General features: G+C 36.3%; 1 protein-coding gene across 1 annotated transcript; it reads right to left on the reverse strand.

The window, feature by feature from the left end:
• Window positions 1-9295: 9295 nt before the first annotated feature.
• LOC138696160 (antichymotrypsin-2-like) lies at window positions 9296-23609 on the reverse strand. Its single transcript, XM_069820740.1, has 8 exons — window positions 23005-23609; window positions 20939-21051; window positions 19081-19263; window positions 16845-17058; window positions 14462-14679; window positions 12629-12814; window positions 11088-11223; window positions 9296-9803 (listed from the first exon to the last, which is right to left on the reverse strand). Exons 1-8 carry the CDS (start codon window positions 23012-23014, stop codon window positions 9661-9663), a joined length of 1203 nt encoding a protein of 400 aa, XP_069676841.1. The 5' UTR covers window positions 23015-23609; the 3' UTR covers window positions 9296-9660.
• Window positions 23610-54557: the final 30948 nt, after the last annotated feature.

The following is a 54557-nucleotide window of genomic DNA, read 5'->3' on the forward strand; positions in this document are numbered from 1 at the left end:
TACAGAGTGACACCGATCCTAACTCTACTTTTTTTTAATACAGAGTGACACTGAATCATGGATCGGTGGCTTAAAACAGGATCATTAAAACAATCAACATCCAAGTGTGCCACTATAACTTCAGCTATACCTAAACAAGTATGTGGGTCTGAAGAAGGCGAAATGGAAACACAAGGTTTACAAAATAGCTTCTCGTCACCTGAAAATGTGAAGGAGCCAATGTCAAAAACATAACATGAACCTGTAATTAAAAAACGTAAACATAATGAGAGTTACTTAGCCTTGGACTTCATGGATGATAAAAATTGCCCTCAGTGTGTAATATGTGGCAGAATTTTACCTGATAATTCGATGACACCTTCAAAATTATGTCGCCATTTTGAAACAAATCTTACTCAGTTTCATGACAAGAATATTGATTTCTTTGATAGAAAACGTCGTGAGTTACTAAATTCACAAAATTCTTAGCGCAGTCGTCTTATAGTACAAATGAAAAAGCAACAAAGGCATCTTTCCTTGTAAGCTACAGAGTGGCTCAGGCAGATAAGTCCCACAAAATAGCCGAAAAATTAATAAAACCCTGCGAGATTGACATGGTTAAGTGCATGCTCAATGAGAAGGAGGCTAAACAATTATCTTCCGTGCCGCTTTCAAATGACACAGTGGCTCATTGCATTCAAGATATGGCAGCTTACGTCAAGGAAGAATTAAACCGTCGGCTGAGATCATGTCAATTTGCACTAGAGAGACGAGTCAAGTGATGTAGCAGATCTGGCAGTTGTACTAGTGTTTGTCTGTTAACATTATGAAGGTGCTATTGAAGAAGATATGCTATAGTCCCGACGCTGTTATTTCCGGCGTGACTCCGCCCCTTTGCTTACGTCTTAGAAAGTGAAGGCTCTATAAAGTCTAGGTAGTTAGTATCGTTCACCATTTTTGTTCTTACGTTGCCGAGCTACCATACGAGGAATCTATTTGCCACACCGTTAAACATTATCATGTCGTAGCTCCTATGATAATAAATCAAACGCAATGTAATTCAGCAAATAATTGAGCGGCAAATAACGTCTTCGTGTGCTTTCTGCGAACGCCAACGAAAGAGCTAAAATGGCAGGCGATTATATTAAGTATTTATCGAGCCTTAAGAAATGAATCAGCGAATCACAAGACGCACACGTTTAAATGTAGCCGACCTGCAACGCGATTGGCTACCGGAAATTAGAGCGACGGGACTATAATACGTAAACCGCTGCCAGCTAATGCAACAGGATCTGAAATTTTCAGACTTGTTAGTGAATACTTTAAAGAAAATCATATACCCTGGGACAATTGTGTTCATGTCTGCACGGATGGTGCAATGGCAATGGTTGGGAAAACAGTTGAAGTATCGTGCAAAAAGTCAGTTGCAAAAAATTGCAAAATCAGTCCTTGTATTTTGCACAGTCAAGCAATTCCAGTGTCCCTCAAAAATGTTCTTAATGAAGCAGTAAAAATCGTTAATTGTATCAAGTCCAGAAAACTAAATTCAAGACTCTTCAAAATAATTTGTACGACATGGGAAGCCTTCATAAATCTCTGCTTCTCTATACAGAAGTGAGATAAGTTTCTCGTGGAAAAACTTTAAGTAGACTCTTCGAACTTAAGGCTGAGGTGATGGTTTTCTTCATTGATCACCATTTCGAGTTGGACGATCGTTTGAGTGACAATCACTGGCTCTTGAGATTTGCCTATTTAGCAGAATTTTTGTGCTAATATATTCAATGCAGAAAATAAAATCAGAGCTTTCAAGAAAAATTGCAGCTTTGGATGAGAAGTCTAGCCGGCCGTAAATTTGAGAGCTACCCTGCTTTGTAAGATTTCCATGAGGAGAACGGAGAAAGTCTCCGAGAGCTTGATGAAATCAATGAAGAATCTGTAAAGCATTTGGAGAATATGCGCCACACTGTAGAGTAGTATTTCCCAGAACAGGAAAGTGAAAACAATTCTCGAAACTTGTGAGTCAAAAATCCATTTGATATCTAAGAAAAAACCTTCTTCCCTCGCTTCTGAAGGATATGAAGCATTACTGAAAGTGACGTCTGATTCATCCCTGTAACCTCGGTTTAAGAATCTCCCTGTGGTGGATTTTTGGCACAGCCTGAGAAAAGAGTGCCCAGTTTTATCAAAGAAAGCTATCACAATTATTCTACTTCCTATTGTAAGTACTTACCTACAGTATGTGAAACTGGGTTTTCAGCGTATGCGTCTATCAAAACTAAATACCGAAACAGACTGGATGCAGAACCGGACATGATACTTTAGCTTTCCAACATTAAACCCGGTATTAAAGAAATATGCAGGCGTAAACAACAAAAACACTCGTCCCTCTGATCTATTTCAAATAGGTGGTTTTTTCTGAAAAAAAAATTAAGTACCTGAATTTTAGTGTGAATTTCAAAACAGTGTTAACAATGCAAGTGGACTTAAATTCATTTATACTTGTTATATATTTACTGACAAAAAATATGTTTAATGTTAGTAGTAAAACTAAGCCAGGATTACTAATCTTTGTAATAACAGCAAATATTATTTATAATTTTTAAATATGTATAATATGTGACATCAGTAAAAATGTGTAACGTTAGTGGTAAAAATACATTTGGTAATTTAATATATATATATATATATATATATATATATATATATAATTAAAATTCCGCTGGGTTCCACAGTTCTATTTTAGCTTTAAAAGGGTTCCGTAGAAAGAAAAGTTTGAGAAACGCTGATCTAGAGCATTGTTCCGCAACCGGTGTGCCTCTACAAGGTGAAAGGTGTGACGCGAACTTTTACTTATTATTGTAAGAAATTAATAAAATTGATTAAAATTAAATTCCCCTCTCTTCTGACACAATTAGCCGCCGAGTTAGTGACATGGCCAGTGACACCGAAGACATTATGAAGGAGAAAATGAAGAGCAGTCAAAAGTTCCCACTTCAGATCGACGACTCCACCGATATTAGCGGTCACGCACAACTTCTTTCCTACATTCGATAGGATACATTCATGGGGATGTAATTTCATTTTTTCTTTTTGAGAAAAGAGGTGCCCGAGCGAGCAACCGGTGAATTAATGTGGTCCGTAATGAATTAACATGGGAGGATTGCTTCAGTGTTTTACAGATGGAGCCGCTTCTATGAAAGGATTCGTGGCTAAGTATTATCGCCGCGCTCTCATAGTTAACATTCGGCAGGTCTTTGAGCGGCCTCGTGCATAAAGTAGCCACGTTCAATTAGTAGGCTAGCGGTGTCAAAGAGGACGGAAGCTTTGTAGTTTCAATAATTTTAATTATGTCGCGCTGTCCATTGTCGTCAAGTCTTTTGAAGGCCGCTCCAATACTTCACGCGGAGTGTATATATAAACCAGAGTTGCAAATTTTAGCAGAGTGTCTTGTTTCATGTTATATTAATATATAGCAGCAACAAACAAGACGTGACAACGTCGCATTTTCATTTTATTATCGGTGCATGCAATAAAGACCTACAAATCTTAAAAGGAATGCCGCTGCCTAATAATTAAACGAGGCTACTTTACCATTCGACAGGTCTTTGAAATTTAATTGCATTAAGGTTGACGCTCACTGGCACGAACCGACCGGAACGGAAATCTACAGCAGTCCGTCTTCCGCGGAAGCTCTGACGCTCACTGCTCGGAATATTCCGGTACAGTCGACAGGTAGTCTGTTTTAAACATGGAGTGGGATAGTAGTTCCGAAGATTATTTTATTTTACTAAGTCTTTAGCTGATGAGGAAGGAAAAAAGAAAAGAAAAAAGAAAATATGGGTCCATAACTAGAGCCCGAATTTTATGTAATGTGAAAATGAGAACTATGTAGACTACATAAATATGAAGCTAAAAAAGTATGTAGATAAATATGTAATAAATAAAAAAAAGTTGGTAATTTAAAATCTAAGCTTTATTAGATGTATTTGTTCACACTAATAAAAAATTACAGGTGCACATGTGATTGAACCTCATTGTTTGGAGGCGCAATTAATAATTGAATATTTTTACATATTTTCTACGGTTATTGATCGTCTCGTCAACGGCAACCCATACGTAGGAATCATCAAGTCCATCTCTAATCGTTTCCATTGTATCAGTGTAGCAGGAGTTCAAATATTTTTTCCGGAGTGTTGATTCATGAGAAATATTGAAGTTGCAGTATTTGCGTAGGAATGCTTGGAACTTTGGAACTCCAAGTTTATACCACTGTATATGTTTGCAGCAACCATTGCCATGCACAAATTTTTATTAAATTCACTTGTAGAAGACGAATGTTTCAGCACCACTTGTGTAAGAAGAACTTTTTCTTTTCGACGGAGCACGTTTTTTATTTCTCACATGAAGTTCAATTTTTAAATGCTATTCTAATTGTGACTTCATGGAGCACCCAATGCGTTTGTCACACACTTTGGACTGCACGATTTTACCATTTTAGTAAAGGAATCGTCAATTGAAATCCAGTCTTTTAACTTGGATGCGAATGGCAGTAGGCTTGCTATTATATTACCTGATGTCAAAATAAGTTTCTTAAAAAAAAAACATAAAAAACTATTGTTTTCTTTTAGAGCAACTGATTCATTCTTTCCTTCACTACTACCATTCGCATTGGTATTTGTACCTACTTTACCGTTACTTCTCAAGGGATACAAACTATTAGCATTGCAAAGAGATGTCCATTTTTTGACAGAATACGTTATTATTTTCAATTATCAAATTATATTTATGCACTAGAGACGAAGGGATAAGCTTTATAAACAATTTTAAAAATAACTTAATCATTACGTAGAGAGAAAATTAGTGAAAAAATGTATATATTCTTTCAAAATATGCAATATCCTTCAAAATATTTTAAAATATATAATATATGCCGAAATATTTATTATGCACCAAAATATGTAAAAACATTTAAAACTTCGAAATAATGATCCCTTTCGTTAATCTTCGATGCTACTTACCCATTAGAATTCTACGAAATGTTTATTTGGCCATTATTCAGTCTACCATTCAATATGGTATAATTGTTTGGGGTGGAAGTACAAACATTAATCTTAGTTCGTTAAATTTACTACAAAAACGAATAATTAAAATTTGTTTGAAGAAACGTTTCGATTATCCAACTAAATTAATTTATTCTGAATTTAATGTATTTAATATTGAACAAATTTATAAGCATACGCTGTTAAAATTTTATCATAAAAATCGTAATAAGTTTGTATTACAGACACATAATTATGACACAAGACGAAATATTAATTCAACATTAATAGAACCTAAATGTCTCACATCTGCTGGTCTAAAGCATAGCATTAATTTTGGCCCTCGGTTGTACAATGCTTTAACTAAATTACACCCAGAACTTCTAACATGTAACCCACTAACATATAACAAGAAAATTAGAAACGTGTTAATATCTTGAATTTGATTAAATAAATTTATAGCCTATGTGTATGAATTAATCAACCTATATTATATTTGTATTCTATAATTTTGAAATATATATATATATATATATATATATATACATAAATATTGTCCTACTTTTCACGTGCGATATTATTCTTCTCTAGTGTTAATATTATATTATATAATTCCATTGCCGCTATAATTTAAATTTTAGTTCCTATTTTATTTTACTTATCTATTTTTATTATTTTTTCTGTATTTCTCTTATATTAATATTGTATTATATAATTTCTGTAACTGTAATTTTAATTTTATTTCCTATTTTATTTTATATTCTCTTACAGGCCTATTAATATTATATCTTAACTGCGATCGAACACGAGCGCTGCTCATTCGGTCTCAAATTTTGTTAATACTACTGTATCTCCTTTTTATATTGATGGTATTATTTTATTTCTATTTGTCTTGTTTGTTTGTAATTATATTCTTTATTCTGTATATTTAAATTTAAATTTAAATTTAATACGATTCGCGGACTTTTAGCTTTCCTTAGAGCTACATATGTAGGAACGGAATATGTAATTACATACAATCCGGGCTCTAGTCATAACAATATAAAAAAGTGTTTTGATTAATTTAACCATCTTTGCCCACATTTGTGTAAAGATCGAGTAATGGTTTTTTTAGTACTTTCGTATGAGCGAAGAAAAATGTTTAAAATTTCATCTGTTATTAGCATCTCAAATAATGAAGGGAAACATCACATTTCGAAGGCCAATCAGCACAGAAGCGCGATTAGCACTGTTAAAATTAACTTTTCATCACCCATTTTAAGAATAATCTGTCTGGACAACGCACCAGCACATGTTGAGTGGGAAAGTACTGAGAACAGCCAACACACTTTTCTCCGAAGACCAGCGAAGACATACGAAAGCAGCCGATCGTCATCGGAAATTCCGCTAGGGTCGTGTCGCGAGAACCCTGTCCGTCAGGACCGGCAGCCGGTTGCTTCCGTTCGGACAAGTGAGCGTTTGCCGTTTAAAATACAAGCATACGTCTCTCGCAGAATATTTCCGGTTCGTTCCGTTCCGGTCGGTTCGTGCCAGTGAGCGTCAACCTTTATTGTTTTCAATTTATTATGTAGCCGTTCCAATCACTCGCCTCAATTTCAATATTGCAACCAATAAGCTGCTTCCATTATTAAATGACACCTACTTGTCTAATCCACGTGGACTAAAACCGAGGTTGCAATGTCTTGTGCTGAGGACGAACATTAAGGTATGTGATTAAAATTATTATTAAAGAATTATTATTAAGAGTTAATAATGTCAACGTGCTCGTATATGAAATAATAATAATAATAATAATAATAATAATAATAATAATAATAATAATAATTTTAACAATATAACAAACTAGTGCTTATTCTTATCGAGGAAGTAGACGTGACAACGTGACGCTTAGAGTGAAACCTACAGAGCAACAATCGGTCGGCAAAATTATGTTTTAAAAGCACACCGCACGTTATGTATGATGCCGGCACGTTAACCATGAGACCGCGGCGATAATACGTGAAGTAAATCCTAACATACGGAGCGACCATTGTTTCATTCACCGCGTAGCCATTGTTGCTAAGTCTTTTCCATCTCCTCTGAAAATTGTGATGCACGAAGTAGTAAAAGTTAATATGTTATTGCCATTTTCAACCGCATATATGTGTAAACTGGGCTTCTCGACTTTAACGGAAATTAAAACATCAAAGAGGGAGAGACTCAAATCCATCGATGAAGAAATTAGACTTGCACTGTCAACAATTCCGCCGCGGAGCAACCACATCTGTGCAGCTAAGCAGGTTCAAGTATCACGTTGAAAGTATGAATAGAGTTATTTACTTTAATATTGGTAATAGAAATGTGTACTTTCCTCACTGAATTAAAGTTCATGAATTGTTAATAAAATTTGCAAGAGTCGATTTCTGTTTTATAATAATAATAATAATAATAATAATAATAATAATAATAATAATAATAATAATAAATTTAATTACATTACGTAATTATGTTAAGAGTCACATCATATATTTTTGAGGGAATTAACATTTTGGTGTGCCGTGTTGACTCTAGGCCTGTCTAAGGTGTGCCGTGAGTAAAAAAAAAGGTTGCGGAACACTAGAGGCCTCACAGAGGATCCAGGCTTAAGCCGTATCAGACAGCTATACCTCGAAAAACACGAAACGAAACGTAGTAGCATCCTGAATCTGGTCACCCACTGTTGTCTCCTACGTTGATTTCTAGTTTATGAGGCGTACAATGAGCCATTTGAATATAAGTGTATTAGTAGATGTCTACGCCCCTTCTGATGAAGAAGAAATTCCACATTTGTTTGCCTCTGATCATAGTGACTGTTTTTTTACATTCTTTATAAGGTTACCGCGGGGACAGAGATATTGGGAAGGATTAGCAGATTCAGCTACACGATATAAATATAACGACATGTGAGTCACTGACAAAGTTGCCGTAGCAGCAGCTGAATCATTGATCCTCATAGTATACATACCTCGTTTGCGTTTCTTATCCTCGCATGTCACGAAATAGATTTGGTTACAGTAGGAAGTTATTTGTCTGCCAAACGCATTCTAATAATGATAGAAATTAATTACCGTATTTTTTAGAATACCCCGCGTACTTTTTTTCCGAATTATACCAGTAAAAAATACGGGTGCGCGGTTTATTCGAAATTAAGTTGGTAACATTGCCCGATTTTCTCTCGCGTAACTCCAAAGATTGTAGCGCAAGCCGTTATCTTCCCGCGCTAATATTTCAATTGTCAACGTTGTTAAATGGTATTTGGATTAGCAGTACATGTATCAAAATCAAGTTAAAGTGTACAGTTTGTGCGTCTTATATTTTCAGTTCTGAAAATGAGTACCACTAAAGGTCTGAGATTGCGATCCTTTACTTGCAGCGAAAAAACCTGATATTATCAAAGATGCGGAGGAACATGAAAGTCGTGGCGTGTTATTAATGTTGCAGGATATTATCTAAACTGCCGATGATTGAGGGGTTAGCGAGTCTAACTCCGAACCCAGCGGGCCCTGGTTCAATCCCCGGTCGGGACGAGTTGCCTGGGTGAGGTTTTTTCGGGGTTTTTCCCTCACTCCTATGGATGAATATCAGGTAACTTTATCAGGCGATTGGAACCCCACTCATCTGCGTCATTTCCTTTCCTCCCCTACAATCCTTTCATTCATTATCCCGTTACTTCTTCTGATTTTCAAATCGCTCTACAGGAGGCCCTCCGAAGCTGCTGGCTCTCTCGACCGGCCTACGTGGATTGTGTTCAAGTGTTGATGAATAGCTTCTGCAACGGAACCCGGGGCAGACCTTCTCGGGGGAGGACTTCCGTCTCGGACCGTTAAGGGAGCCTTGGGGGGATTGCCGAAGCATGAGTGGTACATGGACTCTGTTGGCTGTAGGGACCGGTCGTTAAGGGGGTTAAGCGGTTAGGTCGGTGCGCGTAGAGGATCGGTGGGCACGCAACTCATCCCATATCGGGGGTGTACAATAGGCCTCAGGTCGTATTGCGTGGGATTTTCCCTCCCTCCTAACAAGGAAAAAAACTGCCGATGAGGCAAGATAACTGACAGGCTTGCTATGCGCTTGCCACTGGTCCAGGATAACATTTATTTATTTATTGTTAACTGAACTGTATTTGTGTTTAATTTTTCTCACTTTGTCGTGAGGAGACTACTTTTGTTCATTTTATTTTATCTTTCAAAAGTGGGGTGCGCGGTTTATTCGAGGGCGCGGGATATTCGAGAAAATGCGGTATTGAATAATAACACTGTAAATTACTGACGTTACTGATCACAAATTTTATTTTAAAACAAATTACATTATAATAATATAATTATTGTAACAATTGCACTGAACTGTTTAATAATAAAATATGCACTGTAATTGAAAAAAGAGGAGTAAAAATTGTAATTGAAATCAAAATATTACTGTACGTGTATATGAAATTGAAAGCGACAATTAGTTGTAATGAATTTATTTCTTTAAGTTTACTTAATTACATAGTAGTTTGCAGCAACCAGTATTGTTTTACAAAATGAGAGAATACAGTATGTTGAAGGTTACAAATTCGTCTTAGAACACTGGCTAGAATCATCATGAAATTGCAACGTGAAGAATTGGATTGTATATTATGTTGAAATTACGGTTGTCCAACCCAGCCACTGAAGAGAGGAACCTTGTTAGTATTATCCACGATGAAGAAGAGGAACGGGTGATCTGCCTTGATTTCTAGAAGCTCTTCGCTCGGAATAATGAGAGCTGAAGCAAACGATATTCCTATAGCTGTAAAGGAAGTAAAAGAAAAGTAATTATTATTTATTAGTGGATGCAAAACTCTATTTATAATGTATGTTTTATTCGCAATTCTTGCGTACAAGTATGTAGGAAGACAGTGGATATCCAAGAGAGATGAAAATACATTAGGCCTATATATATATATATATATATATATATATATATATATATATATATATAAGAGTACATTTTTCGTCCCTACTCACAGATTTATGGCACTTAAATCAACCTAGACCCTGAATGAAAGGTTTTTAGGTAACTTTCACTGACTTTTAACGCCCAGGACAAAATTAAATACAGAGTGTCCGAGAAAGACCTGACGAAAAATAAATAACTATATCTCTGAAATTATTGCATTTATTGTCGTGATGTTTTCACACTTACAAAGGCAAACACAATACGTTTTAATGTACCTCTATATGAGCACCATTTGTGACCAGGACTATGTCCAGGCGATATTCAACCTCCTACCACACATACGAAAGCATCTCTGGTGTGACTAGGCCTATTGCTTCGTAGATTCGGCCACGTAACTCACGTCCTTCACAAACCCCACAGAAAGAAATCCAGTGGGGTCATGTCCGGCGACCGTGATGGCCATGGTGTAGGTCCGCCTCTTCCAATTCAACGGTCAGGAAACGTGTCATCGAGGAAAGCGCGCACACGGTTGGCATAGTGTGGGGGCCTGTATCTTGTTGGAACACGGTTTCTGGTGGAAGTCGTGGGACAGCGTAATTTCGCAGCATATCCAGGTATATGTTACCTGTTACTGTGAGCTCTTGTCCGTTTGGAAACGACCTTGTACACGCTTGACTGACCGAAATTCAGCCAGTTATAAAACGCATTCAGCTTTTTCTACTATGGTAAACATTGTTCGGCTGTTCACTTGGTACACGCACAACTTTCATTTCCAGCTCTGACAGCAAGGCTGTCTATATGCGCTGCGCAGAACGAGCTTTTTCTCGTTTTATCCTAGCGCAATGGTATGCGCACGCGTATGACATGCTGCTAGGTAACAAAACTTATTGAGTTTCTCTTTCTAACTGTGAAAACATTGAGGTAATAACTGTAACAGTTTCAGATATACAATTACTTCTTTTTCGTCATGTCTTTCCCGGACACCCTGTGTATTGTGTTGGTTTGCCAAGAAGAGGAACTTATCTTCATGTGAATAAATGTTCTCAATGTAAAAGTAATGCATATGGGGTCTACTAAATAGGAAATCTTTGAATGCAGTAAATGATTATTTCTTTACCCTTGAAGATCACTTACCAGTGGCAGCAGAAGCCTTAGCTCCGTGTTCATCCACTTCAATCTCTGCCTTTTGACGAGCGTCTGTTACTTTGAGCGAGCCTCCGGAAATACCATTCAAGTTCGCAGAATCCGTAAAAATATCATGCAGTCCCATCTGGAAAATTGAAATATTATGGTTTTAATAACGTCACTAAGTATCAATCAAATAATGAGCTGTTCATTAAATCATTTTGCTTTCTCATAGCATTTGTGCAAATGGTCTTTGGTTTTATTGACATATAACTTTATATTTACTCCAAAGCACACTAATTTTTATTCTCTTCAATGGCAAGCCGATAATTCTGTCTTTACAGCTTACAACTAGGTGATTTAATGATTAATAAATTTTCTAGACATCACAATAACAAAAGTAGACAACAAGCACACATTCAAAGTATACAGAAAACCAATAACAACAACAACAACACACATACACAACACATCCAACCACCCCACACAACACAAACAAGCTGCATTCCGAACAATGGTACACAGACTACTCAACATACCAATGAACCAACAAGATTACAACGAAGAACTAAACACAATCAAATACATAGCACAAGAAAACGGATACAACCCTAACATAATAGACAACATAATACGTAAGACAAAACAAAACGACAAAAAACAGAAGAATACAACATAAACACAAGAACACAAAAAATACATCACACTAACATACGAAAACAAAAACACACATAAAATTGCAACCTCATTCAAGAAATTAAACTACAACATCGCATACAGAACAAATAACGTTCTACAAAAACATCTCAACACACAAACAACACAAACAAACAAATACAACCACATAGGCGTATACAAACTCAAATGTAACACCTGCAACAACTTCTACATAGGACAGACAGGCAGATCATTTCAAACACGTTACAAAGAACACATCACAGCCATAACAAAATTACAAAACACCTCCACATATGCAGAACACATCACAAATGCCAACCACACCTACAGAGACATCAACACAGACATGGAAATACTGCACATCCAACCAAAAAGCCAGAAACTCAACACACTAGAACAATATGAAATATACAGACACACGAAAACACACCCAACGATATTCTCAACAAACAACTCAATTTCAAAACACATACACTCTTTGACTCTACACTATGAACGCATCCACATAGGAAACAAGAGGCGTCAAGACCAACAACGACCAGTTCCGAAGATGACCGAAAATAGGTCGAAACATGTTAACAAGGTACGTTAAAATTTAACACAAGAAAGTTCTTATCATACATATTCCAAAGTGATACAGTGTTAAAAGTTGTGTAATCAAGATGTATAATTAATAAATTTTATTATCGAGTTTAATGGGAAAATTAATAATTGTAGTTTCTCATTCAGTATTTTTATATTACATATTTGTTACTCTTCATTATCCTCATTCTTAACTATATCATCCTCATCGTCTTCGTCATATTTCATTACACTGAATAAACTCTGTGCTTTGATAGATCTGTTACAAAGTAGTAACTGAGCGAACTCACCACTTGCAGTGTGTCCTTAAGTTCGGACGTAGTTTCAAACTTGAATTTTGGTAGTTCAAGCTTCACATATCTGCGATCACTGAGTTTTATGAATGAAGAAAGCTTTTCGCCTGGCAGGTTATTCACAACATTGTTCAATCCATCTCGTTCATCAGGAACTACCAGCAGCATGGAGAATTCAGAGCCCTACAAACATTAAAATACAGTAACTCTGTGAAGAATATACACGTAAAATTACCATGCAGATTTTTGTAGTGTTTACCCAGATACAATGTTCCAGAATGTGCTTAAATTCTGACCAATAATTGTAGACGTGTACGTAGGTATAATTAAAGAAGATAATCAAGCTGTAACAGTTCTTAGCTGGAAATTTGAAGTGTACAATAGATTGAAATATTGGGCTAATAAAAATAAGTAGGTATTTAGAAATAAAGAATAAATCATTATTCCGATTAATAAAAGAGCAAGCTAACGAATGAATAAGTGAACAAATAAATGGACGGATAGATGGATGGGCGAATGGACGGATGAGTGGATGGATGGATGGATGGATGGATGCATGCATGGATGGATGGATGGGTTGATGGAGGGATGAATGAATGAATGAATGAATGAATGAATGAATGGACGGACGGACGGACGGATGAACGTATGGATGGCTGGGTGGATGGATGGATGGATGGATGGATGGATGTATGGATGGATGGATGGATGGATGGATGGATGGATGGATGGATGGGTGAATGGATCCATGGGTGGATGGATGGATAGTTGAATAAATGTATGGATGGATGCAGGGATGGATGGATGGACGGATGAGTGGATGGATGGATGCGTGCATGGATGGATGGATGGGTTGATGGAGGGATGAATGAATGAATGAATGAATGAATGAATGAATGAATGAATGAATGAATGAATGAATGAATGAATGAACGGACGGATGAATGGATGGATGGATGGATGGGTGAATGGATGCATGGGTGGATGGATGGATGGTTGAATAAATGTATGGATGGATGGATGCAGGGATGGATGGATGCAGGGATGGATGGATGGATGGATGGACGGATGGATGGATGGATGGATGGAGTTGACCTGGTTGGCGAGTGTTGCGGGTTCGATCCCGGGCCAGGTCGATGGCATTTAAATGTGCTTAAATACGAAAGGCTCATGTCAGTAGATTTACTGGCATGTAAAATAACTCCTGCGGGACAAAATTCCGGCACATCCGGCGACGCTGATATAACCTCTGCAGTTGCGAGCGTCGTTAAATAAAACATAACATTTTAACATGGATGGATGGATGGATGGACGGATGGACGGATGGGTGGATGGATGGATGAATGCATGGCTGGATGCATGGATGGATGCAGGGATGGATGGATGGATGGGTAGATGAATGGATGGGTGGATGGATGAATGGATGAATTAATATTAAAATTTATAAATGGCCTGACAAATTAATAAACTAAAGAAGACTGGAATAATGAATGAGTTAGTGATTGAACCAATTAATGAAAATGAATTAGTGATAAACCAAACAAATTATGGAGTGAGTGGGTGAGTGAGTGAGTGAGTGAGTGAGTGAGTGAGTGAGTGAGTGAGTGAGTGAGTGAGTGAGTGAGTGAGTGAGTGAGTGAGTGAGTGAGTTAACTAATTAATGAAAGAATTAATTAATTAATTAATGATAAACAAAACAAATTACTAAATACATTTCTTTCATGAACATTTTCGTCACCATTTTCATCCAGGAATCACACTATGTGGGCCCGTGTAAGCGAGATTCGGGACGCCCTGTTCAAGTTGTATGTTACTTTGCACAGGACTTACCTCAAAGGGAAGATGTACGAACTTAGCGTTGACACATGAACAGTGGCCCGCCCTCAGGATCTTCCGAGAATAGTGCATTGTAGGTGCGTTCTTGGTTTCACCTCCAAGCGTAACAAATTCTTGTTGAACTGTAGCCCCTTCGCTGAACGGAGTGTCCCATTTCCCAGAAAAGAATACAGCGTTCAGGAGCAGCAGTGCGGTGCTCGGAGTTATCTTATCTGCACAACGCGGAGAAGGTTAAACAATTAGCAACAGAAGCAGTAATAAAATAAATACCAACACCCCACCGCCAAGATGTCGTCACCTGTGGCAAAATTGTTACAATACCTGTCAAAACTATAGACGATGAAAGGTTCCAACTCGACCAAGAACGACGAATTTTATCTATCTGTCTGTCTGTCTATCTATCTATCTATCTATCTATCTATCTATCTATCTATCTATCTATCTATCTATCTATCTATCTATCTATCTATCTATCTATCTATCTATCTATCTGCTTGCTTTTACTTACTTAACTGACATCTATTTATTTATTTAGTTCAGTTTGTTTATATAATTATTTGTATATTTATTTATTTATCTATGTATTTAATTATGTATTTATCTATCTATTTATCTATTTGCTTGTTTGTTTGTTTATTTATTCATTTATTTTGTCTATTTGTTTGGTTGGTTATTTATCTAATTATTTGTCTATTTATTTATTTGTCTATTTATTTATTTATTTATTTATTTATTTATTTATTTATGTATTTATTTATTTTCTTGGCTTGGCTTGGCTTGCTTGTTTTGTCGTGCCAGAGTGATGGCCTACAGACATTTTCTTCCACACCACCAGGAATAGAAATATGAATATAATATAGACAAAAATACTAAAATAAAATTAACAGTTAATTTACAATTAAGGAGATTATTCATATTCATATGTATGTATTTATTCACACTGCAGTGGGTATATACCCGGTGGCAGTGGTAACTAATTACACTCAATAATGACAATAATAAACTTATTAATTAAAAATACAATTAATAATAATACTAATAATTAATACTAACAATAATTAATAATAATAATAATAATAATAACAACAACAACAGGGAATATACTAAATTAAATGAAACGATCACTCAAAATAACATTTGAAATAAATCTAGTTTGTATCTTAAAACTAAGATCGAACTAAAACCCACGAGTATGATATGTTCATATCTGCACAAGTACCTTTCAAATTACACTCATTTCGCTGTCAACTCACTCACTACAATGGAACTACGACACATTTCACTGATTCTATCCTGATTTCACTAACACTTCAAAAACATTTCACTGTTCAAATACTTTGCACTGCCACTATAAACTATAAAGCTTTACTGACAGGAACATGTTTCACTTACACAGCACACTTCACTGACACGACATACTTCTTCACTGATACAACACACTTCACTGACACAACATAATTCTTCACTGATACAACACTTCAATTACAACATATCATTTACACCCTTTAAATACTGTGTATAATTACCGTCTATTAGTAACGTCCTTAAACCTATTTTTAAATACATTTTTGGTTGTTGGTAAAGCCTTTAGTAAGTCTGCAGGTAAAGCATTCCAGTCCCTGATAGTACGATTGAGGAAAGAAAACTTTCCAGTGTCCGTCCTCTGCCTTCTTTCCCTCAGTTTATATGAGTGGTCGTTCCTTGAAGTGTAATTTGGCGGCTGCAACCTATTTTTTATTTCTCTCCAGGCAGGCTCACCTCTGTATGTTTTGAACAGTGCGCATAATCGAATTCGCGTTCTCCTGTCCGTGAGTGTGTCCCATTTTAATGGTGAATTTTTCCGACAACACTTAAGAGCCCGTTTTTTAATCTTTTCCAGTGTCTTAATATGTTCTAATCTGTAAGGATCCCAACATGCAGCACCATATTCCATTACTGGACGTACTAGTGATTTATATGCAATCTCTTTGGATTTATCAGAACCTTTTCTTAGTACCCTCATCACAAAGTGTAACGCTCTCCATGCGTATATACTTGTATATTTAGTTCTGTATCATGCTTACTGGCTATGGTTCGCCACCACATATTAAGGGGGTTATAATGTTATGGTTTAAAAGATTCCTTTGTCAACCGTATCTCAGCTAACGGTCACATAGCAAATAAGGCCTGGAATCGATTCTGAGTAGATACCCATAAGATTTATGGTCAACAAAGCTGTAAAACGCAGACTTTCCCGATGACTTCGGTTTCCTTCACCATCGTACTCCAAAATTACTCCATTATTATCTTGCCATCTGGTAACCCATGAAAGCCACGTAGTCGAAAATGGAAGTAAATGACGATTAGTAATTAGACTACAATAATCATATAAACTTACCACTTGTGATAAGGTCCCGTATCCTCTGATGTGTGTTCTCTGACACCCACGAGTTGATGGTCTGAGCTGCCGCTTCAGCCTGGGAGAAGTCCACAGCTTCGATGTCAGACTGGAAGTCCTCCACACTTACGTTCTTGAAATCGGGTAGGATATTGAGTCCGGACTTTAGGAACAGTTTGTTTGCGAATTGCAACTCTACAGTTGGACGCGATCTCTATAAATGGAAGAGCATTTTTAGTGATGAACTGTCTCGGATAGTCTCTCTAAGATCATTTATTGTAGAAAAAAAGTTTCAATCGAAACCTTTGAACTACAGTATGTATATAATTTAAATGTCAATATCTGCTAATTGCTGTGAGTTTGTACTTCATTTTACATGAAATCGTAAACATTATTTGTGACTTTACTCTAGTTTGTACTTGGTGTACGTCTGGAAACAGGTTTTGCCTAGTAAAGCCCCGTTTCTAAAGTGGCAACAACAACTCGCCTAGCAATGATTCAGGGCGTCAGCAGTCAGCAATAAAATTTCGCGATTTATACATTAATTACATTACAGATGTACGAACTTACTAATAAAAACTCTTACACAAACGTTCAACTGATTTATACTTATACAGTGAATAGCTTGTTTGTAAACCGTAGGTAAATTCCTGACTTATAAATCACTGCATACGTCGTATAATATAACAATACAACTGTTAAGGTAAGCGTTCACTACATCGCATCGCACTCATCGTTCGAATCGCTCGGATCGGAAAAAGACAATCTTAGCTGTAATTGTTATGTAACCGCGTTCACTACATCGTATCGCACGCATCGGCTCTCGGTAAATCCGTCCACGTTTTTCGGATGAGCAACCTTTTCGATGCGTGCTATCATGGCCTTCTTCAATAAATCAGTTTTAATTGATCAACTGTTAATATTATGTTGTGCCATATTCAGTGTCGCGCCAAAATGGCAGACGGAAAGCTTATTTTGCTTGTAGAAAACTGCGAAGAATTATTATAATTTGAGGTATTCCCATTACAGTAATCAAGTCTTTTCTTACATATTATATTATGTTATCAATATCACTTTCGTTTCGTCCTCTTCAATTAAGAATCATGAAACAATTACAAATTCTTATTCGCTAACACTCATGAGTAATAGACCCAACCTCAAAACTCCTCTGTTGTCAGCAATGTCAATATCGTACGTCATATGTTTTAAACAGCTGATAGAGAATCTGATGAGACGATGAGGTAGAACCGTTACAGTGAACGCACTGCACTTAAAATATCCGTTGCGTGCGATTCGTACGAGTGCGATACGATGTAGTGAACGCTTACCTTTACAGAGCTACGTAATAGTTTCGTCATTATTTTATTACGAAAGCTAACAGAATAACAGAGATTGTATATTGCATCCGATAGTGTGCACTAGTGTGCCACGCTATGTATCGATAGTACAACTAGGCCCGATCGATTACCACGCTATATTTTTTATCGAAGAGTACAGCTACAGCAATATTATTCTAATTATTCTGTGTTCTTCAATTTGTTGCTCTGTGGTCACAAGGTGACTGTCTTCATAAAATGACAATCGATACGAACAGCTGTTACAGAGGAGACAATTTTTTTTTCTCTGTATTCAACGCTTAAACAGGGAGTTTCGTGTAGGTTATACCTACAGCAAAGCAATTCTCATGTAGTTACACACTGCTTATACATCCATTGCTTATGCATGGTTTATTAGTAACATTTTCTGACCCAACTCTGCATAAGTCTAGTATAAAATTATACATGGTTTATTAGTGAGAGCGGTAATATATTTATTTACCTTAGGCTATACGACTGCTAGAAATGATGGAAGACTTTTTGTATGATTTTTTTTTTGTAATATAGGAGGCTATCGTAAATAAAGTTGCGCTATTATAATGTGTATTGCATTGCTGCAAACTAAACTGAACTCCACTGAATGGAAGTCAGCTGTATACTAATCCTCTAATCTTGACATCTCCTCAGCCTGTGTTATCTGTTCACACTAAACACAAAAACTTTACAAGCTCGAGCTGAGGGATATGTACACATCATTTCCTAGGCATTCGCGTTCGATCTGTAATAGTAAAAGGCCGTTTCCTAGAGAACGCTATGTAAGAACCACTCTGTATTTCTGATGAAGACATGCATGTTATGAAGGTTTTTCACACTCAATAGGTAATTTTAAATGTAATTGTAGAAATTCATTACAAACTTACTTTAAGGTCTTGGATGAGGCTTTTGAAGCCTTCTTTCGTTGATGTGGATTGTGCATGTAGCACCTGGTTCAGTTCATTCTGTGTGGTTCCTCCTGCACCTTGCTGAACCATGGCGAGGACAGTGTATAAACTCAATGGTGACAAGATGGCGTTATTCTGTCTGCTTGCAGAATTGAATGAGGCCTGTGTGAAATTAGGCAACACACTATTATTACTACTGTTATTATTAATATCATAATGTAGGTCCTTTTTGTTCGTTTTGGTCTCAATTGCGAACATTTTAATCAACACTAGATAGTTACAACTAGAAGAATATTCAATCTATCAATTAGTACCATCATTCAGTCAATCAATACTGTCGATCAGTATCATAAATCAATCAGCATCATCAATCAGTCAGTCAGTTTCATAAATCATACAGCATATGTAAAAAAAAAGAAGTAAAGTCAACCCCTTGGAAGGTCAAATCGGCCCAAAAGGGTGGCGAGAGGTTAAGGCTACCACCTTTACAGACAGTCGGCAGTAGGGATGTCAGTCCTACGTGCCCGCCGCCTTTACCCCCAAGAAAATGCCCCTGGTATTTATTTCTGTTAGAGGCTGAGTAGATCCCAGGGCCATAGTGCGGCTAGAAGGATTAGATCAATGGAAAAATCCATGATCCCATCGGGAATCGAACCCGCTTGCAGAGTTACGTCTTAACCGCGACGTTACTGTGCGCCCCCACAGTTGACGTATTATCATTAATTACTGTCAATTGGGTTATCACAGTAATAATCAAACAATGGATATGTCTACTATCAATCAGTATCATGAATCAGTCAATCAGTTTCATAAATTATAAAAAAGAAAGGCATTAGTATTACCAGTCAATTAGTACCGTCAATCAGGTGACAATAGTATTAGTCAGTCAATCAGTATCATGAATCAGCCAATCATTACCATCACTCAATCAATCAGTTTCATAAATCATACAATAGGCATAAGTATTATCAATCACTTAGTACCGTCAATCAGGTGGTCATACTATTAATCAGTCGATTGATACTACCAATCAATATCATAAATCAGTCAATCAGTACCATCACTCAGTCAGTTAGTTTCATAAATCATACAATATGCATAAGTATTATCAATCAATCAATTTGTACCGTCAATCAGGTAGTCATACTATTAATCAGTCAATCAATATTACCAATCAGTATCATCTATCAGTCAATCAGTTTCATAAATTATACAGTAGGCATAAGCATTATCAATCAGTCAATTAATACCGTCAATCAGGTGGTCATACTATTAAGCACTCAATTAATTCTATCAATCAGTGTCATGAATCATTCAATCAATTTCATAAATCATACATTAGGCCTAAGTATTATCAATCAATTAATTAATACCGTCAATCAGATGATCATACTATTAATCAGTCAATTAATTGCATCAGTCAGTTTCATAAATCAGACAGTAGGCCTAAGTATTGTCAATCAATCAATTAATTCTATCAATCATTGTCATGAATCAGTCAATCAGTTTCATAAATCATACAATCTAATTTTCTATTTTTGGATATGACACTGCCAGCGGGTGAAATTGTGAGACAATTATGTAATAACCGTAATGCTTCCAGTTCATTTCTTTCCTCTTCAAATGACGTTGCACTGGAGATACAAATCTATTTGGAATCCAGGTCGAAATAAATTCATAGTTATACAAGCTTTTACAACTGCGCGCATGTTGTAAGTTCGAGTAAGAAAGCTTTATATTTGCCTCAGGATCTCTTTTAAAGGATCGGTGAACATTAAAGACCCACGGTATTTTCTAATTCATTGTACAAACGATGGCAACTTACTGTCTTACTTACCCTTAAAAAATCTAATGTGAAGTTATTGGTTGCGGAGCTCAGCTCCTCTGTGATGGCACCATGACTAGGTGCGATGAACATCGAACCCAGTAGTGCGAGTAGCAGACACTTCTCTGGAAATATAAGCGCACATCATAATTACTACGTGTGACATTTTTCCTTACATAAACGCAGCACACACACAATCCAATATATACGATACATAATTACAGCTCGCGCGAAAGATCTGAAAGCTTTGAGACCGTTGAGATTTAAAAGAGAGGTACCGGCTCCTGGTCAGACGTGAAGTCCACTTGCAAAACATTTGCCAGTCGTTCGCTCGTTGATAGGTGCTTGTAGTGAATCTCTTTGTGTTACTTTACGGAAGTTTTATAAATATCCAGTGGATGCATTTATAGGCCTAAGTGTGTATGTATTAAAATTGTGTATATAAAGTTTAAGTGTTCGTAATTTGCAATTGTAGTTAAGGAAATGGCTCCAGCTGTAATTTCAAAATTAAGCGGGAAGAAGCTTCATAGTGAAACCATAGAAGTATAAACGATGTATTGGAGTTTACATCCAAAGAAGCTTCTCAAGGAAATGAAATTCCTCTACACAAAGTTCAAAAGCGAGTGGTAATGGCTACAGGCGTGTCCTGTAGCAGTATGAAAACATGATCCGGAAAGGAGGGAAATTGAGAGTGGCAACGCTACGGCTGTCGAAACGCTGTATAAGAAGATAATAATATATAATTTAAAACGAGTATATTCGGATCGAAGCTCGATCTGCCCTCCACTCCCAGCTGGAAGAAGGCACTAGACGAGAGGATAAGGAAAGGGGAAGACATCTGGGAGGAATTCTACACAACGGAGGCCATGATAAACCGGATCTGGACAGGCATGAACCAGAAGCTCCGCCAGTTCGTGACATCGCTGGCGGTCCACGGATCCACCTGAAGATATGCAGAAATCACTCTTTTCACGAACCAGGCGACAACTGTGTGTGTGACAAGACATGTGATAGATACCATATCTTAATATGTGGAAATCGGGAGATTTCAGTGACTAACTTTGCACAATCTAATTGACAATTTAATATTTGCACTTTATTATTATTATTATTATTATTATTATTATTATTATTATTATTATTATTATTATTATTATATATGAGAATGTGAGTATAGGCCTACCTTTTCGATTAACAGAAAATTACGGTATGAAATTCTTATGCAAAAAAAAGTGTTAGTATGGTATACCGGTGTATACGGAAAAATTTCTTGCACTTCTTACAGAATTTCACAAGTTGAAAAATTTATTTAAAAAACACCAGGTTACTAACTGGAAAATACTTTCTTAAAATCAGAATTGTAAACTCAGCATCCCAGATTTTCCATAAGCTTAAATGCTGCGTAATATAGACATGGACAAATTATTAACAAAATTTACTATTTCTGTGACATATTTTTTTTACAAAATTTGATTTTTCAATTTAGACTAGTCTACTGTTGACATTTTTATGATTATTAATAAGAAATATGTAAAAATGTCAACTGTAGTCTAAATTGAAAAGTCACAATTTGTAAAATTATACCATAATAAAAATCGTTACTTTGCTAATAATTTGTCCAAGTATGTAATATTTTTCATTTAGTGTTCTGCCCAAGGGCAGATCTTTCACTACAAACCCAGCTTTCTCCAATCTTTCCTATTTTCTACCTTCCTCTTTGTTACCGTGGAAATGCCATGTTTGCAGTTTTTCTTGGGAAAGATAACGAAATAATAATTTTTTATTTTATTGGGTTATTTTACGACGCTGTATCAACATCTAGGCTATGAAAGATATGAAGGTGATAATGCCGGTGAAATGAGTCCGGGGTCCAGCACCGAAAGTTACCCAGCATTTGCTCGTATTGGGTTGAGGGGAAAACCCGGAAAAAACCTCAACCAGGTAACTTGCCCCGATCGGGATTCGAACCAGGCCACCTGGTTTCGCAGCCAGGCGCGCTGACCGTTACTCCACAGGTGTGGACGTGTAATAATAATAATAATAATAATAATAATAATAATAATAATAATAAAACTTACCTCCCCACATGGCTGTGTTTTAAAATCGTTCTCGAGTTTCCTCTTCACTTAGCAACAGTCTTCTTGCCAAGTAAAGTTTCTGAATGTTACGTGGTTCTTTTATACAGAAACGTCAGACACTGTGGCAACGTTTATATTTCAATTCCAGTTAACACTAATGTGTTTGTTCTGTTACGTAACGTTCTGGAAGTTGTATCAATCTGGCAAGCTCGACCAGGACGTCACGGTTCATTTAAAGAAAATGTTCCGTCTGAGATTGGTAAATATGTAATTGTATAACCTTGCTGACTCAATGAGTTACAGATAAAGCCAAAGTCAACTTGGTACAAGTTCACGAACTTCTGATTGCGACCGCAGTGGTCTCTACTCGCTACTAATGTTAATGACAGTTGCTTTCAGGTCGCAGGAAGCTTATAATGTAGATTATGTTGCGAGTATTGTGTGGAAATTCATATTATTTCCTCTGTATCCAAAAATTATTTTAGGAAGGAAAAAATCGTAAAGTACAGATAACTCAAGCTAGGAAGCTTCCTGGAGAGGGGAGGTAGTACAGCTAACAAAGGGGGCCCACCTACGCTCCGATACCCCTGTATAATCATATTATCTGAAAAGTTGACCTCTTAACAAAGTATTCAAGATGCATCCTCCCTATAATATTTTGAGCAGTATTTTAATATATAATAATGCGTTTGTTGCTGGTGTTAAAATGGCTTATTTTCTAATTGCAAAGGTATATTCATTAGTATAATATATGATTGACCTAAATGTTTCATCATTCTTCTAGTTGTATGTGCCCAAACTGTATATTATAGCGTTGCCATTAAACTTTAAGTCGACCTGGTTGGCGAGTTGGTATAGCGCTGGCCTTCTATGCCCAAGGTTTCGGGTTCGATCCCGGGCCAGGACGATGGCATTTAAGTGTGCTTAAATGTGACAGGCTCATGTTAGTAGATTTACTGGCACGTAAAAGAACTCCTGCGGGACAAAATTCCGGCACATCCGGCGACGCTGATATAACCTCTGCAGTTGCGAGCGTCGTTAAATAAATCATAACATTTTTAAACTTTAATTTTTCACTATAAATCAAGGAAAACAGATCACTTATTTATCTACATAATATGAACAAAACAATAAAAGGAAGACACAATTGAGGACCGTTTTTGCAAAACTTGCTAACTGCAAAATTTTTAAAATTGAGATTTTGGTGGATTCGTTAACATAAAGCAGGCCTCTACATGATGTTAAAGTTATCTTAGTAAAATTGAATTATTTCTCTTCATTATAGGGTGCCAAAGTTTGATGATTGGTCCTCAATTGCGTTTGTATTTAGTCATTCCAAAGGGATCCCCTTTACTCCCCACATATTCCTCTTCATATTTAATGGATTTTTTATACTTTTTCTTCCAAGACTCTTCCGTGATTTCATTAAATTTTTTTCTTGTCATTGCTATGACGTCAATGTAGTGTTGTTTGCAGCAATAGTATTTAACATCATCTTAGAAACTCCTATTGCTGCGCCACTCTTTCCCGCACCTTCTTAACATCCATGAGAAATATCCCTGCTTCGTTTTCTTTTTTTCATGAATTCCATCACATTATAAATCACCTCGCGAGTTTGACTATGGAGAACTTTGCCCGATAACGTACTGCTTATCATAATAGAAGAAATATTTCTATCACAAACGACAGCCACACATTGACACATTCTTATACAAAATACAACCTTCGCAATGTTATTAGAACTGAGCTGTACTGTTCTAGTCCACAGTGCACAGCAGTAGGCTGACAGTGGTAGGAGAGATGTGCTCTATGCGCCTGCGTGAAGGAGACAGCTTGCTACTTTGCTAGTTTGAGAAATTTGTACATAGCATGAAGGCCCATTCACAATGAAAATTAAACATAACCGTAACATAAACACAGAAGTTTGTGGCCAGGCTACTAAATGGGATCATTCACAATGATTCACATAAACAGTGACATTAACATTGCCGTTAAACGTTAACATGAAAGTTTGCGAACTCCAAACTTTCATGCTTATGCTTACGTGATTTGCAAACAGAACACAATCGTGGAGCGCTGAAGTATACGACAGAATATGAGGAAATGGTATAATTATGTTTCCATGGTTACCAAGTATGTTTGCTGTTATGTTTATGTTCCCATCGTGGTTGATGGTATGACTTCTTGATTTTACCGTAACGTTTATATTCTTAAGTTAACGCTTACGTTATGTTTAATTTTCATTGTGAATGAGCCTTAAATCTCGCGAATAGTATTCAAGTTTATTAACAAGCAACAATTAATATAAAATCAAACTACAATAAAGAGAAAGGAATTGAATGAAAAATAACATTTTAAGTCCGAATTACCATATAGTTACTCTTTTCTTTACGCTTATCAAATTCTATTCAGCAGAATAAAGCGTTATAGGATCTTTGGTCCACTACGTTGTACCCACTTACTTTTGTCCACTGACACATTTGTCCATTTCATGCTTCGTCCATTATGTTTTCGTCCATTGACCATTTCGTCCACTATGACAAAAATAATGACATGAAACATAATTCATTTGGTGAAAAAATATTTTATTTAAATGTAAATGTGTTATTAAATGTACAGGGACATCATTTTATTTTTACTAACATTTCTGATATTAACCTGGCTATACCTTTGGATCAACGATTGCTACCCCCTTCCACGACTGGAGCTCGATGGCGTAATATACAAACAAATCACTTCACTAGGTATAGGAGGAAATATCACGCTTTTGAGTTTGATAATTTTCATTAGATTTTTGTTTAATCAGAATACAGTACAGTATTAATAATGAGTGTTTTACTCACGAACTGAGCTGTCCATACGGACGTATTCATTATGCAGTGTATATTATACTGTCTATAGCACATTAGCGTACACTATAGAGAATGAAATTAAATTGAAAAATAATCATAATATGGATACGGTATTTAAACACATTTTTTAAAATGGTGGCCGTTCATTTCGATACAGGCTTCAGTTATACAGTAATGTGTGTAATTCTAATTACCAGTTTCGTCCTTCGTACTAGTAACTCATGTTGAAATAATTCTGTACCTACTCTGTAAAAGAGTACCTTACGTACTGTAACTTCAATCTTCACTTCTGCTCGATCCGAAAAGATAAAATTACTCAGACATGCTATCTACTGTCCGTCCAAGTGGTTATGTCGCAGGATCGTAGAAAGGAGGGAAATCACGTGACAGTTAATTACTTAACGAGGCCCTTTTATTTAAGTTATTTTAAACAGTTGTATGGGTATAATATTTCGTAGATGTCCAATTCTTAACAAAAATTAATGTTCGCAGAAAAGAGCTAAGACAGCCCAGCCACTAGCCTTTACAGAGAGGCGAATAGAAGCTGGTGGGGAAAACCGGAATGCGACGTAGGCAAATGGACGACAGTACCTGTGCGAAAATGATGCAATATTGAAAGCTCTTTCGTCATTGGAAAACGCGAACATATTTTTGGAACGTACTGTGACTGTAAGGCTACTATGACTGTATATGCGGTCTTGTATCTGTGTGGAGGACGGCTGAACTTCATTAGTAGAAGGGGTGGGAGTGAAGTACATTCAAAAACTCAGGTACAATAAAAATTGAGGTAAAAATAAAATGATGTCCCTGTACATACTGTTTGTATTATAAACATGATTAATCATAATTTTCTTCTTCCTGAAGAACTTCAGCAGGATTCGTTTTTAAACTATACGAAATTCCTCACAGATATGTTTCCATCCGGCCGTCGTTCTTGTAGTCTTCATACCGTGTAACCATTTCCCTGATGCGTTCATGTTTACTGACATATGTCTGACTTAATGGTGCGTGTGTCCTCCCAACAGTCGAGTAATCACCTGCTCTTTGATTCCTGTTCACCCAGCAAGACTTCCAAAAACTTCTAAATGCTGGGATGATGAACAACCATGAGTTTTTAAATTTACTATGCCAACCTTCGACGGCATTGTTAATCCTCTGTTCCTCACTCAAGACTGCTTCGTTCACATTCCATAACCATGTTTCCGGTGTTGTAATTGTAGGTGGGAAACCAAAAATGTATTGTAAGATGGACGAAAGGTTATGGACATAAAACGTGTGGACAAAATGTATGGATGGACGTAAATTGTATAGACCAATCGGTTGTGGACAAGAGAATGTGGACGAAAGGTAATAAACGAAACATATTGTGGAGAAAAAGTAGTGGACGAAAGTCCAGTAAACCGAATAAAGGATAAACTTTGGTAATCGAAATATACGGTTATTACCAACGCCCGAACCATGGAGACTTGTGTTGCTGCACGTACGTAAGTAACCGACTTCAATGTCAACATAAACTCATTCCAACCCCGCTTCCGTAAAGGAGGTACTGTCAGATCCGCTTGAAAAGCGACTTCAGTCTAGAACAACATAATAATAATAGCCCATGAAGGGCCAAGACCTACCAGCCGGCTGCTGGCCTCACGGCCACATGCCGAAGCAGAGGTGGACGATCATCCAACCAGAATGGAGGTATCGTGTGGTTAGCCCCCCAGCCGTTATAGCTGGTTTGCGTAACCGGATTTCGCTACCTATCGTAGCTCCCCAAGTGCATCACGATGCTGGGTGGGCACCGGTCCCATACACTGGCCGAAATTTCATGAGAAAATTTCTTCCCCCATGAGGATTCGAACCAGCGCGCCTTCCGTAACGCGAGTCCTAGGCAGGATGCCTTAGACCGCGACGCCACGGCGCGGGACCTAGAACAACATATATTTTATTAATAACCTTGGGAAATACATTGAATTTAATGGTGTGCTCTGTACATTTTATTACAGTGTGTGATTACGTACATTCGAAGGTTTTCGAATTGAAAACTTTTTCGATTGTCAGTTAGAACCGATTTTAAGCGCGAAAAACTTCTTTCCACGTCACAAGACGTGACGGGTACAAACTTAAAATACTGAATGTATTCACTGTCACTGTTATGTGTTTGATTTTCAGTACTTGCTAGCTGATCACGTATTTGGCAAAGATCAGAATATCCAACATTTTTGTCAATAATTGTTTTCAGTTTTTGTGTCACTGCTTGGGCGGGCCCCTCTCTGACTTGATCTAGGGCTGTGGACAAGTCTTGTACTACTTTAAGAGACTTAGATATTTCCATGGCACTTGTTTCCAACAGCTTAATATATTTTGACAAATCCTTGAGCTTCTGTTCAATATACATAATGTGGTTTCTTAGCTGTTCCGACACTAACTCTTTAGCTATGGCAACTGAAGAACAATCCTCACTGTTGAGCACTGCTAACACATCTACTATTTTTTCGTAGTATTTTGCATAGTAGCTTGCAGCATCCAACCAAGTACCCCAACGTGTTATGATTGGCTTTGGAGGTAAGAGAATTTCTGGCGCTATATTTTTAAATACTTGTAACCTAGTAGGTGCCTTTAAAAATATTTTTTTCATATTTGACATGAACCGGTCCACATCTGGATATGAACTCCTCACAGTCTCGGCTACTCTGTGAGGACAATTAGCAAGACAAGTCATGTGACAGATGTTAGGGTAGCTTAATTTTATTTGTCTGCCTGCTTTCATCATATAAGCAGCGCCATCGGTGACTAGCAGGAGGAAATTTTCACGTTTAACTCCGCCTGGCCATAAAAGAGACATTGAGTTTTCAAATAGTGTTACAATGGATGCATGATTCACTTTATCAAGTACCTCTGCGGTTAACAAAAACTTTTCACCAGGTCCATCAGGACTCAATGTTCCGACAACGATATGTGCTACAAATCGCCCTGTTTCATCAGTCGTTTCGTCCACAGAAACCCAAATCTTATTATTTCCTACCGCTTTCCTTATTTGATTTAAAACATCTGCATAACAATCTGGCAGATAGTTTTTGCGAAGAGTTGATTCGGAAGGAAGTTATTTTATGTATATTTTTCTATGAAGTTCTTAAAAAAAACATTCTCTACTTTATGGAATGGAATTTTGGCCCCCACCATCATCTCACAGACGTCCCGAAAAAAATGTAGACTTCCGACTTGAGAGAGAAGTAGATGGAACTTTGTTTACTTCCTGCTCCAATAAAGCTACACTTGCCTTATGTTTTTTTTTTGTGTTGCAATGTCTTTCAATGAATGCTCGTTTCCAGCCTCTAGTTTGTGTGCGGCACAATCTACAAATTATAAATTCTCCATTCGAAGAAAATATTTCACCTCCTCCAAATTCCTCCACGAAACAATTCACCTACAATTCAAAGTAGTATTGTTAAACTTTTATAACACCACTTCTAATAACACGTATGTTGTGAGTTCTCAAAACGTCCGCTTACCTGCACTTCTTTGAATTTAATTGGCTTCGCCATGACTCGGTTACCTCGTCCGTATGCTGTACTTGCATGTGCCCGCTTTGTTATTAGTTGTGACTGTCACTGTGCACTTGCAACGCAAACTACCAGTACAAATCCCCCGTCCTATCTGAAGCCGTAGTCGCGCAGAGAACACAGACGTACCGAACATCCGTGGCCTGGTTATTACTTACTTACTTACTCACTTACTCACTTACTTACTCACTTACTCACTTACTTACTTACTTACTTACTTACTTACTTACTTACTTACTTACTTACTTACTTCATCCGCCCGTTCGAAATGCACTGACTATAGTCATCTCACAAATGAGGATCTCCCTGTTAATGGGATAAGTATATATGATGTAGAACCACCACAGAGGCATCACACGACAATCACAGGACAACGGACAAACACCCAATCCCGTGAGCGGGAAATAAATTTCTTCCATTGTCCACGCCGGGAATCGAAACTCGGACCGCTTGATCGGGAAGCACACATAATATACACATAGCCACTGCGGAGGATGGTACTATTTTTAGAGGATAAATTAAAACATTCAAACATAATACGATGCTTTATTTACATCATAGCTGTTATATCCACAACATATCTTTCAACATACATACAGTCATTGCATGAGTTATTTGAGATCGTTACAGAATATGGGGGAAAACAGACAAAAATAAAGATTGAGACACAAACTGAGGAAATGTGTTAAGCAAACCTACTTCCTATCATTCCCTTCGCGTATACTCAGTGAATTGGTATGTGAGTCAGCTCTGAATTTCGTCAGAAGTTGAAACATAAATCGTGGATCACCGACGCGACCTCAGAACACTGAAACATTGTATAAATTGTTCACGAGAAAAACAAGAAATTGTTCTGCCTATATTTATAGGAGTTCCGTATTGGGAATAAAGGCTGGTTCACAATAAACCGGGAACGGAAACGAGAACGGAAATATTGTTAAAATAAATGTATTTAAATTTGAGCATTCACAATTAACTGTTGAGAATGCTCACATTTAAATGCATTTATTTTAACATTTTCGTTCTCGTTTTCGTTCCCGGTTTATTGTGAACCAGCCTTAACAGGAAAAGTGTCCAGTTTCCCAGAACTGAAAACACGAAATGAAACTAAACATAAGTAAATTATAGATATATTATTTTTTCCTACATAATTTATCTGTAATATTGACACTTAATATTTGAGGAGAAAAATTCGCTCCGGCGCTGGGGATCGAAGGAGGAAAGTTCGTTCCGGTGCTGTGGATTGAATTCGGCGTGGCTCAGAGTGCTTGGTACGTAGAACCAAGGACCCAGGTTCGATCCCGGCGCCGCAGCGAATTTTTCTCCTGAAATATTAAATGTAAACATAGGTAAGATAAATTAAATTTTATGAACAGACAGCGGATTTTCAGTCCCGACACTGAACGTCAGGTGTACGAGTAGACCTAAGTCAGTTGCAGGGAGGTCATTGAACTAATTGCTACGCTCCCTCCGTATGCCAAGAGAAGTGACGTCTTGCCGCTGTGTTGGATCGAAAATCCGGTTTCTGATTATGATGTTAGTGGACATTTCCACGTCTGTGGCTCAACGTTGACGCGTTGGTATTCCATTCAGGCGACCCGGGTTCGATCTTCCTTTCTGGTCGTGATGTATAATTTTTAGTGAACAAGGTAGACGTCGCAGAGGATTTTTCTCGGGGTACTCACATTTTCCGTTTTCACCCCACTGACACGTTCCACCACCTCTTCATTTTCATCTGTCATCTTCTTCATAGGTTCCTCTACTCTTAGCTGTTGTCTCTTGTTTTCCATTGTCATCTTCATCTCTCCATTGACTCTCTTCCAATCCTCTATTTTACATACGTTTGGAATTCCTTTCATCCATGTTTTACATCAGCCGTGGCGAAAATGTGTCTCACGAGCACATTGTGTCTCGCAATGATAGCTGTGCATTTCTCTTGCTTCCTACTCGCTCCAACCCCCACCCTCTCACTCACTGGAGTCAAACTCCGTTCCATTCGTATTTGTCTCTGACCTGCGAGTGGCGTATCGTCGCAATGTCTCTCTCTCGAAACCATGTACCTCTACAAAAACTAAAGTTTCAAGTAGGATGGGAAGACGCATTTTTTTGCTGCCAATATGATGGGAATATCAAATGTATGATTTGTTCACAAGTATTACGAGGAAAACGGTTGTATAACATAAAACAGCATTATAGCCTACTACATGTTACTCATAAAACATTAAAAGGTTAAGTGCTAATAATAATAATAATAATAATAATAATAATTATTATTATTATTATTATTATTATTATTATTATTATTATTATTATTATTATTATTATCATCTCTGTAACTCGATCCTTTTCCAGCACATGCACGAATAATGCGGTTAGATCTTCAATTTAAAAAGTCACAGTTATACAACGTGATGTTAAATAAAAGCTAGATGTAAGAACTTGGTAAATGTTGAACTTTTCAAATCTTTGCCAAAAAAATAAATATTCGAAGCTTCGTTCTTTCGCTTTCTCTGTTGAAGCCATGTTCGCTATAACTTACGTCTGTGAAAAATTATTTTCAACAATGAAAATAGTAAAAACCAAATTTAGATCACGACTGACAGACAAATACCTTCGTGATCAACTACGACTGACAGTAAGTGACATAATTCCTGATTTTGAAACTCTGTCGCAGAGACATTCTGAAGACAGTTAATTTTAGGTTGTGATAATGTGTCCTATGTTTTCTTATTCATTTCTTTCTTCGTTACATGTACTACGCATTAGTTCATAACCTTGTACTGTATAAAATTATATTTAAGTGTTTGACGTAAGGAAAATGAAAATCCGTTAATAAGTCAGACAATTGCTTCACTTCCCCTTCGGGTGTCCGCCTCCCTCCATAGATGCTATGCACGTTGCAGGTTGCACAGTGGCTCGGTACACGATTACATTTTCGCCACGGCTGTTTTACATGATCTTCTTCTCCCTGTCACATTCCAGGCTTATCTTGAAGTTGGGCGGTCTGAAGCGTTCTGTCTTCGCCCAGCTTCAAGCTAAGCCTGGAGCGTGACCTCTACCATTGGTTGATTAGCAATTTATTATCCTCCTCCCTTCCTCTGCCGGCAATGTTTACGTCGCCTGTCAGACAGTATGGAATGAAGAATAGACACATCTAAAGTCGGAATTACATTTTTGCTCCCTTCCTTCGTAAGAGAAGGTAGGGGACATGAGGAAGCTGTGAGATCCAATAATTCTAAGAGCTCTATGACATAACACTTCTTGGATGTTAGAAAACGTGAAACTGGTCCCATATCGATTTCCTTTTCCGACGAAGAGCTTGTTTTTATCTTCATGGCCACGTTGCATCACGCAATAACAGATAGCGGTCAACAGACAACCAAGTATTGTGAATGAATTTGCACTGTCAGTGCCTATAAAATTATTATTATTATTATTGTTATTATTATTATTATTATTATTATTATTATTATTATTACAGGGAACAATTACCGGTGCGAGTTGCAAAGGTCACATTTTAGAACTGTTGCGTGTTGATATTTATGCAAAACGATTTTCGCGGCGTATTTCCAGTACGATGACGTCAGAGCTCATACTGCTAGCAGGAGTCACCAAAATTCTAGTGGCGAATACGCCCCTGAAGTCACGGACCTGAATCCAAGATGTCAAATCGTCGTTGATTTTATGTAACCTCCTATGTGACAGTACAGAGGATTTTTTTTGCAGGAGGAAGAAAATAATAATTAAATATCAGTAGGCCTACTAATTCGGTGGAAAACGTTGGTGAATATGATGGACATCAGTCACATCAGTTTGGGCCTATTGCTATTTAATTAATTTTTTCTTCCTCCTGAAAAATTACGCTCTGTACTGTCACATAGGCGGTTTCATAAAATTAACGACGATATATTGAGTGCACTACTCATCTATACCGTGTTCAATGTTGTTACGGAAAGGGAGAACAGTGATGCGTTGACTTTATCAATGTGTTATTCGAATTGTTCGAACGTTTCATAATGTTTTCCAAGCATGAAAATAGTCTTATGAAACGTTGATTTAAACATGAATGGGGAGATATATATTTATTTTATGATAATGGAAAGAATGTTAAATGTGTAATTTGTTCTATGAGTGTGTTTTAAAAAACAACATGCGATGACATTACTTGTCTTGTCACAAAGATTATCATAATATAATTAGGTAATTTAGACATGAGCTACATAAATTTATTAAAAATAAATGAGCTACATAAAATTCTTAGTTACAAGTGAATATCAAGCTAAACTAACCTAAAATATTTCAATGTGTTTCCACTGTATACTGAATATATTGACACAGTAATATATTATAGTATTTTTGGGGCGGGCAATTATGTGCTAATATTTTGAAAGATTTAAAACAGGAAAATACAAAAAAGACACAGTCGTTCAACCTCTTAAACGAAAACAACTTTTGAGTAAATATATTCTTGTCTGGAAGATTGAAAAATCAATTAAACCTTTCACAGAAGAGGAATTTGCAAAATCTTGGGTGAGATATTGTTACTAAAAACTATTTTGATGGTTTTAAGGAAATGAAATTGCCTCCAAACATAGTTCAGAGGAAGATACGCAAAATTTCAAAATTAATTGGGAATTAAATAAAAAATAAAAATGACCAGTTTGAAAGATATTCGCATTGGACGAAAATACAGATATAAATGACAAAACTCAATGACAATCTTCAGCCGCTGAATTAATGAAAATTTTTTTGTGTCGTAATGTCTATTTTTTAAGTTATTATTCAAACATATTACCAGTCCATTTTCGAAGATCCACATTACTCTCTGCCAACTGGTGACATGAGAGTTCTTCTCGTTCACCGCTGTGGAGTAACGGTTAGCATGCCTGACATTGAAACGAGCGGGCCCGAGTGCAGATTCTGGTTGGATGGTTGAGGTTTTTTCCGGGGTGTTCCCTCAACTCATCAAGAGCAAATGCTGCACGCGGGACTCATTTCGCTGGCATTATCACCTTCATCACATTCAGACGCTGGAATCTGCGGAGTAAATCGACACATTTGGGTGGAGAGTATCAATGTGGGAGAGTACTGTGGGCTGCATCGGCACACGGCCACTAAGGGGTAAGATGCGCGTGACAGGAGGTGATAGGTAGGAGTGGCATTTCAGACGCTCGTCTTCAATCAATGCTTTCCCTTAGAGCGGTCATTGGACTGGTCCCTTCCACTCATCACTTGCGCAAAGAACTTGTTTCGGTTCCTATCCTCCACAGATTCCAGAAACGGAGTATAGAAAATCACAGCAGCGTCGTAAAATAATTAATTTAGAAAAAAGAAAGAGTGCTTCTCCCGTCTCCTTCCTCTCAGAACAGGTCATTTACTGTGTTGAGAAGGTAGTTTTTTTATATACTAATCACGATGTGCTGTATAGAGACCACTGCTTGCTAATGTATCCATGACGAATGGAACTGTACCGAACGTTCGTGCAGACAAACAGAGGCAGTAACGCTGATCGACAAAGTTTACGTCAACATTTGCTGAAACTCTCTGTCGTAGTGGTAGTGGTCGTAGTATCATGATCTATGCATTGTGGTCCGTGCATTCCTGCTCAATCTAAAGAAATATTTTAAATCTGCCGCATAAGACTTCAATGATGAAAACGACCAAACTCAAGCTATGACCCAATATAAGCATGTAGAAAGCAACGAGAAGATGATTTGTTGAAAAAACAAAGAATTTGACACCAATGCCTTCCTCATTAGTCGATTTTCTTTCAACTATCATGTTCGACTTTATGCCCTCTCTCATCAGAAGCCCACACTCCAAAATAGACGCCATGCGCTTGTTGAACATATCGACGAAATAGCTTCCCTTTGAGAAGTACGTGACCACTTGAACAGTGAACGTATCGAAGTTATTCATTTGGCATACTAGATTCTCATGTCCTGCGCTTAAGACCCCCACTATATTTGGTTCAGCAATTGTAGCAAAACTTCCAGTTTCGATAATCTTCTTCACACACAACTCCACTTCCTCACACAATTCTCTATTTTTCAATAAAATTTGGTGATTCTTTACTTCAGACGCTTGTAAATAGAAAGCCATGCTCCCTCCGAATCCATATGTCACTTCTGAATTTATCAGTTCTTCTAAACTTGTAATTTGCTTGCTTAAGCCAGGATCAACCAGGTAACTTGTAAAGAAAGTCTGGAAAACCGTGCTAATCGCAAAGCAATACCAAATCCATGAAAATATTACCATTCTCAGCCGATATCCGCGGGGAAATTCAGTAACTGACACACCCAACGCCACAGCCCATAGATTATAGAAAAGTTTTGGTGCTCTAGTGTATGAGTGCGATTCTAGGAACTTCCTTGCTAACCATAGAGTGATCAGAGATATGAAGAACGTCATCATGAATATAAGCGACCATAGAGATGCAGAAAATATTCTAGAAATTCTTTGAATACGATCAAGAGGTTTCGCACATGGGACGTACCAAATATATCGGTAATCTCCGAAGGGATAAGAAGGATCTGCAAGCTCAACAATTTCTCGTTGGAGAGCAGCTCCATACGCTAAGTCAGACTTGCCAAATACAACATCTTGTATTATTGTGTGTCCTCGAACGTAGACGCTTGCATTAGCGGGATGGTCCGCTTGAAAGTTAAGCCTGAAGTTAAATCCATTGAGAGATTCATTTATGTAGTCGAGTTGTTGTGCAATTTCAATGAAGGACAAACCTATATTTAGCGTACATCCATTGAAATCTTTAGGGATATTGCTAGGAAATAATTTCATGTCATTCAGTGGCATCCACGTATTTTTCACATTCCAATCATGTAAGAGTTCAACATCGTTAATGCCCCAGCAATTCTGCGTTGAAGAATGTGGAAACCAAGTATACAATTGGAAAAATCTGTCGGCATGAAGCAAGATGACACTGTTCAGTATCCGGAAATTATCCCAGAGTGTTTGGACAACAGATTCTGCGAGTTGCCTGGCTGAATGCTCAGCTTTGATTACAACCAGAAACTTTGCTTTATTATTCCATGACCTCATTTCCATCAGAGTATCGATCTGGGCTTCTAAGTCCTCGGTGTCTCTGGTAACAACAATATAGTTCCCTATTTTCTCATCCTGTTCGTGATGTGTATCTTCCACTTGAACACTCGGATGGAATAATTGCAGGGGTAGTTGTGTTAACTTGTTGACACTAGAAAGAATCGAATCAGTTAGGACGTCGATATATTCTGAGTCAGAAATAAGAAGAATTCTTTCTTTGTCGAAATGCTGGATAACGTCTGCGATGCACGACACCACATGATTATGCTCAGTGGTGTGGAGAATATTGTCTTTCAGCAGACCTTCCGATAATGTTAACATTAATAGGATGCACAGATGCTTCATATCTGCAAAGAGAGCATTAAAGATTGTCGTGTAGTAACGGACACTACATCCTCGGCACTATTATCATACCGTCATTAACATTACAAAGATCATCATCATTAGCATCATTGTCAGTAACAGCACCAACATCAGTAACAACATATAACCAGGTGGCCCGGGTTCGATTCCCAGTTGGGACAAGTTAGCTAGTTGAGGTTTTTCCGGGGTTTACCCTCAACCCAATATAAGCAAATGCTGGGTAACTTTCGGTGTTGGACCCCGGAGTCATTTCACCGGCATTTCATTCAGACGCTAAATAACCTAAGATGTTGATAAAGCGTCGTAAAATAGTCTACTAAAAACAATATAATAATCCATTAAATGGCGAGCTTACTCGTGTTAATTGTGTAAGCATGTGCAGCTTACAGCTGTTTCGGTGCTTCTTCACGCCATCCTCAGAGCCTACTAGATCTCGGCGTCATCTCGAACTTCGCTGCCTGTTGTGTGGGTGCGTTCGATTGTTGAAAAGTGTTGAAATGTGGTGTCAAATAGTGTGTGTGTTCTGAAATTGATCTGTGTGTTGAGAATTTTATCAGGGTGTGTTTTGATGTGTTTGTATATTTCACATTGTTCTAGTGTGTTGAGTTTTTGGTTATTTATATTCAAGCGTTAAAAGTAGTGTACGAAAGATTCAACATGGATATAATAATCATTATATGGTGTTCCTCAGAACTCTTTTTTGGACCCAGTATTGTTCCTTTTGCTACAGATGTCAACGATTTGGGGTTGTATGAAAAACTATGGGAGCTGCAAGCCGGTAGGCCATTTGTCCCATTCCGTTTATTGCCGTTGCATCGAAGGAACTAAGGAAATTTTCAATGTAAGGCGCCAAAAATGAACATAAGTTAATAAGTACCGAAAAATAGGGACAGATGTCGCAGAGCACAATCTAAAACAAGGTTGAACAGTAGCAAGGCTGTGAATTCTAAGATGTGAGCCTGGGCGGAACGAGGGATGTTCGTTGCTTTCCTCAAGGGATCCGAGCCCTTAAAAAATTAAGCGACTGGAGACCGAATAAGCTCGTAGGACCATATTCATAGATATTCTTAGCGCGGGCTTCCGGTGGATGATCAGCGAACTAACGTTTTTCGTATTTATAAACCAGTGTTAGCGAGATATATGACATGATATATGATATGATATGATATGATATGATATGATATGATATGATATGATATGATATGATATATGATATGATATGATATGATATGATATGATATATGATATGATATGATATGATATGATATGATATGATATGATATGATATATGATATGATATGATATGATATGATATGATATGATATGATATGATATGATATGATACGATACGATACGATACGATACGATACGATACGATACGATACGATACGATACGATACGATACGATACGATACGATACGATACGATACGATACGATACGACACGACGCGATGCGATGCGATATATGATATGATATGATATGATATGATATGATATGATATATGATATGATATGATATGATATGATATGATATGATATGATATGATATGATATGATATGATATGATATGATATGATATGATATGATATGATATGATATGATATGATATGATATGATATGATATGATATGATATGATATGATATGATATGATATGATATGATATGATATGATATGATATGATATGATATGATATGATATGATATGATATGATATGATATGATATGATATGATATGATGCGATGCGATGCGATGCGATATACGATACGATACGATACGATACGATACGATACGATACGATACGATGCGATGCGATGCGATATATGATATATGATATGATATGATATGATGATATGATATGATATGATATGATATGATATGATATGATATGATATGATATGATATGATATGATATGATACGATACGATACGATATATGATATGATATGATATGACATGATATGACATGATATGACATGATATGACATGATATGACATGATATGACATGATATGACATGATATGATATGATATGATATGATATGATATGATATGATATATGACACGATATGATATGAATCCTGTACAAGTAATCAGTCGATAGCCGGGGCTAGTTTAGCACGCTCGTAGCGCGGGCTAGCGAAATGTCTATGCATAACACCCGTAGGATCTTTAAATATCAGATTCCTATTTTGAAATGTATTTCGTTCCTCTTATGAATCTGTTTTGTTAAAAAATTAACTTTTATTACCTGCTGCTTTTTATTATTGCTGACTCCTTCCAAGACTCCTCTTCAATAATTCCATGCACTCTAAAAGCAAATCCAGCCCTACTTTTATTCCTTGTATTTTCCAAGCAGTAACCGAACATTTAGAAATAATCATTTAAATACTGTCCAGAATAAAATGAAGTGGTATATAGTAGATATCAATAAGAGAAAATTTACTTATAAAACAGCACATTGTTTCTCTCCTTACGTTAATGAACGTATTATCTCTCAATACAGTAGGTGTAAATATCATATAATTGGCATATTGAGTGACTCCACAAGCGATGGACGCCGTAATCTGTGCTTGCTTCGTGTAAGATAATTGACCAATACACTAAGCTAGATATTTTCCCCAACTTCATTATAGATTTCTTCGATTAACGTGTAGTGGAGACGGCAATGAGATTATTTGTACGTGAAATTTGTCGTACCATGTTCATAAATGTGTGAAATATATAATTTTTACAAAATACTTAACAATAATTAGCTCTGGTAAATTATATTTTCCGTTGCTGTGTATAGTGTTCTTAACTCCTGCGTCGCAAATTTAGTATCTACAACCGATGTCTTGTTATAGCCTAATTGAAGCTTTTTATAATGTAATATACGGTCAGTTATACACTATTTTCTACTAGAATTAATTAAAAACTAATACAAATCACATTTATAAAATGATCTGCTTCATTGAAGGGTGTTTTGGAAAAACAACCATAGTCCAGAAACATAAATTTTTAGGACAAACAAAAACTATCTGGCATGGGTGTTGTTGACAATTCAAGTGTGAAATTCATCATGTCATTTCTTAAGGTGTTGTAGAAACTTGGGACAACTTAAGTACATTAATTATAACTTAAATTGTCTCATAGAAATACATGTGTAACTGTCGGTAACTGTGGACAATTGTTGTTTTAAGAAAAAATAATCTGTTGTAGCTGAAGTGTCCCTCATCTTTTTCTTTATCATATCCTGTTTCTTCTCCTTTCGTTTCTTTCATGGGGTTACTTCTGCAGCTAAAAATATCTCCATAACTAACACAATAATTGAGGGGTTCAGAACCATACTGGGCCAAGCGCCATTTACTAAAACCGTAGAAAACAAGGGTTAAAATGAAGTTATTACCATAATTCAATGGAAACATATAGCAAGTAATATAAAGTATACACATTAAAACTAAATGATATATCAATCTTCAATAAACTATGGTATTTACTTAACTTTAACCCTTGCTTTCTCCGTTTTTAATAAATGGCGCTTGGCCCACTATGTCTCTGAACCCTTCAATTCACGTGCCAAAATATTTTTCTCTGAAGCGGCTTTTGCCTAGTACGTAGAAGCAGTACTGCCAATCTACTACAGTTTAAAATTGTATGGATAAATGTTTTAATGATATGATATGATATGAATGGGGTATTTGTAAATACTACCATCGTCCTAGCTGGACAATGACTGTTTTCACAAAAAAAAAAAAAAAATCTTTGAACTATGGTAGGTTTATGAAAACCACTGAAAATCTCAATTCCTATAACATAGGCCTATGGTGCTTTCCCCCTAACAAATAATTCATTAGATGGCCGCTACAATACGCTCACTATATGCTAAATATCTCAAATTTGTGTATTTTGGACTATGGTCCTTTTTTTCGAAAAACCCTTCAGTTACACTTTACAAATCACTAAGCATACTCATGCGCTTGCTATAGACATATTTTTTTCTCATTATGGCTCAGTAACTTATGGTATGAAAGGGTTAAATCATTTTTAATAACACTTTCTATTAGAATACAAAGTTTTGCCAAATTTCCGGCGTTTTAAGAAATGTTTAAGAAAAAAAATATTTTTGGCAAGATAATTTATTTTATTATTCTCGGTTGGTTTGTATATATTTGATGGTTTCAAACTTTTTCTTCTTTCTTCCTAAGACTTCAGTGATACCTTACTGTCCTTATTTATTTTCTTTCTTTACTTTATTCGTGTCATGTTTTATATTTTTTCACATATTCTAGCTTTATGAATTGTTGTATTAAGTTGTATAGCCCCTGAATATAGGGAACCCAAGAGGTGGAACTTAAACTGAGAGGATTCGATGCGACATCGGGATGGGAATCCGGTGTGGCTTAGTGGATACAGCGCCAGCATGTAGAGCTGAAAACACGGGTTGAAATCTCGCTGCCGGAGAGAATTTTTCTCCGTTCCACTCATCTTTCATCCTGAATATGAGTTTTACCCGTTCGGGCATATCTACTCCATAAATTAAAAGAAAAAGTGTTAAATAATCGCAAAGTCATTTGTTTTCATTTTATTATAAGCACAATCATATAGCCACGAAGCTCAATACGTAGTAAATATGCATCCATAGATAGTTGCTAACCACTAGGATCGCTCATATCGCCTCATTACAGAAAATGCGAAATAGTACCGGCACAGTCAATTGTTCCTAGCACCCTCAAAACTCAAGCTTCGTGACTGTATATACTAGACTGTGTTATAAGCCTGATTGAGGCAGCACAGATATAAAACGCATTGTTATTTTAAAACTCGTATATCTCGTTAAATATCGGTCCTATAAAAATTATGCTTAGAATGAAACTTGTCGGAAACATATTTTAAATCTACTTTTTAATGTAATATTATCCCAAAAAATCAATAATAAGCTAGATATTTTTATTTATTTACTTCAGTCTCCCTTATAACCTCCCATTTAAAGAAAGTATTTTGAATTTCATATAGCCTAAAATCTAAGTGGAACCTAACTTATTTTAGATACCAATATTCGTAGGAATAGGTGCAGCCATTATCGCGTAAAAAGGTAACAAACATTCAGACATACAAACAAAAATTTCAAAAATGCAATTTTCGATCTCAGGAGAGTTCATTACACCTGTTAAGGGGTTAGCTTACAGCAGTAAAATTTTTGGAAATATTCAACATTTCTTTCCTCCATTACTGTATCTTGTACAACAATGAAAATTGGTATGTGTAAAACACTGTCCTTCTGCTATATGAAGAAAATATTTTTACGATTTAAAAAAAATCATTTATATAAATGATTTATATATATACATATACATTTATATAAATGATTTTTTTTTAAATCGTAAAAATATTTTCTTCATATAGCAGAAGGACAGTGTTTTACACATACCAATTTTTATTTTTTATTTTTTTTTATTTTTTGTCAGAATACAAAATGATGGCAGTTTACTGTGCAGTGATGAAGCGTTTCCCTCATAATTCATAATGTTAACTTTTTCATGTTCTATCTCTTTTATTTTATTGTTGAAACTCATGTTTACAATATTATGCTCTTTCAATTATATTCTTTAATAAATAATATATTTTTTTTTTATTTTGTGTTAGAAGAAAATACTGATATTTGACCATTCTTAAAAATGAATTTATTTTTATCAGACAATGTATCAAAGATATAGAAGTGATCTTGCATCATATTATAGATATGACATGCATAAATACACACAAAAAATTTCATCACAGAATGTTGGATAGCTTTAGAGTTACGTGGGAAACACTTCATCACTGCACAGTGAATTGAATTTTAAAAAATGTAAATATTTTTTTTAATTGTAAAATATTTTTTATATAGCGGATGGACAGTGTTTTACACATACTAATTTTTATTATTGTAAAAGATACAGTAATGGAGGGAAAAGAATGTTGAATATTTCCAAAATTTTACTGCTGTAAGCTGTACCTAACCCCTTAACACCAATTATTTTTGTAAAAGCGAAAATTGTCGGAAAAATTTAACTTGCAGTTTTATTATTAGTATAAATTATTGAAATATAAAGAAATGCGTAAAGAAATTCTAAAACATCTAACAGACAATAATTTCTTGCAGAAATACCTGAAAACTCCTGTGTTAGAAACTATATATTTTGCTTATAATAATAGAATTAAGTCGGCCTTGTCTCTGTGAGTAGCATATATATTTCCCATAGAAGTAGTCCATACTTCGATTCTCGGTGTGAGCAATGGAAGAGATTTATCTTCCGTCTACGGAACTGGGTGTTTGTCCCTTTTCATGTTGTCCTGTGTTGTCTGCTCTGCTAACCGCACGATCAGAGAGGCTCGCAGTATGTGGCTGTCAAGTGTTGGTCCACAGATGTAATATAGCTACTCTCCCCTACTGTGGGGAGCTCACGAGATCAGCCCTTGTAGGAATGTGGAGTAATGCCAATCCTACATGCAGGCAACAGCCAGCGTAACGCCACTCTTGCTCGCAGAAAACGACATAATGACCAGACATCGGATTCTAGGGCAAATAACTATTTTGTTTCTTTAGGAGAAAAGTAAAAATAATTATTAATATTTGTGTTTCATGGAAATTGAATGGTATTCAAAGAGTTTTATAGTGTCCTAAAATGCCCTAAAACGGTTATTAGAGCCTAATTTGTTAATATTCGCCTAAAAATGCCTAACTCACTGTAAAGTTTCGCATTTTACTCTTACTTTTTATAATTTATACATGCATTCACTGCGAAATTTAAGGCATTTAAAAAAGTGGAAAGTTTGCTTCACACCGGCCATGAAACCATTGATAAAGGAAACAAAATGTTTTGAATCTCACGACACTCGCAATAGATTTCACCGAATTTAACATGTTTGGAGGCATAAATGCCGACAAAGAACCAACCTTAGTTTTGAAGCAGGAAACAATCACAACATGTGCTGCTACCGATTCAGAGATATACTATACTATAAAAATGACTGTTTTCGGTCTGAAACCGACTAGCTGTTCTGCCCTTCAGAGTGTCATAAAATCACAATTTTTGGAGAAAGAGTGTTTTTGAAATATTTATGAAAAGTCGTAAAACTGCGAATTAGTAGGGTAAACCGTTACAAAATATTTAAAAGAATGGCCCTCCTAGTGTTAACACTACCAGGAAATGCAACAATAAGTGGAACTTTGTATTTTTGTCCAATTGAATCTCAATAACAACGGTTCATTTGAATGCTCGTTAACAGTTGCTCTTTCCCTCACCTTATTTGTGTTGAGAAGTTTTGAGCGGTAGGACGTTTTCCTGTGAAGTTTAACGCGATAATGCCGAAAAATATAAGTGCAAAATCTACATTGATCCGGCAATGGCTAACAGAATATTCCGAATTCACTTATGATGGAAAAATAATATTCTGCAAGATTTGTAGCAAACAGGTATGTAACAATAGTTGAAATATATCAATTCTATTAATTTTAATGAGTAGGCCTATAATATTTATACATTGACTGAGCTATCCTGAGGTATTTTTAAGACCACTACACTTTAACCTTTTAAATTCCGATAGTTAAAGTATTTGCAGGTCATTAAAATTTTGATTGTTCGAACCCACTAACTTTGTGATAGAAATACGGCAATACATCAATTAGGATTTTATTTTAATTCAGTTTACTTTACATTTTTAAATTTCGCAAGAAAAGAAGTGCCACCTAAAGCAGCATGTGCAAGGAGCGGCTCATAACGCTAAAGCTCAGCAGAAAAATCAACTGCAACAAACTTTACTAATACAGCCTACTTCATCCAATCTCAGCAGTAATTTTTATGCTGATTTAACCAGAGCGTTTGTTGCTGCTAACATTCCCTGGAATGCAATTGAAAATCCGGTTTTAAGACAGTTTTTACAAAAATACTGCAAACAAAATATCCCATCTGAGTCGACCCTAAGAAAAAATTACATAGACAGAATATACAATGAAACTTTAGCTTCAATTCGGGAGGATATAGGTGATTCTTACATATGGGTCTCTGTGGATGAAACCTCAGATCCTATGAATAGGTATATAGCAAATATGGTAGTAGGAAAACTTAGTCCTGATGGACCTTCGATTCCACACCTCGTATGTGTTAAGGAACTTTCGAAAGTGAATAGCCAAGCCATTGCTTATTTTGTAAATAAAGGCCTACAGTCTTTATACTCAGGTAATATAGACGATTCTAAAGTTCTGTTGTTTTGTACTGATGCTGCCTCATACATGGTTGCTGCAGCTCCACTTCTTAAAACATTTTATCCTAACCTCACGCATGTAACCTGTCTAGCACATGGCCTTCACAGGGTTTCTGAAACAATCCGGAATGAATTTCCTCTTGTCAATTCGTTTATTTCTAACACAAAAAAATGTTTTTGTAAAGCCCCATCCAGGATTTCAATATTCAGAGAGAACTTTCCAGATATCCCACTCCCACCTCAGCCGGTTGTTACACGATGGGGAACCAGGATTCAGTCAGTGGTGTATTATTCTAAGTATTTTAAAGAAGTGGTCACAGTTATTGATAAATTACCTAAAACTAATAGTGCAGCGTGTGTGAAAGCAGTGAAAGATTGTCTGAATGACTCACAAGTGAAAAACGATATTGCCTACATAACATCAAACTTTTCTTTCATACCTGCAAGCATTGAACAATTAGAACGTGAAAAACAATCTCTTTGTAGCCAAATAGCAATAGTAAAGGAAGCTCAAGTGAACATACATTCTGCTTTGGGCGAAACTGGGAAAAAGTTAAAAATAAGTGGGACAACGTATTAAATAAGAATGTAGGATTTTCATTGTTGGAAAAAGTATCAAGAGTGATATCGGGGGAAAATGTAAATGTTCCAGTAAGTATTGATGTTTCTATTGTACCTAATTTAAAATTTGCGCCTCTCACATCAGTTTCGGTTGAAAGAAGTTTTTCTGCTTTCAAAATGATTCTCAGTGACAAAAGGCAAAGGTTAACTGTGGAGAATTTAGAAAAAATTCTGGTGGTGTACTGTGCAGATAATTATAATAAAGTCTGAGCATGGAACTGAATTTCAATAACTTAAAATGAGTAATCTTGATATCAGTAATCATTATTTCATTAGTTTCAATATATTAAATTTGTGCAGCTCTGTTTATAAATGTAATATAATATTCTTTTCTAATGTTTAAACATACTTTTTGTGCGTATTTTAGTGTATAACTAAAAATTTCAGTGAAAGAAATAAGTATGATACCTTTATGTGCCTAAAATGCCTATTTTCATTAAAATAGAGCCTAATTTTACAAATTTTGAGCTTATTTTAGGCGCCTAAAACTGCAATTTTTAGTGCCTAAAAATCCGATGTCTAATAATGACACACTACTGAACTATTTCCAACTAAAGAGTGAAGTAGACATAAACAAAACCGATATGTATTACTCCGCAATCGCAAGCTAGTTGCCAAAGCAGACACTAGGGCGTATTATTTTCAGCAAGTGAGGAACCAGGGCAGCCACCATCTGATATATACTCGTACATTAGACAAGTCAAAATGCCATTCATATTATAGTACAACAAAACTAAAACATGCATCTCTCACGTGATCGTTCTCGGAACGGAACGTACACGCGCTAGAGGCAGAAGGGGGACGAATTTTGTGCGGACAGACACAGTGATTCAATAACACAGGGATATCGAAGAATTTTCATTAGTTTGATATATGCGCGTTGATATCGAGGAGTTCATTATTTCTCTACTGGGACTTGTGGATTTTCTTTTCCTGTAGATTCGTGATTAAATGTTATTCTTTGAAGAGCGGAGAATTTTTTTAATTCTACAGAAATTTCTATGAGATTGGCAACACTGAATCTTGCACTGTGTTACCAGCTGTGTTGATGTACTCTGTGAATCGGGAGGTCACCTTGGGAGTTCCGCTTAATGCCCATTACGCATACGCGTTGCTATATTACACGTTACAATGATTTATGATGCAATGTCCGAAACTACTAATATAGACATATTGTTTAAATCGTAAGAAAGTATTCTTATAAGCATGTTTAATTTACCCGTATTCCATGTATATTATATATTTTATAATTTTAGAAGGAACTATTTTAATTTAAGGAAGAAGATGACAAGCCTGAGCTTGGAGGCGTTGTGCGTTCAATAGCCAATCAGGAACCATTATGCCACGTGCATTTATTTACATTTACTTCAATCTTTAGCTGGAAAGAGAGTAGTAACTAACCAATGTGAAAACATTCGATCAATTTTTAAAATATAAACCAACAGTTTCAACTTATACAACACACCGACACAGGGCTAGTCTCAAACTAGCTGATATTTTCAGCCACAGTATAATTAAACAACATGTGGCGACAGTGATGTCATTTGTTTATTATCATAAGCTTCATAACTCATAACAACGTATCATATCTCTGGTCAGTTCTAGGAAGAGCGGTGCTCCATTCATCAATACCTCCCAGCACCGCACCTAATTAGAATACACCTTGCAGACAATTTCTCGTCAGCTCCCCACAGTATATCACTTTGGACTGTAAGTCGATATGAAAGTAGTAGGTGAAATATGACGAGGAAGGGAAGAATGAATCAGTAATACAATTAAACAGTAAACTTTTCCACTAATATCATATTCGTAATAATATTTGCATTTATTATTTTGAAGTTAATAAAGTGAAGCAATGACATGTATAACAACACAAGTTTATAAACAAGTTTTCTTATGATTATATTTTTAAACAACTATTCCTAAAAGTAGATCTTTTTATTTCATTTCATTTCATTTATTGTATTCCATAGATCTTACATTAGCAATGACGCTATAAGATGTGGAACAAGTCAAATTTTTACAAGACTACAATTACAATTTTTTTTACAATTTTTGGCGAGATGTAGTGAGATGATGCAGAGGATTAGCCAACATATTACCTGACATTTGCCTTACGGTTGGGGAAAACCTCTGAAAAATCCAACCAGGTAATCAGACCAAACAGGGATGAAGTGAGTTGAGGCCGAGGGCTCGCCATAGACCACTCGGCATCCGCCCCACGGGTGGGGAAAACCTCGGGAGAAACCACTCAATCAGACCAAACGGGGATCCAGCCCAAGCCCGAGCGAAGCTTCGGATCAGCAGACCAGCGAGTCTGCCGACTGAGCTGCATTGGTAGCTCAACTAAAAGTATACAGTACATATCCGATCAGATTATTAAATTTACAAATCCACACGAATATTCATCAGTTTAGCTATAAAATATAATACATAGCAAGTAAGTTAATTCAAATTAGAAGCATAAAGAATTCAATCAGTAGAGATATACAGAAATTGATAATATGCAAATTGCTTCAAATTACAAGCATAAACAATTCATCAGTTCAGCTATACAGATTACTATTCAATTTAAAGCATATACAATTCATCAGCCAAAATATACAAACATATATTATACAATACATAGTAAACAGCTTAAGTCAATTTACAAGCATATTTTCGTTAAGCTATGCAAAATTTTACAATTCATATCAAGTGGATTAATTCAATTTATAATCATAAACAATTCATCAGTTGAGCTATACAGACTACTATTCAATTTACAGCATATACAATTTATCATGAGCTATACAGGTTACTATTCAATTTACAGCTTATACAATTTATCAGTTAAGCTATACAGACTACTATTCAATTTAAATCATATACAATTTATCAGCCAAACTATAAAAATATATACAATACATAGCAAAAAAATTAATTCGATTTACAAGCATATTTTTGTTAAGCTATATGCCAAACAAGCGTGTTAAAACAGTTATACGGTAACGTGCGAAATAGTTATTTATGGTACAAGTTCTAAAAGTTCTCTTTTTGGAACGAGTGTAAAATTTGTGAAACGAGGCCAAGCTGAGTTTCATAAACAGACGAGGACCAAAAAGATAACTTTACGATGTTTTTTCTACGATACCACAGATTTACATTAAATAAGTACTTCAAGTTGGTGAAGTTATAAGATCACGATTTCATGGCCGTCTAAACTCAGAACCATTAAGAAATAAATATTCATGGAATTACAGTCTGTTTTATTCATGATCACGATTTCATGGTCTTCTGAACGGGCCATAATCAACAAGGCAGTTAGGAAATCTGAAGGTTTAGGTGTATTAATTTAAGTAAAGTTAATAGAAGATTTTAACTTCTTTCTTATGCTTGCTACATCTTCTTGTAATGCGTGCTACATAATATGTAACTTCAGAATAATACGGGTTAATAGGCCTATGTTAATATGAATGTTAAATTTGTTACATATTTTTTTACATGTAATATTTACGTCATGATCGATTGCATTAATTTCTTGCTGAATGAAGTTTGTAGTAAATTGAATACTTCATTTTCTTTGGCAGTGCATAAAATGAATAGGAGGGCGTAAAGTGATTACTTCCTTTTTTAAGCCCTAGTGTTTTAAAGGCTCACATTATGCACTGATAACGGTGTATAAAATACAATTTTTCGCACTATCGTAGAAAAAGTACTTTTAACACTAATTCGAAATCGTATATTGTAATAAAAGTTCAGAAAGAGCTCTAATACAATGAGTATGAAAGTGACAAAATTAAACAGATCAAGCAAAAATGTATTCTTGTCTAAATGACAGCCTTCATATTTTATATCGAAATGCGTATATTGTAAGATACGCTTCACAAGGTGGTGATCTCATGGCAATACGTTTCACAAGGTGGTGATGTTTCACAAGGTGGTGATCTCGTGGCAATACGTTTCACAAGGTGGTGAACTCGTGGCAATACGTTTCACAAGGCGGTGATCTCGTGGCAATACGCTTCACAAGGTGGTGATCTCGTGGCAATACGTTTCATAAGGTGGTGATCTCGTGGCAATACGTTTCACAAGGTGGTGATCTCGTAGCAATACGTTTCACAAGGTGGTGATCTCGTGGCAAAACGTTTCACAAAGTGGTGATCTCGTGGCAATACGTTTCACAATGTGGTGATCCCGTGGCAATACGTTTCACAAGGTAATGATCTCGTGGCAATACGTTTCACAAGGTGGTGATCTCGTGGCAATACGTTTCACAAGGTGGTGATCCCGTGGCAATACGTTTCACAAGGTGGTGATGCCGTGGCAATACGTTTCACAAGATAGTGATCTCGTGGCAATACGTTTCACGAAGTGGTGATCCCATGGCAGTACGTTTCACAAGGTGGTGATCCCGTGGCAATACGTTTCACAAGGTAATGATCTCGTGGCAATACGTTTCACAAGGTGGTGATGCCGTGGCAATACGTTTCACAAAGTGGTGATCCCATGGCAGTACGTTTCACAAGGTGGTGATCCCGTGGCAATACGTTTCACAAGATAGTGATCTCGTGGCAATACGTTTCACAAAGTGGTGATCCCGTGGCAATACGTTTCACAAGATGGTGATCCCGTGACAATACGTTTCACGAAGTGGTGATCCCATGGCAGTACGTTTCACAAGGTGGTGATCCCGTGGCAATACGTTTCACAAGGTGGTGATCTCGTAGCAATACGTTTCACAAGGTGGTGATCTCGTGGCAAAACGTTTCACAAAGTGGTGATCTCGTGGCAATACGTTTCACAATGTGGTGATCCCGTGGCAATACGTTTCACAAGGTAATGATCTCGTGGCAATACGTTTCACAAGGTGGTGATCTCGTGGCAATACGTTTCACAAGGTGGTGATCCCGTGGCAATACGTTTCACAAGGTGGTGATGCCGTGGCAATACGTTTCACAAGATAGTGATCTCGTGGCAATACGTTTCACGAAGTGGTGATCCCATGGCAGTACGTTTCACAAGGTGGTGATCCCGTGGCAATACGTTTCACAAGGTAATGATCTCGTGGCAATACGTTTCACAAGGTGGTGATGCCGTGGCAATACGTTTCACAAAGTGGTGATCCCATGGCAGTACGTTTCACAAGGTGGTGATCCCGTGGCAATACGTTTCACAAGATAGTGATCTCGTGGCAATACGTTTCACAAAGTGGTGATCCCGTGGCAATACGTTTCACAAGATGGTGATCCCGTGACAATACGTTTCACAAGGTGGTGATCTCGTGGCAACGATAGTATGTTGGTGATGTGAACAACAGTTCTCGCTTTTAAAGAGACACTGAACAAAAAAAAAATGTTGTGCATATTATGTTGTAGACAACAGGAAGCTGATGACAGCACTGAAAATCACAACTCAAAATATGACATGGTTCTCAATGTACGAACTAAGGAATTTGTTCGCACTGCTGCTGACGTCACAATGGCGCACCCATGGCTTTAGTTGTGTAAGCTCGCAGCTTCTTAACACTTTGTTATGAAAAATAAAATGGTATTTTTCACAATTTGGACATGAATTAGCTCAACGCTAGTTACAACACAAGTAACTTTATTTTATTTTCTGGAAAAGAGTACCTACATCTTCTGTCAGTTAATATTGTTTTGTACCATGAAAATTCAAAACTAAGACAAATCAAGTAGACAGCAAAATTGATGATTGAAACCCGTTCAGGAAATTAATTTACATGTACAAACGTAGTCATGTTTACACAGAAAAGACTTTCACTGGATTCGAAAGCATGAGCAAAGGTGGAACAGAAACCTTTTTTCTTTTTACTTCTCGAATTTATTGGCATTACGAATTCAATGACTCTAAAGAGGAATTTGAACAATTAACTTTTTCTTGAGAGTGCCGGAATGTTGGTGGAATGACTGTCTTGTTTTTTTTTTCAGTTGTTTCCTAGAAAACATCTCTATTGTCTCCTTATATCTGGAAAGCCAGGTTCAGTGTATAGAAATATTAACGGAGGGGAAAAGAAATCGTGCAAAATATTTTAAAAAATATGAAGATTTTTATGAAATATGAACATTTTACCAAAATATTTGACATATGCATTCAACACATTGTGAATCGGGAAAATTCTAGTTCCCATGCCACTAGCAGAAATAGTTTAGAAAATGACATTTCATAAATGATTTCATAGCATCACCACAGGTACACTTGATTGTACAGGGACATCATTTTATTTTTACTTGCATTTTTATTGTACCTGCATTTCTGAATGTACTTCACTCCCACCCCTTCACTAATGTCCTTGCTCCCGTCAGACACACAAACTTACGGCCGCTATTGCATTCGAAGTCTTCAAGCAGCGAAGTAAACACTGCAGTGTATAGTGTGTTTCAAAAATATGATTGCGTTTTCTATAGAAGAAAGAACCTATATTAATAATATCGTACTAAAAATTATATTCAAGAAACGATAGATTCAATTTCAGAGAATATGCTTCAAAATGTTTTTAATAATATGCGTAAAGAATTGAAGCCTGCATTGTAATGAACGGCAACCATTTTCAGCAACTTGTTTAAAAATTCAGATTAGCTTTTTTGAATTGATGTGGTTAGAAGCAAAGGAATGCTAGTGACATTTGTAATAACATGAGTTAAGTGCATCCAGTGTAAGCAAAAGTATCTAAAATTTTAGTGGCAAAGATATATTTTAATCGCATCACACATTAAAATTTAAATAAAAATTTCACCGATTTTACGAAAGCTTAAATATTTAAACCCTATTTTCTCAAAAGTAACTTAAGTGCACTTACAGCCCTTTACTTATGACCCCCAATTTAAATGCACTCTCTATATTGTATGTTAACATCAATAATTAATATTCTAAATAAAGTAGACGTTACATAACGAACATAGCCGCCTGAAAAGTTGAGTTTTTGGGAAAAAAAATGTTACTACTCTACTGTATTTTGATAAATCCCGTAAAAGTGATGATCAAACTGAAAATCGTAATATCGTAGTTCCCTACAACATAAATGGATACACTACTTTTCTCTCCTCCTATACCTAGTAAAATGATTTGTTTACATATTGCACTAGTAACATCAAACTCCTGTAATGGAAGGAGGCAACAGTGTTTCCGAGTATAGCCAGGTTAATGTTAAAAATGTTGGTAAAAATAAAGTGATTTCCCTGTACTTGTTACTATCTCTGTCACTAGAGACTTCTTGAAATTTATATTTTCCCCGCCATTCATAAAATGTTTTGATATGATATACCTCTTGCACAAAAGGGGGATCTAAACTGAAACTTGATTAATATATTTCAGTATTATTTGTATTTATCCTGGTAATAATGAACAGTTTGACTCGTAGACATTTTATTTTTCAGCATTAACTTCCCATGATTATATGAGAAGATTCGAAGAGAACGGCAGTTACGTAGACCTTCGGCTCCCCCCCTACTACCAATAATGCATAGCACAACGTCAACATGGCGGTTGCTGTCGTCTGCGGTACAACGAACTTTTCTATTGATTTTCGAGTTCGTCATTTTTTCCTGGTTATTATATGCTTATGTTAACTCTCGCTAAGTAGTTTTGCATTTTATTTTATCCGTCTTAATATTTATTTTATTATTGTAAATATTGTGTTTTAATATTATTATTATTATTATTATTATTATTATTATTAGTATTATTATTATTATTATTATTATTATTATTATTGTTGTTGTTGTTGTTACTATTATTTCTATCATCAACATAATTATTGATCTCTGTAAAATTTATGTAGACTACTGGACTGTACCCGAGCACGAGCATATGCTCATTTCGGGTATCATATGTATTCATTTCAAATCTAAATTGTTAATAAATTTGAATTTGAAAAAAAAAACAAATACATTTCATATTGTGTTTGCATATTATTATTATTATTATTATTATTATTATTATTATTATTATTATTATTATTAAAGGTAAAGGTAAAGGTATCCCCTTCACATGCCATGAAGGCACTTGGAGGGTATTGAAGTAGAGCCCCATGTTTCCCGTGACCTCGGCACTAGAATGAGGTGGTGTGGTCGGCACCACGCTCTGACCGCCTTTTACCCTCAGGAAAGACCCGGTACTCAGTTTTATAGAAGGCTGAGTGAACCTCGGGGCCGTTCTGGAAGTTTGGCAACGAGAAAAATCCCGTCACCACCCGGGATCGAACCCCGGACCTTCCAGTCTGTAGCCAGTTGCTCTACCAACTTAGCTACCTGACATTATTATTATTATTATTATTATTATTATTATTATTATTATTATTATTATTATTATTATTATTATGATCATCGTCATCATCTACTCATTGTGATCAATGCCTTAGTAATAAAATTAAATCAACTTTTTAATCCTAACGCACGAGATTTCGATCATGAAAATGACGCAGCTAAAGCAATATCCAAGAATAAGCATATAGAAAGCAACGAGAAGATGTTTTGTTGAAAAAACAAAGAACTGTACATCAACGCCTTCATCATTAGTCATTCTTTTTTCACCTCTCCTTTTAAACTGCACTCCTTCTCTCGCTAGATGCCCACACTCCAACATAGAAGACATGCGTTTGTTGAACATGTCGACAAAGTAGCTTCCCTTCGTAAAGTAATTAACCAACTGAAGAGTGATCGTATCGAGGTTGTTCATTTGGCATACTAGATTCTCATATCCTGCTCTTTTTATATCCACTATATTTGGTTCAGCGATTGTAGCGAAACTGCCAGTTTCAATAATCTTCTTCGCACAGAATTCGACTGTCTCGCATAATTTCCTCTTTTTCAACAGAATTTTGTGATTCTTTGCCTCAGATGCATTCAAATAAAAGTCTATACTTCCTGTAAATCCATATGTCA

The sequence above is a fragment of the Periplaneta americana genome, chromosome 1 (assembly GCF_040183065.1).
Source record: "Periplaneta americana isolate PAMFEO1 chromosome 1, P.americana_PAMFEO1_priV1, whole genome shotgun sequence".
Classification (NCBI taxonomy): domain Eukaryota; kingdom Metazoa; phylum Arthropoda; class Insecta; order Blattodea; family Blattidae; genus Periplaneta; species Periplaneta americana.

What these genes read in the sequence shown, in the direction of transcription:
- LOC138696160 (XM_069820740.1), bottom strand. An exon ending in TCACATTAGATTTTTTAAGG is followed by an intron (nt 19,264 to 20,938) that starts GTAAGTAAGACA and finishes AATTTCACACAG; the next exon opens with GCCTCATTCAATTCTGCAAG. An exon ending in GCCTCATCCAAGACCTTAAA is followed by an intron (nt 17,059 to 19,080) that starts GTAAGTTTGTAA and finishes TTCCATTTATAG; the next exon opens with AGATCGCGTCCAACTGTAGA.